Here is a 71,599-nt window from a genome sequence, read left to right as displayed (position 1 = left end):
TAATTGAATGTCTGTTCATATGTCCAAATGTTTTGTTTGATTTATTTTGAATTTTTGTCGACTGTTTTGTCCATCTTGCCCGGACCTCTGTATTTGGCCAAGTCTTTCTTCATTTACTGATAATGTGTATGTATATAAACTATACAATCGACTGAAATTGAATTTGGTCGATTGATTAGTTTCCAGGGCAACTTTTGTTTGGTCAGTACAATTTGAATCACATGTTAATACTGTTGAATTCTGATCATTGGCTTCGATTGTATGTGTTGTGATTCGCGTATTCGATTCGATATATGTCGTCAACTAGTTTAGCTTTGAATGGTAATAATTTGATCCATGTTATTGGTTTTTCTGCTAAAGTTTTGTTTGAGTCCAAATAGGGACTGAGTATAGCTACTTGTTAGTTGTTCAATTTGAATCAGAAACATTTATGGGTTGGGTTATAGTTTCAGTTCAGGTTTGAGTTTTGAATTGATGGCATGTGTATTCGTGGGCAGCATTGTGCATTATAGTTTCTTTATTTAATTAGAGCAAATGGGACAGCATGTGCTGTCAGGGCATATTCAGGCTGCCCATACTTGTATTGTAGTTTAACAAATGGAAACCACTTTGAATACTTAAAGATAGGGCTGTCAGAGGGAATATCATGGGAAGGGGCTTTATTTTAATCTGTTGAGTGGAAAGAACAGGAGGAGAACATGGGAGGGATTTAGTGAATTTTAACAGACTGTTTTGAAGAGGTTGAGGTTAGAATAAATAGGAAGGATTCCATTAGTAGAAAAAAAAAAAGATCAGAGAGCAGAGAGTGAAAAAAGGGAGAGAGTTCTGAAAAATCAAAAAGAAGAAAAAATAGAAATAGACACAGATATACACACATAGAGACAGACAGACAGAGAAAGGGAGAGGGGGGGAGATACATACACATACAGATTGAAGCTAGAAAACTAGGAGAACAGACAGTGGGAGAGTTCAGAAATCAGGGGGAAGATAGAAAAGAAATTTTTGTTTGTTTGATTGAAACTGAAAACACTGTTTTCTTCATCTTTTTCTGTTTGGACACTAGCTTTAATCTGCTACTGGTTCAGTCAGACTTAGGGTCTTTGTTTTGAAGTATTTGAAAATCAGCAACTGTGTTCTTTTATTGTATCGGATCCATCTGTTGCCTGTTTGGAATGACATTGGAGTTTCCTGGGTCTCAACTGGGCTTTATTCTTTTACTTGGACATTGGGTACTGTATCATTGAGTTACTGTTTGGTTTATCCTGCCTGGGTTTGTCATTGATGTTGTATTTGTTGTTTGTTGCTGCCATTCTTGTTGCTGCTGCTGCTGACTTGCCTGCATTCTGTTCTTCTGTTGTATTTAACATTCAGGTACACGTTTGAATCTCACATTGATGTAACGGTTAAAAGCATGAAATGAAAGATGCACAGGAGTTTAATCAGTCGCTGCTTTACTATAGCTTTATAAATGTGGTTAAATCTGTGTAAATTTTTAGTTTGTAGCTCAATAGAGAATACATTAGTGAGCTCGTACTTAATTGAAGCTTATACTGGTCTAAAACTGCGATATATGATTTGTTTAGTGGTATACATGATGTAACTATATAATTCATGGAATGTGCGATCACTTAGTGTAATTGTTAATTCGAACTTTTTCTCCAGTTGTTTTGAACATGTAGGGTGGATGGCTTTTAAATCTTGCCAAATACAATACAGTTTTAAATTTTTGAGTTTCAACTTCATTAGGCAGTTTATAGGACGAGTTCCGAATACCATTAGTAGCATCCTCTAATAAGTAATTCTATTAATCCTGTTTAAATGGGTTAGTTTAAATTTAGCTTGAAGAGCGTTTGGAGTAAGAGTAGCGTTTCATCAATCTTGTATGTAATTCCTTTTTTTTTATCAAATTAAAAGCATGTTCCATAAGGTACAGTATTCTTCACCTTGCAAACAATTAATCAGATGATTAACAAGAATCCGGAGTTGGCCAAAGCATGCAATTTAATTAGAGTATATTTTCTTTCTCCATTCCTTAGAGACGAAATTAATAGAAATGTAGTCACTTTAGAATATCCTTAAAATAAATGAGACGAGCCTCGCCAAATAAAACGCAAATCGCGGGGCCCTCAATGATCGATCGTAATAAATACTTAGAATTCGGGAATGACTATTTAGTGGATTTCACTGTCTTCCTCAAAGATAATAACGCGTTAGACTCTTTAGGCGCGACTTAATTAAATTACATTCTTAAATTCGGGTGCGCATTTATGTGACCCAAATTCAAATCTCAACGGAGTCGAAATGTGTTAACAACTACGGGTGCATTGATTGTGACGTAGTTCGAGATGCATTTTCACAACGTTGCAATTCTATAAAAAATAAATGATAATAATAAAAGCGGTTTAAACTTAATAAAAGCACATAAGTCATAACATGTATTTAAATCAGATATTTAGCCATTATAACAATTTAAGCGACCGTGCTAGAACCACGGGATTCGAGGGTGCCTAACACCTTCCCTCGGGTCAATAGAATTCCTTACTTAGAATTTCTAGTTCGCAGACTTCATTTGGAAAGTCGAAAATTTCCTCGATTTGGGATTCAAGATAAACCGGTGACTTGGGACACCAAAAGCCAAACCTTTCCCAAGTGGCGACTCTGAATTAAATAAATAATCCCATTTCGAATATTGTCACTTAAATTGGAAAAACTCCCTCGCGCATTTAACCCTTCGGGGCGGGCGCGCAAAAAGGAGGTGTGACAGCTCTGGCGACTCTGCTGGGGAATAGTAACCCAGAACCACTGGTTCAGGGTTCAAGAATTCGAGCTTAGAATAATTGTTATATTTGGCTTTATTATCTGATCTTTATTACATGTTTTGGCATAATGTGCTAAATGTTGTCTTTTACCGCTTTGATATTATCTGAACTGTATATAAACTGTGCCGAAACCCTTCTCTCTTCACCTCCGGGGATGTGCTTACTGGTTGAGACTCCCTATTCTGTTAGTGTCAATACCCTGAAATAAAAAAGAGGCTCGGACAAGTTACGAAGCCGGATGGCCTTTTGGTTCCCGGTAAGTTGCCCCCTCCTCGACTCGAGTTGTCCGCTCGAGTACACAGTCTAGAACATATACCCAGGTTATAAACCTAGTATAACGAAACCTCATGACGGATCCCTAGTAGGAACGTTTATTTGCATCATATTGCATTTGACATAGGAGGACTCAACACATGGGTTGGGTCCGTCTAGGACAGGCAACCTGAAATGAAAAGACTGTCCTGCTGCATCCCGTTTGTTTTGCACATTTATTTGCTTCAGATCTGCATGTTAACCGGTTTCTAAAAAAGGTTCCAAAAAAAAGAGAAAATAGCAACGTAGGGAGATAATTACTTACTTTTGGAAAAATAAAACCAATGTCCAAGTAGTGTCAAAACCTGACGGGAACTTTCTTTTAAAAAAAAAAAAGAAAAAAAAATGAAAACAAAATTTATCTTTTAGTTTGATTTATTTCACTTTCAAAATCCAAAAAATATGTATTTATTTAAAAGTAAAAAAGGGGGGAAAATTCAAAATTCAAAAAATGTTGTTTCTTTTGTAGTATCTCTTTTATAAATTCGGACTAATAGTCCAAATACTTCCTTAAAATATTTTTCGAAATTTCCAAAAAAAGCAAAAAAAAAAAGGGGTTCAAAGAAAAAATATTTCTTTAGTCTTCATCTCTTTTCAAAAATAAAAAAAAACAAAACAAAATATAAAAATCCAGAAAAAATATTTTCTCCTTTTCTTTAAAAGATTGTATTCAGAAGGGGTTTAGTTTATTTCCTCTACGCCTGATCGGCCCGAACTACGCCGGTTTGATTCTCATAGGGCGTGAGATACGTAGGCAACACTCATCGGGTCCAACCTCCCCTTTCTTCAGAAATGGCCAAAACGTCAGAATTTTAATTTATGAGTCAGGTAATGTTGTTTGTCAAGAATAGCCGAATGTTCCCGAAAGGGACGCCGGAAGGCTGACTTTGCATAAACAGCCATTTTTGGTCATTTTTTAAAATTCTGACCAAATTGCCCAATGGCCTTAGGATCCTCGTCCCCGAGGCTCTGCGAGGCCATGTTCCTAATGTCGGGTCACCATTCTAAAGAAAGAGTCATAAATAAATCAAGTGATGTTGTTTTGTCAAAAACAGCCAAATGTTCCCGAAAGGGACGGCTGAAGGCTGACTTTGCATAAACGGCCACTTTCGATCATCTTTTAGAGTTTTGATCGGTTGACCCTCACAACCTTAAAATCTTCATCCCCGAAGTGCTGAAAGGCCGTGTTCGAAAATCGGATCTTTCTTTCTAAAATATAGTCAAATCATTTTTGCTTAAACCACCTTAATAAATGTGCAGGATGAGCACAATACAAAACAAACCCTTTTCAATAATGACCAAGATCCCTTTCGAGTTGCGATTATGGTAGAATGATTTAGGCAAGGAGGGGCAAGACAAAGTAAAGAAGTATTTGAAAGATCTCCCGGATTTACTAGACATTCAGCCTCGGGGTGATATTATCAGATCATTGGTCACTTGATGGGATTCAGCACACAATGTATTTCATTTCTCGGACTTTGAGCTCACCCCGACATTGGAAGAAATAGCAGGATACATCGGAGGTGATGAAGCCCCATTAAGGTTCAAATACTTGATCGCACCTAGGGCCGTCACGGTACACCGGTTTCTGGATTTCCTAAAAATACCTCGAACATTTCACCACCCAGATCTTGCCAAAGGTTTCTGCAGTCTCCACCTCATATATGCTAGATACGGCCACGTGGGCGGGTTCAATAAACCAGACTTCAAACTATGCAGTAGAGGTAACCGACAAAAGTGGGACGAACACAGGTTAGTAGCTTTTATGACAACTTTTTTGGGTCTTATAGTGTTCCCAAGGAAAGACGGAAACATCGATCTAAAAGTAACTGGGGTCGTCAGTACTTTGCTCACCCAAGATAAAAGTACTTTGGCGCCTATGATTATGGTTGACATCTTCCGGGCTCTCACTGCTTGCTGATCCAGGAGTGACTTTTTCGAAGGATGTAACCTATTGTTGCAAATGTGGATGACCGATCATTTATGCTACCGCTCCCCGCTCTTGGGTTACGGTTCGCCCGAGAAAACTTGTATTGGAGAATTCTACACAAGAATCAAAGGGTTTAGTCTACCCGAAGGAGTCACAGCTTGGACGTCATTTTTTCGAACTCTCACTACCAACCAAATCCAGTGGACGCTCGGATGGTTTCCTGTTGAGGAAATCATATACATGCCGGTGACCAGGCCCCACTTTCTGTTGATGGGACTTAAAAGCATCCAACCTTATGCACCGTATCGAGTTTTGAGGCAACTTGGGAGGTATCAAGTAGTGCCGAAAGATGAAGACTTGAGTACCCAAGTGATTGAAATCAGTCCAGACGGTCGTTTCCCCGAAGAAGAAGTCCGCCAAATCTGGAGTGAGTGCCAACACCTGACAGCAAACACTTGTGTGATGAATACAGCTAAAGGGGAAGTTGCCCCGGGGTATCATGCTTGGTTTAGAGGTGACATATCATGCGAGAGACCAGCAAAAAGACCTCATCTCAAAGATTTTGTTGAGTCATCCCAAGAGCAATGGAACTGGTTAGCAAAAGAAAAGGGGTATCGGGCAGAGATCGGTGATTTGAAGCAACAGGTTGACAGTCTGAAATTCAATAACAGTATGCAAGTCGCTGCGGATCGAGGCGAAAAGAATAGATTGGCCCAAGAAAATGAAGAACTTAGGGCCCAAATCCAGAAATTGAGATTGGCTCTTGATAAACAACCAAGGAGTCGATCAGACGAGCAGTTGATAAAAGGGCTGAAAAGTGAAGTCAGGGAATGGCGAGATGGCTTAGAAAAGTCTGAAAACGTCGTGGCAGAGCTCAAGGTACAGTGGGGTACAATAGCAGATAAGCATCGCCGATACTTGAATCAATTGAAACGCGACCACGAGAAAACTGTTGCCAAAATGAAGAGAGAAATGGCTACACTTGAGGTTAAAGCAGTTAATCAGGCCGAGGATTTCCAAATTGAGAGCAGATACTGTTACGACTTGTTGGCCCAGATGAAGGTGGAAGTACAGCAACTGAAGAGTCGGCATATGCAGGATTCTCAGGTTTTAAAAACGTGCAGTGATCAGATAAAACGCCTACTCGTGGAAAAGAAGCAAACCAGAGATAAGATCAGGACCATTGCCCACGCCATCATCAGACGGTGTCTACGATGTGAAAACATGACCAACATTACCGTTCTTTCGGCAGTGATGGTTTATGTCAAGCAGACCATGCATGAGCTGGAACAACTTGAAAGGGATGTCACACCTAAGACCGCGGCGAGACCGAACGATGCCCCGCGGGCACCAGTTTTCGAAACCTTAATGCATTCATAGGTCGAGTCTGTATCTTAGCATTTTCTGTCCGTCTTTTGCATCAAGGTGTATTAGTCTGTTTGAGTCTGTACTATTTTCAATGCTTGTTACTTTCCTTTTTTAAAGAATGTTAGTTTGTAATAGATTTGTTCAGGAATAAAATGTGTGCTCCTTTTTTCGAACTACGTAATGATCTGATTCACGCGGCATCGTGATACGTAGGCAATCCTCATCGGATCCGGTCACATTTTCAACTGCAAATAATAGAAAAAAAAAGAAAAAATAATAAAAAAAAAACAACAAAAAACAATAAAGGGAAGCCTAAAAGAAGCCGGAATGACGCATGCCTTCGTTGCAAACATGTAGGAATTCATTTAACTGTATAGGTGCATCATGCCCCAACGTGAGATTACCTATCTATTATTTGTTTCGACCTAACCGTTCGTTTGTCGTTGAGTATTTCCAGGTTTTAGAAAGGCGGTTGGTTTGGTGAAGGTCTGGCCTCACATTCATACTTCACGAGGTCAAAATGGAGTGTTCAGTTACCTGTTTTTAAGACAAGAGAAGTTACTCACACTTACTTCACCAGATCAAAAGGAAGTGTCGAAATGTCTTCAGAAGTTCCTCTACCAACGATTCCTATTTCGGAGGAAAGTTCAATCTCAGCCATCCCGACTTCTGAGTCAGCAACGGTCCAGGAAAATAGAATTCTACGTCTCCGCATGATGGAAATATGGGACGCCTGGGCCAATGGAAAAGAGCCACCAAGTGCGATCCCTGGATTCCCTGAGCTTTTTCCTAGGGCAAGTGGGACCTCCAACACCCTCATAAGTTATCCAAATGCCCCTCTGGGATTTCCTACCATCTCAGCCTACTTTGCTGGAACACCGTCTGAATCTCGCCCCCAGGTGTTAGCTTCCGGTGTGGCTTCAAACATATTTACTACTCCACCTTGTTCAGCCACGGCACAACCTGTTTTACCCAAGCCTAACTTCGATTCATCATCCTTCACATTTCAAGCACTGCCTCTTCCGTTGGAACCTAGCCAGTTCACCACCAACGCTTACCCTCAGCCGTCTCGGTACGAGTTTATCGCAGGGCAGGAGAAAGCCGAGAAAACACCTGAACAAGAGGAAATGACCAGGAAAATGAGAAGTATGGAGCAAACTCTCAAAAATATACAGGGTCTGGGCGGGCAAAAGAGCGTATCTTACGCTGACCTGTGCATGTTCCCACACGTACATTTGCCTTTGGGTTTCAAAACCCCAAAGTTTGAGAAATATGACGGGCATGGGGACCCCATAGCCCATCTCAAAAGGTACTGCAACCAGTTGCGGGGAGCGGGCAGAAAAGAAGAGCTTCTTATGGCTTACTTTGGAGAAACTTTGATCGGCGTTGCTTCTGAATGGTATACGGATCAGGAAGTATCTCGTTGGCACATTTGGGACGACTTGGCTTGGGATTTTGTCAGGCAGTTTCAATATAACATCGACATTGCCCCCGACAGGAATTCATTGTCGAATCTAAAGAAGAAGCCTTCGGAGAGCTTCCGAGAATATGCTGTCAAATGGCGCGAACAAGCGGCCAGAGTCAAACCTCCGATGGATGAAACTGAAATGGTAAGTGTTTTCCTTCAAGCCCAAGAGGCTGATTATTATCAAAACATGATGTCTGCATTGGGAAAGCCGTTTGCTGAAGCCATCAAAATCGGTGAAATGGTGGAGAACGGGTTAAAAACAGGGCGAATCTTGAGTCAGTCTGCTATAAGGGCCACCTCCCAAGCAATCCAAGGCGAGTCTGGAGGAGGAGCAAGCCGAAAGAAGAAGGAAGAAGCAACAATGGCAACTTCGAGTGTAAGGAAACTCCTTTCGTCTAGATTTCATTTCTCTGAAAGAGCCCCGCAACACTACTACCCCCATCAAGATGCGACCTATGCTATGAACCTTAAGCCCTACACAGTAATGAATGCACAACCATATATTAGGCCACAACAACAATTCCACCAAAAGCGAGCTCAATTTCCAAGAAATCAACCTCCTCACCAAGCTCAGTATAATCTCCGACCTCCACAAAATAACCTCCCCTACAACGCCCGCGCTCGAGAGTCGCCTAGGAAAATGGACTTCACACCTATTGGTGAGTCATATTCCAACTTTTTCCCTAAATTGGTCCAAATGGGTTTGTTACAACCTGTACCCCCAAATAGGCAAAACCCAGAGTCACCCTCTTACCAACCTGGCGCCCATATACCTATCACTCTGGAGTGGAAGGGCATGACACTGAGAGCTGTTTGACTTTGAAAAGGGTTGTTGAAAACCTCATAGAAGAAAAGCAGATAGTGTTAAAGGACGAAGACATTCCTAATGTGACCAACAACCCGTTACCGGCTCACAACAATGGACCGATTATTGGGATGATCTGCGAAGATAAAGAGTTTGATTCTGTCTTGAAAGCCATCATTGCAATCGCCAACATTAAGAAAAAGACCAAGACGTATGCAAAGCAAGAAAAGGGGGACAAGAAAAGTAAAACACCCCCTCAAAACACAGAAAAAGCAGTGGAAACCAAAACTGAGGTAGTACCCTCAAAAGATGCTGTCCTTTATGTTCCCCGAGGTTCGAAGAAAGGACAAGTAACGATGAGCCCTCCAAGAAGGTTTGAACTGAACAAAGGATCTAAAATGTACGTGCCCAAAGGGACCTATGCGGAACGGGGGCCAATAATTTCATCGAGGCTGAATGAGCCCGTGATTATTGGATGCGCGCCGCAGAGGCCCATGACAGATCCTACTACCGTCCCATGGAATTATAACAAGGCGGTAGTAACCTACAAAGGAAAAGAAATCCTGGGAGGAGTAAATGAAGCTAACCCAATTGAGAAATACCTCAACCTCGAGGAGTTGAGTGATTCTACAAAGAGGCGTTTTCCACCCAAAAAACCCGTCAGTGCCGAGGAAGCGGAAGAGTTTTTCAGGAAAATGAAAACTGCGGACTACGAGATAATTGACCAACTCCGAAAGTCTCCCGCTCAAGTCTCGTTGTTGTCCCTACTAATGAATTCAACTGAGCATCAGAAAGTGTTGATCAAGACCCTCAACGAAGTTACGTCCCAATTGAAACTACTGTGGAACAGCTAGAGAGGATGGCGGAAAGATTCTTCATGATCAATCAGATTTCCTTCAGCAAAAATGATCTGCCCCCGGAAGGGGCCGCCCACAACAGAGCCCTCCACCTAACGGTTAAATGTGAAGGGTACTATGTGAAGAGGATCATGTTGGATGGCGGGTCCGGAGTAGATATCTATCCCCTTTCGACTTTGCAAAGAATGGATATCGAGACAGGAAGAATCAGGCCCAACAGCGTATGTGTTCGTGCCTTTGATGGCATCAAAAGAGACACCCTAGGCGAGATCGATTTGATTTTGACTATCGGACCTGTGGATTTTGAGGTGACCTTTCAGGTTTTGGATATTGATACTTCTTACAATTTCCTTCTAGGAAGGCCTTGGATTCATGCGGCGGAAGCCATACCTTCTACTCTCCACCAGATGGTAAAATTTGTATATAAAAATCAAGAGATTATAGTCCACGGAGAGGATGAGCATTCCATTTATCGAGACCCGTCGGTCCCATGCCTCGAAGCTGAGGGTAGTGAACACATAGTCTATCAAATTTTCGAGGTTGTGGTCGCAGACCAATGCGAAGAAGGAAGCCCGTACCCTCAACCTTTTCTCTCAAAAGCGTTAGTTATGGTTGCCAAGGAAATGATCAGGCATGGTTATAAACCAGGGAAGGGGCTCGGGGCATCATTGCAAGGTATCACCAAACCCATCACCTTACCTGCTGCTAAAAAGTTCTTCAGTGTTGGTTTTTACGCCGAAGAAGCTGATATAATGTGGGCAAACCAACGGAAGAGCAATGGCTGGGTTTTGTCTCAGCCAATTCCGCATCTTTACAGAACGTTCGTCAGACCCAAATACATTGAAGAAAGAGAGGATGAGACCTTCACGACCGAGGAAATTGAAGAAATCTGTGGGGTTATGAGGCAAATGTTGTATGAAACCCATATGGTTCAGCTGGGAGAAGGCTCGAGAACCGCTGAGGTGCTTTACATGGGGCCTGGCGCCGAATTGCAAAACTGGAAGGCCACTCCGTTTCCGATCAAGCGGGAATCCTGGTAGACCGGTCTTGCCACCTTTTCTACATTACGAGTTATTTTGGGGTGTAACTCGAATGATTTCCTTTTACTTTCCTGTCCTTAAATTCTGATGTAAACCCTATTATCTTCAAAATTCAATGAAATGAAGTTAATATTCCATCTTTCATCTTATTTATTCTCTCTGATTCTTTTTATTTTTGTTTTATTTCTTTCAGTTCTAATAATGCGGTTTTAAATAACATGAGATGCTTGCGGACTTCATGCCCAGATCCAAACATGCAGTCTAGCTACGAAATAATGAACCAAGAAATGGAATACGATGAAGAAGAGGCTTTTAAGGAAATAAATCGAGAATTGGAACATTTTGAGAACAAACCTAAGCCCAATCTGAATGACACCGAACCGGTTAACTTGGGAACTCCTAAGGAAATCCGAGAGACCAAAATAAGCATTCACACGGACGAGAGAACGCAAAACACGATAATTCAACTCCTTTTTGAATTCAAAGATGTGTTTGCTTGGTCATACGATGATATGCCAGGATTAGGCGTTGATCTAGTGGTGCATAAATTGCCAATTCACCCTGATTGTCCTCCAGTTCAACAAAAGCAAAGAAAGTTCAAGACTGATGTCAATGACAAGATTAAAGAAGAAATCACCAAGCAGCTGAAAACGGGGGTAATTCGGGTAGTCCAGTACACCACGTGGTTGGCAAATGTAGTTCCAGTGCTGAAAAAAGATGGGAAGACTCGGGTATGTGTGGATTATCGAGATTTGAACAGAGCAAGTCCCAAACAATTTCCCATTGCCCAACATCCACATCCTTGTTGATAATTGCGCCAAACACGAGATACAATCTTTCGTAGATTGTTACGCTGGGTATCATCAGGTATTGATGGATTAAGAAGACGCCGAGAAGACTGCTTTCACTACACCTTGGGGCACTTACTGTTATCGGGTTATACCATTTGGTCTGAAGAATGCTGGGGCAACTTACATGAGGGCCATGACTGCCATTTTTCATGACATGATGTATCAAGAAATAGAAGTGTATGTGGACGACGTGATAGTCAAATCCAGGACGCAGGATAATCACATCCAAGACTTGAGGAAGTTCTTCGAGAAACTGAGGAAGTACGACTTGAAGCTGAACCCAGCCAAATGCGCTTTCAGAGTCCCATCGGGCAAGCTTTTGGGCTTCATAGTAAGCAGGAGAGGCATCGAATTAGATCCAACAAAGATAAAATCCATCAGGGATCTACCTCCCCCAAGAACGAAGAAAGACGTGATGAGTTTGTTGGGCAGGTTAAACTATATCAGTCGATTCATTGCCCAGCTGACGAGCACGTGTGAGCCCATATTTAAGCTATTGAGGAAAGACGCGGCGATCAAATGGACGGCTGAGTGTCAAAAAGCTTTTGACAAAATCAAAGAATATCTTTCAAATCCCCTAGTTTTGGTCCCGCCAGAGCCAGAGAGACCACTGTTCTTGTATCTGACAGTCTTGGAAAATTCTTTCGGTTGCGTCCTCGGGCAACATGACATAACCGGAAAGAAGGAACAGGCGATCTACTACTTGAGCAAGAAATTCACCGGCTACGAGGCCAAGTACACTCTGCTGGAAAGAACGTGTTGTGCTTTGACATGGGTTGCTCAAAAATTGAGACATTATCTCCAAGCTCACACTACTTACCTCATAAGCAGGTTGGATCCTTTGAAATACATATTTCAGAAACCGATGCCTACCGGAAGACTGGCCAAGTGACAAATCTTGCTTACTGAATTTGACATAGTCTATGTCACCCGCACAACAATGAAGGCCCAGGCATTAGTGGATCATTTGGCCGAAAACTCGGTTGATGAGGAATACCAACCGTTGAGTACTTATTTTCCGGATGAAGAAATAAACACTGTGGAAGTAGTCTTGGAAAGCGCTCATGTTTGGAAGATGTTTTTTGATGGGGCCGTAAACGCCAAAGGTGTAGGAATCGGGGCAATTTTGATCTCGCCCTCCGGTCAGCACTATCCTGCTACAGCTAGGCTGCGTTTCTTTTGCACGAACAATACAGCTGAATATGAAGCCTGCATCATGGGCATGCATATGGAAATCGATCAGGATGTTGAAGATTTATTGATTATGGGAGATTCTGACCTGATTATCCGGCAAGCCCAAGGTGAATGGGAAACTCGGGATATCAAGCTTATTCCTTACCGACAGCACGCGGAGGACCTCGGCAAACGTTTTAAATCAATAGAGTTTAGGTATATCCCGCAGTGTCACAATGAACTAGCGGATGCGCTTGCTACCTTGGCTTCAATGCTACCCTACCCAGGCAACGCCCATGTCGATCCCTTGGAAATCCAAATCAGGGAGAGACACGGTTACTACAACGCAATCAAGGTAGGATCGAGTACACAGCCATGGTACCATGATATCAAGAGGTTCTTGAAGACACAAGAATACCCCGAACATGCTACCGGAGATCAAAAGAGAACCATTAGGCGGTATGCAAGTGGTTTCTTTTTAAGCGGCGAGTTATTGTATAAGAGGACCCCGGACCTCAATCTTCTAAGATGTGTTGACGCCGAGGAGGCAGGAAGGATCATGCACGAAGTACACGCAGGAGTGTGCGGGCCCCACATGAACGGGTATGTTTTGGCAAAGAAAATCCTTCGAGCGGGTTATTACTGGATGACCATGGAAAAGGACTGTTTTAGCTTCGTTCGAAAGTGTCATCAGTGTCAAGTGCACGGTAATTTGATTCATGCACCTCCCACAGAACTGCATTCCATGTCTGCACCTTGGCCATTTGTTGCTTGGGGCATAGACGTCATTGGCCCTATCGAGCCGAAGGCCTCAAATGGACACAGATTTATATTGGTCGCTATCGACTACTTCACAAAATGGGTCGAGGTTGTCACTCTTAAATCGGTCACTAAGAAAGCCGTAGTGGATTTCGTACATTCAAATCTTATCTGTCGTTTCGGTATTCCTGCAACTATAATCACAGATAATGCGGCAAACCTGAATAGTCATTTAATGGAGGATGTATGCGAACAGTTCAAAATAACGCATAGGAATTCCACTCCTTATCGGCCCAAGGCCAATGGCGCTGTTGAAGCAACAAACAAGAACATCAAGAAGATTTTGAGGAAGACGATCCAGAGTTCCCGACAATGGCATGAACAGTTACCCTTTGCATTGCTGGGATATCGCACCACAGTACGCACGTCAGTGGGAGCAACCCCTTATCTGTTGGTTTACGGGACCGAGGCTGTGATACCGGTAGAGGTAGAAATCCCTTCTCTCCGGATCGTTGTTGAAGCTAAAATTGAAGACAGTGAGTGGGTCAAAACCCGTTTGGAACAGTTAACACTGATCAACAAGAAACGAATGGCTGTGGTTTGTCACGGGCAGTTGTACCAACGAAGAATGGCCCGTGCTTACAACAAGAAAGTCCGACCCAGGAATTTCGAAGTGGGTCAACTGGTACTGAGGCGCATTCTGCCACATCACCAGGAAGCGAAGGGAAAATTTGCTCTAAATTGGAAAGGCCCGTATATCATCAGGAAGATATTGCCGAGAGGAGCGTTGTACCTAGGTGATATTGAAGGAAATAATCCCGAAACAGCAGTGAATGCGGATGCAGTCAAAAGGTACTATGTCTAAGTTATACTCCAGTGGTCCTGACACATTTGAAATGATAAAGGTTTTATTCCCACTACCCCAAACACTATCAACTCTCTCTACAAGCCCTTTGAGCCGGTTACATTTCTTTGGCTACCTTCTAAAAAAGAAAAAAGAAAAAAAAAGAAAAAAAAACAAACAAATGATTCGCCCGAACTACGTTCGACTTGATTCCGAAAGGATACGTAGGCAGCCTCTCTATGGGGTTCAGTCACACCAAAACAAAAATCCAGTTTTTCCCCAAAATTTAAACTGGGGCAGACGTTATAATAATTCGGCAATAATCCCGCCTAGACGGTTCCAAAGCTGTAGTCCCAATCCAAGTTTCTTTTCACCAAACTTTGTTCAAGTCCTTCTGATCAATCAGTAAAGTGTTTCAAAATGGGAGGATGGAGTTATTTGGATCTGATACAACAAAATGAGAAAAATAAAATGAGAGAGTCTTGTCGGTGAAAATCTTCGGGCACCGTGAGGCGACGGGAGTAGAGAAACCAAAATGAGAGAGCTTGTTTAGTAAAAACTCGCAAAGAGTGCTATCAAGCGACAACAAGAAGAGAAATGAGAGAGGTCAACTAGTGAAAACCCGCAAAGGGCGTTGTCGGCCGAAAGGATAGCTCCACCTCAGGAAGTCTCGGCAAAGTTCCACCGGTTTGGAAACATATATCCATTTTGGTTCATGAGGAAATACAAGTTCATCGAAGGTCAGGCGTCCAGTCCAAAGAGCATGTCATGTCCATTTAAAGTCAGCATGTTCCCTTCAGATAAGTCTTTTTGTCCCGAAAGGGACACTTCTCTTCTAAAATTTGTTTTCTCCTTTCTTTGTTTTACTTTTTTTCGAATCCCTTTCATTTTGACTCCAAGTTCCAGATATACTGGAAAGAATAGGTGGCAGGACCGGTTTCACGGAGCTCCGTTTAGTGGGAAATAAAATACCCCGCTTCAGTGGTACATTAGTCCAAACCCGACTGTTCATGTTGTTGATTTGCTTTCGAAGTAAAAAACTAGCAAATCCCCACAGAGTCTCCCCTTGTAAAATCCCCACAAAGCCTCCCCTTGTAAAAATCCCCACAGAGTATCCCCTTGTACAACTCCCCAAAGAGTCTGCCCCAGCAAATTCCCAACGAGTCTACCCTGTACAAATCCCCACAGAGCCTCCCCAATAAAAATCCCCACTGAGCTGGCCTCGTAAAGAATCCCCAAGCAGAATGGGATGAAAGAACCAAAGCCTTGCACGGGCAAACCATCACAAAATCCGTGAAATACGAGTTTGATCAGTTTAAAAGGGGTCGCATGTGAATCCAATCAAGGGCAGAGTTTCTCAACAGGAATTAGGCCAAGACAAAGCAACTGGAACGATCAAGGCCACCAAACCAACCGCCGTTTTCAAACTGACAATTTTTCTTTGTTTAGGAAAATTGAGACAGGTGCGACCCAAAGCAATCGTGCAAGAAGCAGGTGTAGCCCAAAAGAAATGCAATGCGCGAGCGTTGAAACAGCTTTGCGGCAAGAAAACGACCAAAAGGAAGTTTCCCCAGAATTCTTTCATGCATTTTGATAAATAAAAGAAAAGGAAAACCAAAGAAAAGAAATAAGACAAGAAATAAAAATGAACATCCCAAAAGAAAAAAAGAGACGAATCATGGTAGCATAGGACCTCATTCCTCGACTATCCCGGTACAAACCATGGATCTCCCTGGCATAACCCAAGGAGCCTTTTCTATCCAAATCCCCGGCATAACACTAGGACTCTTTCCCTTTTCCGGCATAACCCGTGATTTCCCCGGCATAACCCGAGGACTCTTTCCCTTTTCCGGCATAACCCGATGATTTCCCCGGTATAACCCGAGGACTCTTTCCCTTTTCCAGCATAACCCAATGATTTCTCCGGCATAACCCGAGGACTCTTTCCCTTTTCCGGCATAACCTGATGATTTCCCCAGTATAACCCGAGGACTCTTTCCCTTTTCCGGCATAACCTGACGATTTCCCCGGCATAACCCGAGGACTCTTTCCCTTTTCCGGCATAACCCGATGATTTCCCCGGCATAACACTAGGACTCTTTCCCTTTTCCGGCATAACCCGATGATTTCCCCGGCATAACCCGAGGACTCTTTCCCTTTTCCGGCATAACCCGATTATTTCCCTGGCATAACCCGAGGACTCTTTCCCTTTTCCGGCATAACCCGATGATTTCCCCGGCATAACCCGATGATTTCCCCGGCATAACCCGAAGACTCTTTCCCTTTTCTGGCATAACCCGATGATTTCCCCGGCATAACCCGAGGACTCTTTCCCTTTTTCGACATAACCCGAGGACTCTTTCCCTTTTCCGGCATAACCCGATGATTTCCCTGGCATAACCCGAGGACTCTTTCCCTTTTCCGGCATAACCCGATGATTTCCCCGGCATAACCCGAGGACTCTTTCCCTTTTTCCGGCATAACCCGATGATTTTCCCGGCATAACCCGAGGACTCTTTCCCTTTTCCGGCATAACCCGATGATTTCCCCGGCATAACCCGAGGACTCTTTCCCTTTTCCGGCATAACCCGATGACTTCCCCGGCATAACCCGAGGACTCTCTCCCTTTTCCGGCATAACCCGGTGAATCTTTCCGACATAACCCCAGATAGTTTCCAGCATAACCTGGCAATCCTCCCAATTTGAGGCTCCAACCCCGAAATGAGCATTTTTTTGTTAAGCCGACATTAGGGCTCTAATCCCTGAATTGTGCATTTTTACCTTTCGCGACATTAGGGCTCCAATCCATGAGTTGCGCTTCGTAGACTAGAATTTTCAATCCCCGCATCAATTCTGTAAGTTGTTATGGCGATTAAATCACGAAATTTTTCCTAGTGAAACTGGGGCAGAAAAAACTCGTTCGTTTGTTTTGTTTGTCTTAGCAGGTCTGACCTCGAGGCGCATGGATCGAGACAACCTACGGATTGAGTCTCAGTCCAGAATAAAGAAAAGAAGAAAAGGACAAAAAGAAGATGTTCCAAGATATTGGAACAAACAAAGGGCGGATCACTCCAAAGTTTGATCAAGGTCCCGAACTCCGCCAATCCCGTCTCACTCAACATCGCGGAAATAAGCAGGCGCCTACAACTTGCAAGCATCAAGATTCGGATCGAAGTCTTCAAGCAGAATTAGCTAAGACCCAAGATCAAGTTGCAAAAGAATTATAGATAGGAATCTTGTAACTAGCGGTTGACAGGCATAAATAGTTAGTTCAGTTTCAATTCCCTTTGGTTGTAATAAGGCGATCGGTAAGCAGTAGTGGCAATAGCAACAGCAGTAACAGCAAGCATTGCAATCCCATGGTAGTCCCAGCTATCAAAATTTCCCGAACTACATTGACCTGATTCCTATTTAGCCCAGGATATGTAGGAAATCTTTGAAGCAAAGATTCGGTCAAATCTTTCAAAATGTGTTTCGCACGGAGTATTCCAATAGGCAAAAATCGTTCAAATCCGCTCACTTTATCTTTGCACGAAAGCTCTTCGTGTTTTCGGACAAAGAGGGGCAGCTGTGAGCACGTGATTTTTGTTTACGCGATAATCACTCCAAAAGAAATCAAAATAATAACAAACGGTCTCGCCGTGCCATTTTTCGGAATTTATGTGACATTTTTTGTTAGCTATTTGTGGCTTTGTCCGTGTCTATTTTAGTCTTATCAAACAAAAAATACAAAAAATATAGGTTGTGCGTAAGTTTAGGATATCATTCTACTATTAGGAATTAATCGAACCATAATTCGGTTATTAAAAGGGAAATCATAAAATATACGTCTTTTATTCTATTTGTTGTCATTAAATGATTTTATTTTAATTAAATGTTAATGTGGGTGATATTTGTTGTTTGAGTATTAATTAATATTTGTATGATTTTATTTTTAATTTTACAATTTTAGTTAGGAATTTTATTTAAATCAAGAGAAGGAAAAAGAAATTGGTTAAATCAGATTTGGGCCATTAAATTGGACCCAGAATCAGGCCCAAAAATACTAATGTGCCCGGTCCAGGTCAGTTTGGCCTCAGGGGTATCCCAGCGATGTCGTTTTGGTCATGCCTGATCTGGGCCGTTGATCTCAAAATGATCAACGGCCAAGATCACATCCCTCGTACCCACATTCAAACCCGACCCGTTTAACCCCGGACCAACCCAACCCCTTGCATTTGAAACGACACCGTTCCTCACCAGCTGAAAGATCCTGGCCCTTCATCTCGCCTCATCCGACGGCCAGGATCTGATCACTCACCAACTATATAAGCCCGTCCCTTTTACCCCACGCCCCCAAGCCAGACCCCCCCTCCCCTTCATCGTCCCAAACACGGACCTCCCAAACCCTAGCCGCCCCTGTGCACCTTCATCGTAAAGCCGGCGGCAAGGATGCCGGTGACCACCACCTTAACACCCTAGGACCTCCTCCACCCCCCGAACACAGATCCACTAACCGTGGGTCTCGAATCCTCCCCCACCATCTCAAATCTTCATTTGAAGATTCGAGCCGGACCTCGACCTACACCAAACCACCCCAGGTCCATACCAGGCACTCCCCTGACCTCCCTCGTGACCAAACCAGGCTTGGTTTGGTCCGTATCTAACCAGGGAAACATAAATCCCAAATCTGCCCTAAGAACCCTAGAAATCCAGAATCCGGGTTTTGTCCATTTAAACAAGAAAGTTGAGGTCTAATAGACGTTAATCGAAGTGTTCTCAGAAGTCCGTTCAATCCCAAGAAAGGTCGATTCAAATCCGAGCTAGGGCTTTCTGATTTTTAAGGCTTTAAGGTATTTTTGTTTTCCTTTCTTTATCAGTTCATTTTGTCTGTTGTAATTGAATGTCTGTTCATATGTCCAAATGTTTTGTTTGATTTATTTTGAATTTTTGTTGACTGTTTTGTCCACCTTGCCCGGACCTCTGTATTTGGCCAAGTCTTTCTTCATTTACTGATAATGTGTATGTATATAAACTATACAATCGACTGAAATTGAATTTGGTCGATTGATTAGTTTCCAGGGCAACTTTTGTTTGGTCAGTACAATTTGAATCACATGTTAATACTGTTGGATTCTGATCATTGGCTTCGATTGTATGTGTTGTGATTCGCGTATTCGATTCGATATATGTCGTCAACTAGTTCAGCTTTGAATGGTAATAATTTGGTCCATATTATTGGTTTTTCTGCTGAAGTTTTGTTTGAGTCCAAATAGGGACTGAGTATAGCTACTTGTTAGTTGTTCAATTTGAATCAGAAACATTTATGGGTTTGGTTATAGTTTCAGTTCAGGTTTGAGTTTTGAATTGATGGCATGTGTATTCGTGGGCAGCATTGTGCATTATAGTTTCTTTATTTAATTAGAGCAAATGGGACAACATGTGTTGTCAGGGCATATTCAGGCTGCACATACTTGTATTGTAGTTTAACAAATGGAAACCACTTTGAATACTTAAAGATAGGGCTGTCAGGAGGAATATCATGGGAGGGGGCTTTATTTTAATCTGTTGAGTGGAAAGAACATGAGGAGAACATGGGAGGGATTTAGTGAATTTTAACAGGCTGTTTTGAAGGGGTTGAGGTTAGAATAAATAGGAAGGATTCCATTAGTAGAAAAAAAAAAGATCAGAGAGCAGAGAGTGAAAAAAGGGAGAGAGTTCTGAAAATCAAAGGGAGTTCTGAAAAATCAAAAAGAAGAAAAAACAGAAATAGACACAGATATACACACATAGAGACAGACAGACAGAGAAAGGGAGAGGGGGGAGATACATACACATACAGATTGAAGCTAGAAAACTAGGAGAACAGACAGTGGGAGAGTTCAGAAATCAGGGGGAAGATAGAAAAGAAATTTCTGTTTGTTTGATTGAAACTGAAAACACTGTTTTCTTCATCTTTTTCTATTTGGACACTAGCTTTAATCTGCTACTGGTTCAGTCAGACTTAGGGTCTTTGCTTTGAAGTATTTGAAAATCAGCAACTGTGTTCTTTTATTGTATCGGACCCATCTGTTACCTGTTTGGAATGACATTGGAGTTTTCTGGGTCTCAACTGGGCTTTATTCTTTTACTTGGACATTGGGTACTGTATCATTGAGTTACTGTTTGGTTTATCCTGCCTGGGTTTGTCATTGCTGCTGTATTTGTTGTTTGTTGCTGCCATTCTTGTTGCTGTTGCTGCTGACTTGCCTGCATTCTGTTCTTCTGTTGTATTCAACATTCAGGTACACGTTTGAATCTCACATTGATGTAACGGTTAAAAGCATGAAATGAAAGATGCACAGGAGTTTAATCAGTCGCTGCTTTACTATAGCTTTATAAATGTGGTTAAATCTGTGTAAATTTTTAGTTTGTAGCTCAATAGAGAATACATTAGTGAGCTCGTACTTAATTGAAGCTTATACTGGTCTAAAACTGCGATATATGATTTGTTTAGTGGTATACAGGATGTAACTATATAATTCATGGAATGTGCGATCACTTAGTGTAATTGTTAATTCGAACTTTTTCTCCGGTTGTTTTGAACATGTAGGGTGGATGGCTTTTAAATCTTGCCAAATACAATACAGTTTTAAATTTTTGAGTTTCAACTTCATTAGGCAATTTATAGGACGAGTTCCGAATACCATTAGTAGCATCCTCTAATAAGTAATTCTATTAATCCTGTTTAAATGGGTTAGTTTAAATTTAGCTTGAAGAGTGTTTGGAGTAAGAGTAGCGTTTCATCAATCTTGTATGTAATTCCTTTTTTTTTATCAAATTAAAAGCATGTTCCATAAGGTACACTATTCTTCACCTTGCAAATAATTAATTAGATGATTAACAAGAATCCGGGGTTGGCCAAAGCATGCAATTTAATTACAGTATATTTTCTTTCTCCATTCCTTAGAGACGAAATTAATAGAAATGTAGTCACTTTAGAATATCCTTAAAATAAATGAGATGAGCCTCGCCAAATGAAACGCAAATCGCGGGGCCCTCAATGATCGATCGTAATAAATACTTAGAATTCGGGAATGACTATTTAGTGGATTTCACTGTCTTCCTCAAAGATAATAACGCGTTAGACTCTTTAGGCGCGACTTAATTAAATTACATTCTTAAATTCGGGTGCGCATTTATGTGACCCAAATTCAAATCTCAACGGAGTCGAAATGTGTTAACAACTACAGGTGCATTGATTGTGACGTAGTTCGAGATGCATTTTCACGACGTTGCAATTCTATAAAAAATAAATAATAATAATAATAATAAAAGCGGTTTAAACTTAATAAAAGCACATAAGTTATAACATGTATTTAAATCAGATAGTTAGCCATTATAACAATTTAAGCGACCGTGTTAGAACCACGGGATTCGAGGGTGCCTAACACCTTCCCTCGGGTCAACAGAATTCCTTACTTAGAATTTCTGGTTCGCAGACTTCATTTGGAAAGTCGAAAATTTCCTCGATTTGGGATTCAAGATAAACCGGTGACTTGGGACACCAAAAGCCAAACCTTTCCCAAGTGGCGACTCTAAATTAAATAAATAATCCCATTTCGAATATTGTCACTTAAATTGGAAAAACTCCCTCGCGCATTTAACCCTTCGGGGCGGGCGCGCAAAAAGGAGGTGTGACAGCCTTTGGACCTCCCCATTCAATTCAGATTCCGACTCCACAATCTCCCTCGAAGGGTCGATAACTCCCGTATCCAAGTCTTTGTTAGCCATGGCTTCCTTGCTTTTTGACCTTATGTTGTATGGACAAACCACAAAAGTGCCAAAAACTAACCACCCTCTGTTATGATAACAATGAAAGTAACAAAAAGGAGCAAATCAAAGCCAACATGTTAGCGCTAGGACATTTATCAGATAGAAATATCGCATTGCGTGCAACCTCCACTTCCAACCAAGAGGTTGTGAGTTCGAGTCTCCCCAAGAGCAAGGTGGGAAGTTCTTGGAGGGAAGGATGCCGGGGATCTATTTGGAAATAACCTCTCTACCCCAGGGTAGGGATAAGGTCTGCGTACGCACTACCCTCCCCAGACCCCACTAAGTGGGATTATACTGGGTTGTTGTTGTTTGTTTGTTGTTTTGCAATGCCCCTAGCAACAATTAACGGTTCTAGAATGACTTCGAGGGTCACAAGGTCAATTGGCATCATCCCAGTTTTGTCTATTTCAATCTTCTCTTTTCTTTCTTTTCTAGCACTTCTTGGCTTGCTCATTTTCCTTCCTCTCTTTTTCCTTTTAATTGTCACTCTTTTCTTTCCTCTCATTTCTCACATCCACAATTTCATCTCTTTTCTTTTTTTTTTAGTTTATTTAAAAAAAATGATTCGATCAAACCCTATGTAGGTTTCCTACGTATCATGCCCCTCATGAATCAGATCAAGCGTAGTTCTGGAAAAAGTAATGGACAAATAAACTAAAAATAAAAATCTCTTTGGATTTTTCATTTATAATTTTTTTTTATGGTTTTTCAAATATAAAATAGGAAGTACCATAATAAAAGACTCGACAATCTTAACTAGATTGACAAACTCGATACTACTGTACAAGACTAAAACTAAAAGACAACATAAGATAGACTAAAAAATAAAAGTTTCGTCAAGTAGCTCGTGCATGCAATGGTCTTAACTAGAATGGTCCTGGGGTATTTGTCATGCTCAAACTCTAGCAAATTGCTCCATACCTGAATGGGAAAAATAAGATCAAATAGAGTGAGTGACTCAAGACACATGTGACACCACGACACCTTCTATTGGACACATGCGAGGCATGATTAAGGCTATTTTTGCAAAAAGTTTACGTAGCCAAAAGTGACTGAAAATGTAAAACTCAATAAGGAAACACCTCATATGGCCTTAAACATCAAGGAATCATAACCTCTAAAGTTACTTTGCAAAAATGACTCCATTTTGCAGAAATGGCTATGTGGCCAAAAATGGTTAAGCATGCAAATTCAACAGGAATGGACTTTAAACAAAGAGGAGACAGCTAATTATGGATTCTAGACTCTCCAGACACGGTTCAACAACCACTTCGTAAAATAGCCTTATTTTGCAACAAGGCAGATATGGCCAAAAGTGCCTAGACATGCAAAATTTGGCTAAGACCCCGCAAAGCCAAGAACCTAAGACTCACTAGGAAGACCGGACCCTATATGAGTTGCCTACATATCCCGCCCCGAAAGACGAGAATCAGGTATGCGTAGTTCGGGAAGATCGAACATTGGAAGCTTTTTAAAAAAAATGCAACTAATTTGGAAAAACTATATTTTTTGTCTTTTTGAAAAATGATGAAAAATGTAAAATCTTTTTGGATTTTCTTTTTCTCTTTTTTTTGATATTTTTTGGAAAATAATGGAAAAGTGTAAAATCTTTTTGAATTTTTTCATTTTCATTTTTTTTAATCTTTTTCTTGAAAAAGTTGTGAAAGAAAAATATAATTGGGCCTTACTTGCTTCATTTTGCACCCTTCTTTGCCAAACATCGGTCCACCAAATGACCTTTTTACCCTCAAAGATGCAACATGTATCACATAGGGATGATTGAATGTCTTTTTGGGCCACGGGCCCATTTTGACAAAATTTGGATAGGCCTCCTACAAAGAGACACGGTACCTGGGACCGGGCCCTACTAGGTCTAAACGATATGATGCAAATAAGATTGGCCTAAAGGCTGACCTAAGCTTGGGGTTCACTAAAAAGGCAAATCGGGGGAGCATATGGTATGGTGGCTGCTCAAGCTTTCCATCCACTCCATACGTCCAACGGCCCCCCTCCTAAAATAAAGGTGACTCAACAAAGAGTTCGTGCACGCGACGCGTACTCCGAGACTTGTTGCATAAAGAAGACCCATGGTTATGCAAATGGTGACAGTTATAAAACGGTAAACACATAAGGAAAAACGATAAACAAATAACCAACAAAACGGGAAATAAGACAAACAAACTAACTAAACAAAGCAAATAAAGAAAACAAACACCTCAACCGAATATCCTAAAAGCCAACAAGATCAAGTATCAGCTCAAACCTGCAACTCTCCAGTAGAGTCGCCAGAGCTGTCACACCCCTTTTTTACAACCTTACTAACCCTCTTAAAAATAATGAAAGATTTTGTAAAGCTCGAAAAGGGTTTCAATTATGAAAAGTGACAAAATTGTGTTCAAATAGATTTTTCAGAGTCGCCACCTGACATTGGTTTCGGTGTGTCAGGTCATCGTTTTATAAAGATGCTGTTTCCTTTTTAAACACTTTGGACTCCAAAACTGATTCTGCACCAGAGATTCGGGTAAGGGGGTTCATTTGACTTGGGGAGAAGGTGTTAGGTACTCCCCAAGTCTCGTAACTAGTACGGTTGCATATTTGATCTAGCCGGCTTTAAAAATATTCAAATTGAGGAAAAAAATAAACACACAATAGGCTTGAGGTCGTTCCCACCTAATAAAATAAAAATAAAAATAAAAATACTACAAGTTCTACTTTCGACCTCCAAATACAAATACTTCGGAGCATACCCCAAATAAAAATATATACAAATTTCGCAGGACATTCCTCGGATAATAAACTAAAGGAAACGACCTCTCGCCTCGAATAAAATAAAAGAAGCGACTTATGTTTTGCCTACCCGAGCATGACGGCCTAAACATGCTCCTACTGACCAATTAAACAAAATAAAATAACAACAAGAAAATTACCTAAAGTCTTAACATTCTGTACGATACTTCAAATCTATTTTTATCAACTTCACAATAGGCCAAGATGAAGTCCCGAGCTTCGGTTAATCCTAATTAACACCTCCACGATCCAAATATCCTTTTGTAGCTAATTTTTATGAGTTCAACGTAATTGAATAATTTTAAATCAATCTAACCAAATAACTATCTTCTAAAAGGATCCAATATCCTCACAACTATGACGTGTTAAACCAGTAACAGGAAGAACAAAAATTAGACACATTCATCATATTAAAGATAAGGTATTCATACCAAAAGCACAACAAAACAAACACATTCATCATATAAGGATAAGTGAGGCAGAGAAACACCAAAAGACATCTATAATGATAAAAATAGAATCGAAAGGTAAAGAATTGACCTCAGTTGCTTTCCTTTTAATTAGTGAAATTCAATTACGACAATCTTTGGTGAGCTAGATGCGACTGTAGAATGAAAACAGGGATTAGCTTGAACCGCGAACCTCGTCGGCAACAGACTGACTGAACTTCGCCGGACGAACTCAAACTCAACTCAACCTCAATCGAATTCTGTAATTTTTGAAACGAAAAAAAAATCAAATAACCTAAAAGAAATGAAGCAGCAACAACGGCAAATCTGAATTCACATAGGCGACTCAAATGTATTCCATTAGATGGAGCCAAATTCAAAGAAGAAACTGAAATACTTTTATATAGATCTTTTTCTTCTTTTTTTTTGAAATGTAATCACAAACTAATACTCAAACAAGATGCTCTTTATTACAAGTATTTTTCTGAAATCTTCAAGAAGATAGAGAAGAAAATTTCTCAAAACTTAGACTATTTCCTCACTAATCTCTCCTTGTCGTTACTGTTGCTGCTATGTCTGTTCCTCCACTATGTGAGCAACGTCTTTAGCGTTTTGGGGCTGGAGGGTCGCTGGATGTTGGAGAAGTCAACTTAAATTAATTTTTAAAGGTAAAACTCAATATTTTTTTCCTCAAATTTTCATATAAGGCATTCCGGGAGCTCGTCCGGACTGCGCACGCAAATCGAGGAGGAAAAAAATGGGGTTTCCAAGGTCTCGGAGCACAAAATCGAATTTTAAAACGAAAGATGACCCTTTAGGTCATCACAGCTCTGAGGAGGGTAGTGTGTACGCAGAGCTTACTTCTGCCTTGTAAGAATAGAGAGAATGTTTCGAATAGACCCTCGGTTCTATGTGCAGACCTAAAATAAATAAATAAAAATGACTCCTCTGTACCAAGTTAAAGCTCTTACATAAGGCTTGAGTCTCAAAGCCACACATATTATGTATCGAGCTTCGAACCGTGCGCCACTAGCCGTCGGATATTTGCAGTTTATAAAAGAAAATAGTGCATGGTTATATTCCATTAATGAAAATAGTGACACATGAATCCTCTAATAGCTACACTATTTAAATACTGATGGTGGAAAAGGACAGGTGTAATATGGTTGAAACTTACTTGAAGAAAGAAAAAAGTCTGGAAATTTGACTGTAGAATTAGTTGATCATTTAGACAGAGAAATTGACAACGGAGTAAGCAGCAATCAACCTTTTGATAACCTAAGTATTTTCTCAAATAAGTGCAATAATAGTGGAGATAAGTGCTGTAACAGTTCAAATTAAAGCACAAGAAACCAACTGAAACCTGATTTAATATAAAGTTAGTAACCAAACATTAGATGGGTCCATTCATGGCCTAATTTTTTTCCCAACTTTGGTAGAACCCCAATACCGAAAGGGTTTTAGACTCACTATAGTTTATTCTATAACGTAAATAATATCTTGATCACAATATTATCGATCCAATTTACATGCACCTCGACTATTTCATCACGTACGTTCATGTAACTCTTCCTATCAAGATTTAGGTAAATGAAAAGAACTCGTCCTATATTTTTTTTTCTAGTGAGATTTGGACCTTGATCTCTCATGGTTTTAAGGGTGAAATTAAAAAATAGCCAGATTTACAAGTGGTAATTAAAAAATAGTCACAGTTTTAAAAGTAATCGAAATTTAGCCACTTTTCATGTAAAGATAAATATGAATGAAAACAATGTTCAAAATCTGGAAAATATTCCAGCATAATATACTGGAGTTCCAATATAATATACTGGACTTCCAACACAATATACTAGTGTTCCAGCATAATATACTGGTCCGGCATAATATGCTAAAAGTTCATACACGAGTGCTCCAATCTCCAGTTATTATGCTGGAATTTTCCGTGTGTTGGAGTTCCAGCATAATATGCTGGAAGTTCATACACAGGTGCACCAATCTTCCAATATATTATACTGGAACTTTCCGTGTGCAGCAAAATAATTGCTATTTTTCAATGACTTTACAAACGCTGGCTATTTTTCAATTGTCAATCCGAAAACTGGCTAGCCCGTGCTATTTTCAATTATTTTAATGATCATTTGGTTGACGGATAGGTCACACCATTAGATGCTATAATGGAAATAAATCCTCTATTCCTCTCAATTTGGGGAAAAAAGAATTAATTAAAAATCCCAAGCTCAAATCAGAATATACCACCATAAAACATTAAAACTAAGATAGCAGAAAAAGACTATAAACAAACTTAAAAAGCATAATATTAAGTGATTTTGCTAGATAAGCTAATCGTCAGAAACTGATAGCAAGAGGATTCTGATGAAAGAAGCACTAATCTAAAAGGATTACTATAACTGGAAAGCTAATATTAGACAATGAGCTTACCTAAACCATACTTTAAAGTAAGGATTAGTTAGTGACCACCAGCTGTTTAAGCCAAACTGTGATGGATTTTTGGTTTTCTTTAGACCTACTATCTTGAGAGAATTTTATTATTTATAAACTCACTGCTTTATAAAATGAACGGATATTTGATACTTAGCTTATTCATGTACAATAAAAAAGAGCAAAATACACCACGAAAGGATGTGGTGAAGCGGCGGGTTGCTCCTTCGGTGACGGAGCCACATGCATTCTTTGACATCCCTTAATCGGAAAATTACACTGTTTAGCTCGATAATTTTTTTTAAAATATGTATATATACTATATAATGACACCCCTTGACTTCTTGGTGAGTTTGTTTCTTTATATTTTGACTCCCCCTAATGAAAATTCTGGTTCCCCACTGTGCTGCTTAACCAGAGGTCTCGGATTCGAGCCTGGGTATGGAAAAATCCTTGGCAGGGAACGCTTCTCCCCAAATGAGGCCCTACCCGGCGTGAATCCGTATATAGTCGGGCTCCAATGGGGTACCGGACACCGGATGAAAAAAAAAGTGAAATAGAGAAATGCAACAACTGTGTCATGACCTACTCAAATAGTATTTCAAATTCTTAAAAAGAAAATGGATTTCTTAAAAAATTAATTATTTGGCCAAATTGTTTACATCAGCATCATCTTTATATACATGCATTAATATATCTAAGATCAATTCTAGTAGTGCATGGCATTAAGCTCCTAAAGAAGTACTAACATTCACAATAATCTGTAGCTGTGTATTCTTTGTTCTTTTTGTTCATCTAGTTCATTTTTTCTGCTATATAACATTAACATGAATGCTATTAATACTGCTGCTGGTGCAACAGAGTGGAGGATTAGAATGTCTGATGGCTCGTCCGCGATTTTGCCACCAGAATCAAGCCTTGTAACTAGAATATATATTTCAATTAAAAGTTTCTTTAAAAACATTATCTTGATATTCTGGAGATTTTTGGAGAAAGCATGGATCATAGGAATGAATGAACCTAGAAAAGTGATCCACTGTATCAAGGTTGGAATAGCTCTAAGCGTTGTATCGTTGTTTTATTATATGAAACCTTTGTATGAAGGTGTTGGAGGAACTGCAATGTGGGCAGTTCTGACTGTTGTGGTGGTTTTTGAGTACACTGTAGGTAGGTATTCATCAATTCTAAACATTTTTGACTTACTTCATTTTACTATTTTTAAAAAGGCTGCCCGGTGCACTAAGCTCCCGCTATGTGTGAGATTCGGGAAGGGTCAGACCACAAGGGTCTATCGTACGCAGCTTTACCCTGTATTTTTTCAAGAAGTTGTTTCCACGACTCGAACCCCTTGACCTCCTGGTCATATGGCAGCAACTTTACCAGTTACGCTATGCATGGGGTCTAGGGAAGGGCCGGACCATAAAGGTCTATCGTACGCAGCCTTACCGTGTATTTTTTCAAGAGGCTGTTTCCACGGCTCGAACCTGTGACCTTCTGATCACATGACAACAACTTTACCAGTTACGTCAAGGCTCCCCTTCATTCATTTTACTCTTTTTGTATAGTGAAAATGAGAAAGGCTAAAAATTTCAAGAAATTTGCAGGTGCAACACTTTACAAATGCTTAAACAGAGCTGCTGGAACTTTTTTAGCTGGATTTCTTGCAATAGGAATCCATTGGATTGCCAATCAATCAGGCAAAAGATTTGAGCCTATAATTATGGGAGCTTCCATTTTCATATTAGGTGAGTAATCTTTGTAAATAAACATTACTTTCTGCATATGGAATATAGATTATCTGTTCTTATTTTCTTTTCTTTCACTCTATTAGCCTCAGTGGCAACCTTTTCAAGATTCATTCCTGCAGTGAAAGCGCGATTTGATTATGGCGCTATGATCTTCATCCTAACTTTTACTTTGGTTTCAATATCTGGATATCGCGTTGAGAACTTATTGAACATGGCTCACGAGAGAGTATCAACGATCATTATCGGAGCTTCTTTGTGTGTTATTACAAGCATTCTTATATTTCCAATTTGGGCTGGTGAAGAGCTACATAAACTTGTCATTAGTAATTTGGAAAAGCAAGCAGAGTCCTTAGATTGTAAGTCTTTTGCCTAAACTTTTGATATAGTTCTGAAATTGCATTATTTATATTGTCTTAAATTTGGTCCTCAAATCTCCTTTTAGGTTGTGTAGCTGAGTATTTTAGTGACAGTGAAGACACAACAACAAATACTAAGAAAATGCTAGCTTACAAATGTGTGCTGAATTCTAAGGCCTCAGAAGAAACAATGGTAAGTTTCTGTCAACATCAACATAGAAAACCTTGACAACTTTCCGGGGTTAAACCAAACTTAGTATTAGTACTATATATCTTTTACTGATAAAAGGGCAGCCGGTATGCGCGGGATCCGGGGAAGAGCTGGACCACAAGGGGTTATTGTACGCAGTCTTACTTTGCATTTCTACAAGAGGTTGTTTCTACGGCTCGAACTTGTGACCTCTTGGTCACATGGCAACAACTTTACCAGTTATGCCAAAACTCCTCTTCATATCTTTTACTGATAGACCACAAGGGTCTATTGTACGCAGTCTTACCCATCATTTCTGCAAGAGGCAGTTTTCACGACTCGAACCCGTGACCTCCTGGTCATATGGCAGCAACTTTACCAGTTACACCAAGGCTACCCTTCATATCTTTTACTGATAGACCACAAGGGTCTATTGTACGCAGTCTTACCCAGCATTTCTGCAAGAGGCTGTTTTCACGACTCGAACCCCTGACCTCCTGGTCACATGATAGTAGTTACGCCAAGTCTCCCCTCCGTGTCTTTTACTGATACAACATGGGATTATTTGCTAGGCCAACTTTGCAAGATGGGAACCAGCTCATGGACATTTTAACTTTCAACATCCATGGAAATATTATCTTAAAATCAGTGCATTGATGCGGAGTTGTGCCTGTTGCATTGAAGCTCTAACTAGCTGTATCAATCAAAAAGATCAGGTTTATAATCTGAATTCATAAATTCATTAGTCATTTAATCCCTTTTTTTTCTAAAATTTTCTAAAAGGCGAAAATTATTCTGTTATAGGCATCTGAGGTATTAAGGAAACAACTCAATAATACTTGCCAACAATTAAGTTCAAGTACATCTGAGATATTGAAAGAGCTAGCAATGAACATGAAAACTATGAGAAAATCCTCCAGAATTGATATATTAATCCAAGAAAAGAATAGCGCGATTCAAGAGCTGGAAACTCAGCTGAAACAAGTCTCAGGATTGCTCATTGTGCCAAAGGGGGCCAAGAATGAAGAAAAGCCAGTTGTGACAACAGGCAATGTTATACCAATGGTGGAAATTATACCAGCTGCAACATTTGCTTCGTTAGTTATTGAAATTGCTGTGAGGATTGAAGGAGTTGTTGATGCAGTTGAAGAATTGTCCAAAATGGCTAAATTCAAAATTGAAGATGCTGAGATGATCAAACAAAGCAAACCAGATATCAAAATCATAAACTAGTAGTCCTAATAGATACACTTTAATCAATATTTAATGTCTTAGTATGTTCAGGTGACCAAAGGCTCATGTTGTACTACTTTCCCACTCTTAACATGCTCATGAAATAATATGTGGCTAGTACGAATTGTTTATTTGATGCATAGGTTGTGAGTTCGAGTCTCCCCAAGAGCAAGGTGGGAAGTTCTTGGAGGGAAGGATGCCGGGGGTCTATTTGGAAACAGTCTCTCTACCCTAGGGTAGGGGTAAGGTCTGCGTACACACTACCCTCCCCAGACCCCACTAAATGGGATTATACTGGGTTGTTGTTGTTGTATTGTATATTAATACCATTCTCGGTTTGGAGTTTGAAGAAACGGATAAATTTGACCTTATAAGCTTCGACTATTCTTTAAATAACGCTTTCAAACTCAATCGCGGATCCAGGATTTTAAAGTTATGGGTGTTCGCCGATAAAAACTTCAAAAGAAGAGGAAAAATGAATTTACTTGTGGGTGCTCACTCAATATTTATCTAGATATTTGTATTGTTGCCTATGTAAATTAATTAATATGGTCAAAGTTAATGGGTGCTTAAGCACCCACAACTCTCTATGTGCATCCGCTAGTGTTCAAACTAAAAATAGTTGATGAATGTATATATATAAAATTCATATATAATATATGTATAATTGTATATAATCAAGGGAAACTATCAGCTATGTCCATTTATAAGTAGTTCATTACAAAAATTGGTCAATTTATAAAATATTACTAATATTAGCCAATTAGCTATTTATAGCAAAAAAAACGATTAAATTTTTTACTTTCTTTTGAGTGGATATTATTAGAACAGATTGGGTACATCTTAAGGAGCTTGAAACTCATTTTTGGGACGATTTAATGGAGTTTAAAGCTGAACATGAAAAAAATGATATGTGTATCATTTGTGTATCACATATGTATCATATGTGTATCAATTGTGTATCACATGTATATCCATGTATACCTGTATGCGTGATATATGTTTGATACATGTGTCGCAAAAGGATTTTTTGAACTCGATTTAATTACGAATTTTGATACCAAACTAGTCCAAATCACCTCCAATCTTCCTCAAATTTTGTATATTGACTTATCTATATGTTTTCAATGAATTTCAACTATACCCATTGAAAATGGTCCCTTTTTGCTTAGATTTTTGGAATATTATATATATATATTTTTTATTTCATCACTCTATTTGCTACCTCATCCATGAAATTTCCTTTCCGTCTTGAAAGGAGATTTTTGCATGTGATTCTTTGAGAGAAAAAACCTTAATTATTTGTTTTTTCAATTTTTATATGTGTTTGACTAGTTTTGGTAAGTCTATGACTAATGACTAGAGGTTGGTAAGTTGAAACTTATTTGAGATATTTCCGTAAGTTTTCCTATAATCAATGTATATGTATACTGGCTATAAAAATTAATTATAGAATCTGGTCGACTATTTGTGTAACGATCCCTCCTAAAAAGAGAAAAATACCGTGTATGGCGGTTAAAAAAAGTATTAGCCCAAAGTTTTGCACGTAACCCGAAATATCCAATCGGGTAAAACTAATATCAAATTGTAGTCCATCACAAAAGTAAATTTTGGTGCTAATTTTTTTATCTTCTCAACACCAAATTGTTTTCTCTTTCTTACTTTTTTATCTTCCCTAGATAGTTTTCCTTCCCAATACAAAATTATTTTCTCTTTCTTACGTATCACACTTACTTTTTACTCTTTCTATATTTTTTTTTTCTTCAATTCTTTTAATTCTAACACCTTTTCCCCACTTTATTCCTGTTAACATTAAAAATCTTTGATTGAACATAAAACCTTATTTTAAAAAATCAAGATTTTTTTCATCAGCTAACAATTATTTTACTATTTTCCCAACAGTAATACCTTATTACATTACAATTAAGTCTTTGATTCAATGGAAACAATAAGCTAGCGTTTGAACATAAATTTAGTTGAAACTTGAAAAAATAATTTTTGAAGTAGTTTTGAAAAAAAAAAATTGAAAGTTAAAATTATGTTTGGACATATATTTTATTTGAAAAAAATTTGAAGTTTTGTAAGTGGGAGAACAAGTTTCACCCAAAATCTACCCTAAACTAGATTTTGGGAACTTGAACAATAATTTCAGAAATTTTTCAAAAATAGATCATTAATCTATGAACAAACAATGTTTTCAAAAAAGATTTGAAAAAACGTTGCCAAAATGTATGGCCAAACGAGGCCTAAAAATCAAAACTTCTTACATCAACTTTAAAAAATATCAAGTGTTGCTCTATGACCAAACAAAGGAGTGAAGCTTCTTTTTACATTAAACCACACGCCAATCCTTTTTTCCCTTCCCTCCAAAAGGTTTTCTTTCTTAGGAGTTCTCACACATAATTGGTGGTGATTTTCATCTCCTTTCTTTAGTTAATTTCCAAGTTCGACTTAGTCTTTTTCAATCATATAAGTGGAAAACATAATAGTTGAGAAAAGTTCAATTGATTTTCAACCAAATCCAAATTGAGATTTCATCGTGACAGTATTTACAATATTTTACTATGTTAACTTGAGAAGGTGTATATTGAGAAGGTGTTAGTAATCCAACATTATTTTGCAATGTATAAATATTGTATCCTAAGTTCGACAGTGTATCCTTAGTGTATATTGAGCCTATCTCGAGTGTGCTTGTGTATCTAAAGTGTATATATTTGTGTACCCCAAATGTATTTTGTATCGTGAATGTATAATCTGTCTGAACAATGTATCAAAATTGTATATAATGTGTATTTTCTAATATGTAAACATAGTGTATATAAATTAAAAATTTCGAAAGAAAGATTTCTAAACAAGAAAGAAAATATTTTCGGGTTTTCATTTTTGGAAACTTTCGAAAGAAAGAAATATTTTTGGATTTCGATTTTTTTATTTTGAATTTTTTGAATTTTTGGGAGAAAGACTTCTAAAAAGGTGAAAAATATTTTGTGGATTTTTGAATTTGACATCTTAAAGAAAGACTTCTAAAGAAAGAATTAAAAGAGAATATTTTTTTGGGATTTTTGAAAATTAGGGGCCGGGCACGATGAAGGTTGCCTACGTATCTCATATCTGGTGAGAATCAGACCCGCGTAGTTTGTAAATATTTCAGGAATAGGATGACACTTTTTTAAAAATGCAGGCTTATTTTGTAATAATCTTTTTGGGGTAAATATCGATATTTTCCAAATCAAACATAATGCACAAGTAGCACATAGGATGCATCAGGATGGTCTTGCAATTCTCGAGTACACCTGTCCTAGACGAACCCAACCCCTATGTTGAGTTCCCAAAGTCAAATGCACATGACGCAAACAAACGTTCCTACTAGGGATCCGACATGAAGCTATGTTATTCTAAGTTTAAATCCTAGGGGGAGTGTTTTAGACCTGCCTTACCCAAGCGGATAACTCGAGCTGAGGTGGGGGCACGTACTGGGAGCACGGAAGTCTACCCGGCCTAGTTACTTGACCCAACCTTGTTCTGATTGGTATGACTTCTAACAGAAAAGTGGGTCACGCGCACGTGTGCGCCATAAATTCAGAAGACCCAGAAGGGAGGCGTAAGAAGACGGTTTAATACAATTCAAATAATATCAAAGTGGTAAATAAGTGGCAATTAGCACATTAGGCCCAAAAACACAGTAATAGCATCAAATTAATAAAGCCAAGTATAGATCACATTACTAGCTCGAATTCAAACTCTGAATAGAAGTTCTGGGTTATCATCCCCAGCAAAGTCGTCAAGCTGTCACACCTCCTTTTTCCCCGAGGAAGAGGAAAGAAAGGAGTTTTTCCAATTTAAGTGACATTATTTGAAAAGGAATTAATTCATTTGTATTTAAGAGTCGCCACTTGGAATAAATATTTACGGTGTCCCAAGTCACCATTTATTTTAAAATTCCAATTCAAGGAAATTGACTCTGATTAAGTCTGCGAAACACAGAAGACCGGGTAAGAAATTCTGTTAACTCAGGAGAAGGTGTAAGGCACTCCCGAGTTCCCTGATTCTAGTACAGTCGCTTTAAATAATTATACATGGCTTGACTAATTCTGAATATTTTATGTTCTAGAGAAATTTATGCACTTTTGCCTTAAACCGCTTTTAATTGCTTGATTATTTGAAATTATAGAATTATCTTGAAACGAATCACGCGTACGTGTATTCATTTTGCTTAGTGTGTCAGGAATCATGTCACGTGTATGTGTACGCAATTAATAACACTTTATTGTTTTTAAGATTGTTTTGTCAAAGTTGCGCAAACGCATACTTTGCAATTAATTTGGGAAATCATAACTATATCACGCGAACGTGTACATAATCATGATAACTTATTGGTTAACATGCGCCTAAAGCATACAAGCTTATTCAGAGTATTCCGTTTATTTATCTTTTTTGATCCTTTTTTAGATTCGAGACATTTATTAGTATATATCTTTTTACTTATTACAACGAGTCTTAAATTAGTTCCTAACTCATCTCGCTCCCTATTTCAACATATGTAAAGATATTCCAATCTTAACACAAATATTTGAATATGGCATTAATAAATAATAGAGAAGACAAAACATAGGAAAACAACCATTTTTGTATTATACTAATTGCAGATTTGCACAATGTGCAGTTCGTCCAAATGTAACATCACTCCTACTATAAAGTATTTATCAAACTCAAAATTAATTTCCTAAGATGACTTTAGCAAACTTTCGAAGTTCCAAACATATTAACATTATTACATTTTTATTTAGAGAGACAAGAAATAAATAGAGGCTAACTATAACATTGTGATTTTAAAGTCTTAAAAATAAAATATGACTGAGAGAAAACAATTAGCAAGGAAAATAGATTCAGAATGATGAAGCTTTCCTACTGATATGCTTCAATTTAAACAAAACCTACCTTACATTAAATTATTATTATTTTTAAATCTAGAAACTTTAAAGAAGTACTTATGCAAACATTCATCACTGAACTTAATAAATAAACTAAAAAAAGTAATCAGCTATCATATTATTTGTGTAAATAACTTGTAAAATTCACAATTACAACCATTTAATATATAAGAGCATGGATACTAATTTTGTTGATAAAGAAAGACTAAAAAAATTCAGCAACTCAAACAGTAGAACGAAGAGAGGCTTTAGGGAATTAAACGAACATATCTCGTGCCAAAACAAATGAAAATCAATATTTTAGGTTCAAACATTTCTAAAAAAAATGAAAATTTTACCCATGCTCTTTACTAGAACAAAAAATCCTTTTCTAACAAATTCGCTATTCAATATAATAACTTCAACAACTTAATAACATAAAATTTAACACATTTCATACAAGTTCTTCAACAAAACTTTAATTCATAATACTAAAAATATTAGAATAAACAAGAAAACGCAGTACTTCACCTTGAATAAGCAAGATCTTTTTAGTAGATGTAATGAAAATTCACTGTAAGTACAACTTCAATTCCGAAAAAATCACACAGATAAATAAAAAATCTAGAACCGCGGCCGAACATCAACAAACTCGAGTAAAGAAAACTCCACTCAAGAACTCTAATTTTTAACAATAAGATTGTCCAGAATGACATTAAGATTGTAGGTTAGGGGAGAGTTGTGAATATTTCTACAACACAATAGAGTGAGACTAGCCAGTTAGAAGTTAGACTAAGAATGTCATTAGTCGTCTATTGATGTAGGGCTTTACCTGCTAGTTTTACTATACCAGCCATCTATTTCGTATTTCGTATTCTGTATTTCATATCTCGTATATTGCTGTTATTTTATTATGCATTTTTATGGTACTAATATATCGGCTACTGTTGTTTTTTTGAGCCGAGGGTCTCCTGGAAACAGCCTCTCTACCCTTCGGGGTAGGGGTAAGGTCTGCGTACATATTACCCTCCCCAAACCCCACTTGTGGGATTATACTGGGTTGTTGTTGTTGTTGTAAGATTGTTCAGAATATATTTCACCCTCAAAAATGCCATTTTCTTTTCTTTCCCTCTCCCCCCCCCCTCGCCTCTCTTCTTTCTGTTCCAAGATCAAATATGTTATATATATTAGTTGTTCACAGTATAAAATTTGGGTGTGGTCAAAAATTAGTTGTTCACAGTTGCAGATCTACTCATTTTCGAATTAGTTTTTCAAATTTCGAGGAGAATTTTTGTATTTTTGGCTGCTGAAGTAAACTGTAATTTTATTTATTCTCCATTTTTCAACAATTTTGCTTACTATTTTCGTGTTTGATTATGGCGGATGAAAATATTACCAACGGCTGAGGTTTATGACGATGCGCCGGTGGAGATCGCCGTCGACGAAACATCCGATGCTGCGTCGAAAACCTCTGTACTGAAACAGAAGATAGCGGCACTGGAGCAAAAGAAATCCCAGCTTCTTCACGAGAACGATGTGGTCAAACAGAGAATCGAGAAACTGAAGAGCTCAATCGAGAAATCACAGAACAAAAATTCGAATTGCTGAAGGAAAAAGGTAGAAAGCAGTACTTTTGGGCTAGCCACTGGAATTATTTTGGGCTATAAAATGTGTATTGTAATGTTGGGCTACCGGATGTTATAGGTTTGGCCCGAGTGGCTATAAATGAAATTTGCTCTCCTAAAAACGGCTGTTCGTGCACTTCGCCCACTATTTCCTGGCCCGATAACTTTGAGCCCGTTTGTCTACCCGCTATGGCCCAGTCCGGAACCCCACTGGAATTCAGAAGTAAGAAGCCCGTCATCTTCTTCCTTACAAAAAAACCTTCGCGGGGTTTCCAGAGAAGTGCAGGAATTTTTTTTTTTTTTTTTTGCTCCCATGTAAAATTTTTCCTGTCAGGTACTGCTTCATAGTTTTGATCTTTTCTCTTGAATTAAATTATTGCTTTAATTGTTTGTTATGGGTGAGACAATTTTAACATCCGAGGCAGCCTCAAGTTCGTCCCAGTTGAACTCGTCATCCCGTATAATTTGTCGGGTGTAAGTATGACGTATTTTTTGCTTTGATTTTAATATCAGTTTCTTAATCTTGCTTAATTTAGTTTAATTTTAATTTCTTTAGCAAGTTGTGAGCTTTTTTTTTTGCTCAACCCTCAATGGGTTTATTATTGATTTTGGTTTTTGACTTGTTGTGCTCGAAGTATGCCCCTTTTGTTTGCTTTTTTTTTCTTGTGGCTTTTCTAGTTTTTTTTTGTTTTTTTTTTTGAAAATCAACAACAATTTTGTCACAAATTATTAACTTTGCCAGCAATTGGGCTGATTGTATAAATTAGTAATATTATGGTTTGATTAAGGAAAAAAGAACAACAACAACAACAACAATAACAACAACCCAATAAAATCCCATAAGTGGGGTCTGGAGAGGGCAAAGTGTACGCATACCTTACCCCTACCCCAAAACCCTAGGCTCAAGCAGACGAAAACAGAATGAAATCATGCATTGGTAATGTCTCATAGCACCAAAGCTACTGATTTGAAACTTCAGGTTCAAATTGCGATTTGTACATTCTAGGATCAGAATGCTCACTGCTCAATTGCGTATACCTAATAGGTTCAAAAGTTGCATTTTCTTCTTGGTAACCCGCTTGACCTGTTTAAAATTCACCAAGTGGAACTTATGTGGATGTATCTTGGATGAACTTTTCGTCATGCCTTAACAATTTGACTAGTTCCCTATTCGGGGATATTAGAGCGCCTAGACAATGCCTAGCTTAGTTACATATTATGCTTGTACAAATATGGACGGGGGCAGGTTTAGCATTTGAGTGATTGAAGTGACGACCAGACATGTCACTGAATAGTCCATCTGAAAATTGAACAAGCTACTTGACAGTTTCAAGTAAAAATCCTCATTTTTGGGGTTATTCAAGTCTCCCTAGAAAAAATTAAACAAAATCTAATACTTTCCTCTGATTGTATTGACGTCGAATATGTTTTTTCCTTCATTGTGGGATATGTGAAGGTTGAAAAGATTATTTCAGGTGAAAGGGGCATCATTTTATGATTGAGAATCAATTCCTGGATTTGAACTCAATTAACATGGAAGTTTTACCTACATATTTCTTTTATTATATAGCTCCTGCCTATTGTAGCCGATGCTAGGAGATACAAGAAGTTTTTCACTTAGCCCAATATGTTGACTTCGTCATCATCTATGTTTTGAACCTGCCTATTTGACAATCTACTATGCTAGGCACGTGAGAAGTATTGGTTTCTGAGGTAATCTTGGTAAGACCAAAAGCAAAGTTGTAGTTAGGTGGTTGAAACTGTTGTGGGTATGCGTATGCATGTGGTTTCATTGATTCCTATAGTAGCTTTCCTGTCACTCATTCATTATAATAGGGAAATTGAAAATCCGATAGTTTCATGGTTAGCAAGTTACGTGTCTATCAAAATTGTGAGTGGACTTTGGCTAAACTAATAGCAACGTCTACTTTTTGTGCAGTTGTCAAAAGCAATTTTCGCAGTATACCTGCCCTCGATGTAATACCCGGTATTGCTCTCTTCCTTGTTACAAGGTGAGTGAGAGATTCATTCCTTGTAGTGAAGAAGCTTGAAAAAGAAGAAGGTGATATTCTGCAGTTTACTATATCTTTCTAGTCTGCCTATGCTGAGAGTTGTTATTATTAGCCTGTGAATGGCTATAAGTCCAATATGTCGTGGAGACCCTTGTTATTCATCATTCCTGATTTTTCTTAATGGTATTTTTGGCAGTCTCATAGTCTTCGTTGCACTGAATCCTTCATGAGAGAGAATGTCATGGGGGAACTACAACAATTACAATCAGATGAGGGGAGTAAGCAAAAAATGCTGGACATACTAAAACGATTCCACTCAGAAGATGAAGCAGACGCCATGGATGGAGATGGTAAGCATTGCTTGTGTTGTCTGCAATAATGAATTTTGTTCCTGCTTGATGCATTTCCTAAGAATGACATTTCATTAATTATTAGGCATGTGTATTGCTATCTTATTTGTTTAGAGGAGCAGTATGGAGTATTGTTTTTGTTTTTTACAATCTTAAAAAAGGGCAGTCTTAGGGTTCAGAGGAGGAACACTGATGCACCGGTGAGAAGGTGTGAACGATTGGCTGTGGTGGGTACGAGGAGAGGTAGAGGGAGACCTAAGAAGTATTGGGGAGAGGTGATCAGGCAGGATATGGCGTGACTTAGGGTTACTGAGGACATGACCCTAAACAGGGAATTATGGAGATCGAGCATTAAGGTTGTAGGTTAGGGGAAATTATGATTTCTTTTTACAGCGCACTAGAGTGAGACTAGTCAGTTAGGAATTAGTCTTAGGATGCTATTGATCAGCTACTGATGATGGGCTTTATCTGCTGTTTATTAGTATACCTTACATCTTTCTCGTATTTCCTGTATCTCTTATATTGCTGTTATTTTGTTATTTTATGGTATTTATGTTATGTTATGGATTTTATGGTATTGTATGTTATTTTATTATGAGTCTATTGATAGTACTAATATAGTGTCTCTTGTTGCCTTTTTGAGCCGAGAGTCTCCTGGAAACAGCCTCTCTGCCCCTCGGGGTAAAGGTAAGGTCTGCGTACATATTACTCTCCCCAGACCCCACTTGTGGGATTACACTGGGTTGTTGTTGTTGTTGTTGTTGTTAAAAAAGGGCAGTCTTGTGCACTAAGCCCCGCTTATTTACAGTAAAAGAAGAAATTATGTTGATACAATTTTTGTTGTACTTTACAACAAGGGGGAAAGTTTGATTTGCTCAAGAAGTTTTGTTTTGCGGGATTCTTCTTGTATTCCATGTATTGCATTGCTTTGGGATGTGGATGTTCAAATGAATCTTGTACGATACTCACTCTAGGTTTTATTTTTATTATTTTAATGTATTATTATTATTATTATTATTCATTTTCTTGATAAGGATACTCCATCCAGGTTATCATACTGTCAACAAAGTTGGTGAAATTGAAGAACTGACATAACATGTTACTATTGAAGACAAAATGAATTAAGGTTTCTTATTTTGCTATGCAATTTTTAACTTCATTTTTCGCTTATTGGTTTTGTTGCATCAGATTCCCCATTGTCTGCGGAGACTATTCAAAAAGTTCTATCTGGTATGTTCCTGAAATATCATATTCTGTTGCTGTTTCTTTTTCTCTTTTACATTTTGGGCTCCAGGGGAGGGGTGCAGCTGGGTTATTTGTCCTTACAACTAATGTTTTTCTCTGATCGGGGATGGGGTGGTGGCTGCTTCCTTTTATTTGCAGGGGAGGAGATAAATTTTGATGATCTATCTGCTGAAGAAAGGAAACATTTTCAAAGAGCCGTGGCCTCAGGAGAGTTAAGCAAATTGATTAAACCCTGGGAACCATGGTGGTTGAAGCCTTCTGCCAGGAATATATCTCTTGGTCGGGATGGAGCTCAATTAGTCCAGCCACTTGTGAGGGAGGATGCAGCTCTATCTTCAGAAGATGACATAGAAGGTGGTCCTTTACACGGCATTCCACTTGGCCCCGACTCTCCATTACCCTCAGTTTGTAAGCTCAGTGCAGCCAAACCATCCCCTTTATTGGCTATTCACCTTGTTGACATCATGTACAGTTATTGCTTTACTCTTCGCCTCTACAATGGTGACTGGCAATCAGATCCCATAGGATCAGCCACGGTCTTGTTGAGCGTCTCTTCTGTTCTTGGTCAAGGGGGACAACCAGAGACACTGCTGGAAGCTCTATCGCATTGCCTGGAGCAAACGTGTTCACCGGCTTTCAGACACATGGGTGGCTTACAATTTGCGTTGGGGCTAATCAATGATACAATAGCCCTTTTTCATCTCAAGGGTCCAGCCGTAGTTTGCTTACTTTGCGATCTAAGGAGGCTAGTTCAACACGCAGAGAAGGATTTGAAGTCAGAGAAGCCTCGCAAGTCCAGAAGTTCTGAAATCAAAACAAAGCTCAAGTCCGCTGAAAGGAAAGTTTATTTTATAATGTGCTGGGCTCACGAGCAGCCACGAGAAGCATGGTCTTCCTTAGCAGCCATTGTCGAGGCAGAGAAGAGCCGACTAGTGGATGTCATAGGGAGTAAGACAAACCTTCCGAAAATGGAGAAAGTACAAAATGAGGGCAAGCCTCTGATTAAGGAAATCGAATAACTGACTATTCTTTCATGTATTTCCAGAGTTCCTGTCCCGACGCATTAAGCTCTCGCTATGTGCGGGGTCCGGGGAAGGGCCGGACTACAAGGGTTCATCGTACGCAGCTTTACCTTGCATTTTTGCAAGAGGCTGTTTCCATGGTTCGAACTCATGATCTCCTAGTCACATGGTAGCAACTTTACCACCTACGCTAAAGCTCCCTTTAAATTGCAAAGATCTCTCTGTTACTTATAATTTTTCTAGATACATAGTGGACAGAGACAGACGTGATACTTAAATTAATGCTTTAAGTCTTGGTTCTACTTTTGAATTGTGTCCTTTTGGTCATTGGATGTCTCATGAAGACGTGTTCCTAATGTAGTAATGTACTTTACACGTACACGCTGTTAGTGTAATTAAATTTTCTGGTAAGTATTCTCTTCAATTTTGTTGTATGTGACTAGGGGTGGCAAACATGCGCATCATGTCGGATATGGTTCGGGTCGAAAACGGATAAATTATCCGACTGATACATATTTGATACGGATAAAAAATGGAGTAATCGGATATTATTTATGACTTCTTGAATATGATCCATTTTGGGAGAATTACTAGTCTTCCAAACTTAAGGAACCCCCAATTTAATATTTTACAAATGTAAAAGTTGAACTCATTAATTATCCATTGGTCATCCATTTTCTAAATGGATAATGTGGTTCTTATTCATATTGGACCCATTTTTAAAAAGTTCATTATTCAACCCAAGTTTTAGCGGATAATATGAGTGGATAACTGTTTTCTTTTAACCATTTTGTCACCTCTATATGTGACTGCGTGTTACTTGATTCAACATCGAAGCTTAGCTCATATCATCTTCATACTAAATATAAATAGAACTGAAAAAATATTGATATTAATTCTTTTAATTAAAGATAACTAAACTAAGCTTGATAAAATATTACACTCTTTTTGTTTCAATTTATGAGAACCTTTTCGGAGGATGAAAGTCAAATTAACTAATTTTACGCCAACAATAAAGTCAGTCAGTCAAGCCTAATCTTCGACCACACCCTTAACACTAATTTAAAAGCATTGATACACGAAACCTGGAATAATGAGCTTCGGCAACAGGATCCGGACCCCTTCCAAGAAGCTAGTTGGACTTGGATATAGATTTTTTAGATTTTTGAAATAAAATTCTCAAATTTAGAAATTAAATGAAAAGTACTATAAGTCACAAGACGTGGAACTATATCTTTGGTTGTGAATAGTGATAGAGTGCTAGTGGTTAGATAGCCGGTTGCATGTATCTGAGATAGGTGACTCGAAAAAATTTGTGCTTGAAAAGTACTATAAGTCACAAGACGTGGAACTATATCTTTGGTTGTGAATAGTGATAGAGTGCTAGTGGTTAGATAGCCGGTTGCATGTATCTGAGATAGGTGACTCGAAAACATTTGTGCTTGATATAGCTCATGGTTCATGATTGAAGCCTTTGCCTCGCATATGAGATGTGAGTTTCTTGGCCCTAATGAATCTTTACCAGATATTATCTCATCTTTATTGTCTAGTTGGCATTAGGATAAATCATTAATTAACAAGTTATAATATTTAATCATTTGCATAAAAAATATAATGGCATTAAAAAAATATTTATTTGACTTTTCAAATAGTAATATAACATTCCCACATACAACAACAACATCCCATACACCTTTTCATCACCTACAAAAGACATATCTCCCGTGGATCTCGGAGATCCCTCTTTCTCGGGTATTTCCTGGGTCAAGTATTCCGCTCGTCCTTGAAAGAAGCAAGCCTACTCTTATTCATGTATAATGCTTTCTTTAAGGATATCTTTCTTTTCGTAAGCCCACAAGGGATTTCAAGAAGTCTAGGAAAAAATGCAATGAATTGTTTCAAGACCGACTCGAATTGCTTTTTTTCTTTTATTGAATTGATCCCACTAGAACAAAATTAACTTGATTGATACATGTACATACACCTAGCAATTCAACATAAAATTCAAGATATTTCATCGAATCATGGAATGAAGAGATTTTACTTGTCTCCTGAACTAAATTCTTGGAGAAAAAAGAATTTTCTTCTTGATGCCGCTTACTAGAATAATCTCACAAGTGGGGTATGGGGAGGGTAATATGTACGCAGTCCTTACCTCTACCGAGGGGCCGTTTCCACGAGACCAATATAACATCCCCACATGAGAATGGCAAATTCGTAATTCCAAAGGATGTAAAAGGCATTTCTGGCTATAAAATAGAATCAATGATTCACATCATATTCTGGCGACTCAAACGTCGGGTAAAACTGATAAAATCCAACACCATAACAGTGCAAAGAAGCTTCGCGATTTCTGTAATTGTCATTTCATCAAACACTTCGCAGAAGAATACAGAGCAATCATTATCCCTCAATTTTACACATAGCGAGTAAAATATAGCCGGAAATTCAAATTGAATTGGACAATACGATAAAAATGAGCGATGTAGCTGATAAAATAGCGTATTTTCAAGCGATCACAGGTGTTGAAGACACCGATTTGTGCACTGAAATCCTCGCCGCTCATGGCTGGGATCTCGAACTTGCGATCTCTACTTTTACCTCATCAAACTCTTCAGAAAATCACCACTCTGCCACTGACTATACCTCCGAACCCACCACAAGCACGAATCTACAACCGGCAGAAACCGGTCTCGTCGCCGGTGGAACCGCCGAACAACCACCGGGATTAGCTTGGAAAATTATTACTCTTCCGTTCTCCATCATTTCCGGTAGTCTAGGGTTAATTTCTGGTGCTTTAGGGTTTGGTGTATGGGCTGCGGGAGGTGTACTTTCCTATTCGTTGAGAATGATCGGGCTCAATTCGGGCCGTAATGGCGAGTCCACGTCACCTTTAGTATCTGTATCTGCATCGGCTTCAGAGGCAATGAATTTTGTGAATATTTTTGAGAGGGATTTTGGGAGTATAAGGCCGAATTTTATTGCTGAAGGTTTTATGGATGCTTTACAGAGGTCTAGGCATGAGTTTAAGCTGCTTTTTGTGTATTTGCATTCGCCTGAGCATCCGGATACGCCTATGTTTTGTGAAAGGACTTTGTGCAATGAGGCATTGGTGGCATTTATTAATGAGAATTTTGTTTCCTGGGGTGGGAGTATTAGAGCTAGTGAAGGTTTCAAGATGAGTAATAGCTTGAAGGCGTCAAGGTTTCCCTTTTGTGCTGTTGTTATGGCTGCGACAAACCAGAGGATTGCTCTGCTTCAGCAGGTAAACAGTGAAGTCTGTTAGGTGATTTTAATAATATGATTGTTTTGTTTTTTGCAAATTGTCAATGTTCTGTTAGTGTATGCATTTGGATTAATAGAGAGTTCATAAAGGAAACAATTTCTAGAAATGGTCTGTATCAGGCAAGTGTTGTTATATTGCTTTGCAAGTTGTCGATATAGTGTTAGCATATGAATTTGGATTGACTGAGAGCTCATAATGGAAATAGTATCTAGAAATTGTTTGTATCTTGTCTAACTCGTTTCGGGGAAATACTTTAGTTGAAGTGAATGCCATATTAAATCCTGGCTTAAAGTTGCTTTATTTAGTCAAAGACTAGCTTTAGATGAGGGAAATTATGATTCTAGATTGAATTTGGATCAGTAACTTGAAAGCAATCAGCACAATCTTGGACAAACTAGGGATTGCTTGGAAATTTTTTTTAAACTTGGGGGTGTTCACGAATCTTTGATTCCTTTTTTTTTTTGGTGCATGATAGAGCCGTCTTTAGCTTATTAACCACATAGGACATTGGAGAGCAATGCATGTCAAAATATAATTTCGTACTTAATGGTGTGGCATGATTTGATTTAAGGACTTTGGTTGACTTGTCAGGTCGAGACAAAGCAATGACAACATTGAACAATTTGTCAACCACCTTAGTTTATCATAAAGCACTCCTCAATTTGCCATACTTTGTTTTATATGATACTTGTTTCCTAATAAGTAATGAGGTCAGTGCGGAAATCAGTAATGCCTAGCTTAATGTAATTTTCCTAGATGTCTATTTGTCCACACACAGAGCATATGGTCGGTTTCTTCTGTCACTAATAAAATATGACGAAATGAGAGAATTTGGAATAGAACTGCTGGTAAATTCAAGAGGATCTAATTGTCTATGGGATTGAAGTATAGTTACTTACCTGACTGCAATTAAGTTGTCTGGTTATTTCTGTTAACTTCTATACTACTGTTGTACTAGTATACAAAAGTTCCTTTTGAATCATTTTCTAGAGTTAGAGAATGATCTAAGTGCAATAACTGTTGTATGCTCAGTCAGCTGATTTTTGTGATTTTGGGTATGTAGGTGTCATATGGTTGTGACTTGTGTCCCTCTTTGTTATGCTGAAATAGTAATCTTTGAAGTAGAAAGAGAAATGGTGGATCCTGTGTTTCTACCTCATTCTTTTCTTATCCACATAGTTACACCTTTTGCACCAGCTTGAATATCAGGAAATATATAAATACACCACTACTAACAACAATACCTCAGTCCCAAACAAGTTGGGTCAGCTATATGAATCCTCATTTCTTCATTTAAGCTCAACTCATAACATCATCATATAGGAAATATATTAATCAAAATAGAAGGATTTTCCTACTGATATGATGTCTAAAACTGTCGTAAAAAAGAAACAAACTTTGTTACACAAGCTTCCTTTTATCATTGTCGGAACAAGGTTTTAGTATTTCTAAGTATCAAGGTTCTATTTTTTTTTGACCTCTGTATGCTATGTACTCAGTGTGATGAAATCGGTTGTTGTTAGAAGCGGTTTTATCAATTTTTGCACATTATTGCCCACTTTGGTTTTACGCTTCATTGTCTCTTTCACCTTAGTATTCGTTAAGTTTTTTACCACCCTCTCGTTGTAATTTTTGTCGCAAGAATCCACTCATCCCGACATTGACTAGCAATGGTGGCACACATACTGCATGTAGTTTTTTAAAGGCGAAATACATAAATGGCCCCTTTAAGTTGTCCACAACAATCAAATAGACACCCCAATAGACCCATTTACCTAGTAGACACCTCAAGTTATTTTTTAACGTGTCTTATGCACACTTGTGCCTGGCAGATCTTATGGGTGAATTACACTCGCGAATGATGTGGAAAGTTAACAAATCAAAAGATGACACTCGTAATTTCTTAAAAAAATCTAACTTATATTAATAGAAAAGGAAAAGAGAAACACAATATTAATAAAAAAGCAAAACCCAAATGAGACCCCTCCTCTCCCCCAAACATCTTCTTCGTCACCACAGGCCATCTTTCCACCAAATTGGACCGTCTTCCCCTCCTTCTCCCTCAGCCCAAACTTCTTCTTCTTCTTCATAGCCCGCCATAATAAGAAGACTTGAAGAGATTAGTAGTCCGGTGGTTATTAGGCGGAGAGGTGGTGGAAACAGTGAGAAAATACTAGTTGGGTGTGTTGTCTAAGAGTATTACTTTTCAAAAGGATGAAAAAATATGGAGATCCGGCCGGTGAATTGAAGGTGGTCGTCGAGTATAAGTGGTGTTCTTGTGTAAGAAAATAACGTCCGCTTATTGGAATTTGGAGCTAGATAAACCTATCTGTAAATTGAAATACATGGAATCAAAATCCAAAAAAACATATATTTTGATTGACTCATAACTAAAACCATTTCATGTTGAATTTCTAGTTTTTTTTTAAATAATGGATTTGCTCATCTGAAAATTGTGCTGGGACTTCCTTTACATGGTGAAGTGTGGCGTTGAGATTAGTGGGTTAAGGTGCAGAGGACATTGGAAGAAAATTTTGGAGAAGAAAGGGGGAGGATAAGTGGGCTCCACCAGTTAAATTAAAAAAATAAATACAATTTTTGAAGGCTTCACTTGCTGCAACGCGAGTGTAGTACACATATTTTGCCACGTCAGTTTGAAGAGTTTAAGAGATGCGCTGAAAAATAACTTGAGGTGTCTACTAGATAAATAGGTCTGTTGAGGTGTCCAGTTGATTGTTGAGGACAACTTAAAGGGGTCATCTATGTATTTCGCCTTTTTAAAAATATCACTTTTCAGTTGTTTTAGACAATAGGGCACACTTGAAGTATTTTCTGGTAGAAAATTTATCTTTTTTAGATATCTGAATTTACTTCTATCAGAAATAAAAACTTTTTCCCCTAAATCTCAAGCCTAAAGTTTACCTTTCACTTTTTTATCCATCCTTAAGTGAGTAAAAGGGCGAGTATTATCATGTCATATTTCCTAAAAGCGCCGGTTTTCAGCACCAAAGGATTATCGTTGAACACACTGTTATCTCTGTATTGAAGTGAATTGATCCTTCTTTATTCTTCCAGCACACTGCTTCATCCTGTTCCATGCTTCATTAATTAGGTTGTTGGAGAGGTAAGCATGTGGTATTCCTTGTTGCTGCTATATGACAATGTCAAAATTGTATTCGTGAATTGTGTTAAGATGCTCTGTTGAGTCTGATCTTTTGGTCAAGAAATAATATCAGATGAGAAGCTTTATTCTCTCTGGGTTTAGCTGCTTGTGTGGGGTCGCCTTAAGCATATCTGTACTCCTTGTTTGCTTAGGTTTACTGTTGTTATCTTTTAATCTAGGAGGAAAGGTAGTGGTTTTCTAGCTAAAAGGTGAATTGTTGTGCTCTATTACCCTCATGGAAACGGAGCTTTGACCTCCCTGTTCCTTTGTATAGGTAATATGTTAATGATGTTTGAAGTCCTAGGTTTGAAGTTAAGCCCTTGAGTGTGGTCTCTCTGCTTCTCGTTTTGTCCCTTGTAATTGTCTTAGAAAACATAGCATTGATTAGCACTGGTTAGCGTCCGGCAATTGTTGTATTTTTGCTTAGCGGTTTGGCTTAGTCTATTTGACATAATTGGAAATGTTTTGTCATTAATTGGGACATATCATGTGAACATTCTTTCCCGTGGTTTTTGTTAGTTCTGTACTTCCTTTCTAGTGCTTTATCCTGCTTAGCTATCTGGCTAAAAGTAGCTGTGCAAGCTTTTTTCCGTTTGTCGGCGAAATCCAAATCTAGTTGTATTTACTACGTTATATACCAAAAGTAGTGCAAAATCATACCAGATATTATTTGATGTTTTGTGGCAGCAAACTTACTGCACTGGTTTGAGGTCTTGTAAATTATATTCTGATGAACACTATGCAGGTTGAGGGACCAAAATCTCCTGAAGAATTGCTTACTGCACTGCAAAGGGTGCTTGAGGAAAGTGCACCTGTGCTTTTTTCTGCCAGGCTTGAAGCAGAAGAAAGGAGAACTAATATACGTTTGAGGGAGGAGCAGGATGCCGCTTATCGCGCTGCGCTTGAAGCTGATCAGGTAAGTACTTTAGGTTCTAAATTGGCTTTACAAGTTCAATCTTGAGAACAGGGAAAAAGTAATTTGTGCGTTTCTGAACTGTTTGTCCTATACCAGGCTAGAGAGCGTCAGAGGAAAGAAGAGCAAGAGCGGCAGGAAAGGGAAGCTGCTGAAGCTGAAAGGAAGAGAAAGGAGGAAGAAGAGGCTCGTGAAAGAGCAGCCCGTGAAGCCACTGAAAGAGAAGCTGCATTGGCTAAGATGCGTGAGGAGAAATTACTGTCACTGGGCCCTGAACCTGATAAGGGTCCTGATGTTACTCAAGTAATCATCTTGGTCTTGGTTCTCTTATTTACCTGTCTATCAGTATATTATCATAACCGTAAATATGTGGGTGTTTCTGTTAGTTTTAAGCATGCAAAGAGGAAACCTTGACATTAAACCGCATATGTTGAATGCAGTAGAAATACCTTGCGAATATGTTGAATGCAGTAGAAATACCTACTTCGCAGATGATTAAATTATTTGTTGTTTTCTTGTATCCTTCAGGTTTTGGTAAGGTTTCCTACCGGTGAGCGCAAGGAAAGGAGATTTCATTGTACTACAACCATACAATCTCTGTATGACTATGTTGATTCTCTGGGATGCCTGGAGGTTGAGAGATACAGCCTCGTGTCTAACTTCCCCCGCACGGTGTATGGTTCAGAGAAGCTTGCTCTGTCCCTGAAGGATGCTGGATTACATCCTCAGGCCAGCCTTTTTGTTGAGTTGAACTCATGAGAACAACATGCTGAATAATGGAGTCTATTGTGCTAGAGATAATAGCTTTTGCTGAAAATGTGTCTGCCAATCAGAATTTGCAATGAATTGAATTATATGCACTATTGTCTTGTTAACCTCGTTAGTTTTCTACTACTTTCTCTCAAAGTAATGGATAGTTGGGAACCATGATATATACTTTACTTGGCAAATTCAGTTGTAACTGGCCACTAAATGGTTGACCACTTAATCTAGCAGGATATATTTGAACGAAGCCCAACATATAATCCCCCTTGCGAGATTTAACCTGGCCCGTATAACATCTCAATTTAAAATTAAAAGAAAAAGTGAACAAGTATTTCTTTTAATTTTGCACAAATAGCCGACCAGCTTTATGCTTCACTTTTTCTAGCCGGTATATATTGATTACACACATTATATATGAACTTTACATACATTATACATCCGTCGACTATTTTTAGTTTAAGAAATTAAGTGGGTATTTATTTGGGTTAATTCTTCTTGGTTGTTACCCAACCTGTCTATATCCAAGCAACCATATCTGATGGAACTCTTTACTCATTTTTCATCACACTGAGGGATCGTTTGGTAGGATGCATTAGATAAAATAATGCATGCATTAACTTTGTGTATTAATAATACCTTGTTTGGTAGACATTTTGAACCTATGCATTAGTTATACAAGCATTAGTTATACATCCTATTTGGTATTATCCTATGCATAACTAATGCATAGAAAATAATGGTATTAGCAATTCAATGAGTTTTAATGCATGCATTAGCTTAATTAAAGACAAAATTGTCCTTCAACATTTATGCTTGATTAAATTATGCTAGTTATTATATTGATGGAAGTTTAAAATAATCCAAATAGTGAGAAATAAAATTATAGCCCTAGTAAATAAATAAATACTTAGCATATTTCCTTTTTTATATATAAATATTTAGTTCTATTTTACAATATAGGTAGACAAATTAAATAATTTTTTTAAAACTTTTTTTCATATAAAAATATTTCTCAACATATGTTCCATTTAGAAAGTTAAAGTGATGGATTGATTTTGAGGGCATTTTTGTAAACAAATAATTCTTTTAGAAATTGCATAATGCTTTAATACATCAATCAAACAATGAATAAGAAATATGTCACCATAACTAATATCAGCATAACTAATACACCCTATTCAGCATTATTCTTATGCACCCTACCAAACGACCCCTGAGTGTTAATGTAACACATGCCTAGGTGACATGTCCTAATGCTTTTTATACGTGATATTTATCGTGAATTGATTAGTTTTATATTGTTTTAACCTACCACAATGTTTCTCCTTCATCTGTAAATGGGACCTGCGAATCGGCAATGGAAAAGACTTTGAAAAGACCAAGTATATTAGCATAGGTGTAACTCAAGGCCTGCTTCCTACCTATCTTAAGGACCACAGTTATATGATCATTTCTAAATAAGGAAAGACATCTGAAAATGATCATTTCTAAATAAGGAAAGACATTTGAAAGACATTGTCACAATATTCTTCAAATACTCATTCAAACAAGCTGAATTTGGCTATAAAATCCCAGGCATTATTACAGAGTCACATTAATATTCAATCTTGAGAAGTTTTGAGCAATACAAATCACCACAATTTTTGCTAGAAAAATGACAGGAAAAATTTAAAGAAAAAACAAGAAAGAGAACACAAGCATATCATAAGTTACACAACACTGGTCATATCTTGCTATTGTTGGAATGACAATATCTGTGTAAATCAGTCAGCTGCAACTTGGTACTAGCAGCTAATCTCTTTTAAGGAAACCAAAATACCTTCCTCACAAGTTCACTGCAAAACCCAAATTTGAATTCAGGGCTCGTTTCTTCCATTGTAGAACAGAAAGATAGACAATGTACATTAAAACACACAGTCTAAAGAGTCGAACAAATCAACCGAGGAATCAAATTCACTTTGAGAGACCTAATATTATTTGTAGTTCACCTTTACATGTTTGTCTATTTCACGAACAGTACTGATTTAGTTTTCCTCTTATATCAGGAAGGAATAAGCAAATAATAGCAAGAACAAACAACCATGAACCCCCCACACCCTAAATTTTTTTTTTTTTACGCACAAAGGGTACTAAAGAAAACTACAGCAACAACAAACAGCAATGACAAACACTACGAAGCCCTCATAAAAATGAATTTTTAACAGGATTGTCATAGCAGGAGTAGCCAAATTCAGAATATGAACATAGGCAAGCTGTATATGGATAGTATGTGCTCACTAATGAAATAAGATAAACACAACATACAATGGCTAAATTACTGCATTGACAGAGACCACCGTTAGAAGAGTTTCATAGAACCATTTTCTACTTATGCAATGATTTTTCTAAATCTTTTCACTGACCATTTTCTAAATCTTTTCACTGAACCATTTTCACTGACAAGAGGGGTTGCTCTGATGGTAAGCAACCTCCACTTCCAACTAAGAGGTTGTGAGTTCGAGTCTCCCCAAGAGCAAGGTGGTAAATTCTTGGAAGGAAGGATGCCGGGGGTCTATTTGGAAACAGCCTCTCTACCTCAGGGTAGGGGTAAGGTCTGCACCATGTATATCATAATTAAAAGGCCGTACAACAAGCACATGCAACGAATGTAACAAACTCTTTATCACAGTCCACAATATACTCCTATTTAGTAGTTATACAGAAGAAATCCTATTACAATCAACAGGTTAATTCTTACCTAATGATTCAACACAGTTCATGATCAGAAGGCAAAATATGTAATGGATATTGAAAGTTCATTGTTGATGATTTACTTACTTGAATCAAAGGCGTAAACTTTAAGCATGTTGTTTCCCAATTCCTCATGCTTTTCCTGGATCTGCTTGGCAAAAGTGACAAGAGGATGACAGCATTTATGTAACTCAATTAGCTGCAGCGTCACACTATCTGCAAATCCTTCTGGGATTTCTTGTAAGTACCTGCATTCTCTGATATATACATGCTCAAGGCATTGGAAATAATCATCGGTGGCTTTCCAATAAATAAGAAGCAGATCCTCAAGGAGTAAAAACTTCAATTTAGGGAATCCCATCTCTGTTATTTCCCACTCATCGCCTGAGAAGGCACGATTTTTCAACTCAAGCACCTCGAGATTGGGCAACTTGCTAAAAATTTTCATGCAATTCCATGGAAGACAAGTACGGGTAAGTGTCAATTTCTTGAGATTTGGTGGGAAAGAACCTGAACTTGGATTTATTAAACACGGCGGATAGTCAAAACCACAATAGAGTGAAACTGTAACCTTCAGTGCCTCGAGCTCTTCAAAATATTTAAGATTATTATGCCATCCCGTCTCACTATTAAATTCCTGTGCTTCACCAGCAATTTCCAATTTCTTCACTTTCTTAATCCCTTCAAATATTTCCTTAGTGCAACAAGAAGGTCTCAACCCATAAACAGTTTGTAAGTTTTCCAAAATCAAGTTCTTCGCCTCGTTTTGTGATGCCAGCTGAGGAGAGTCCAAATACATACACCAACAATGGAGATGCCTTAACTGAGATAATTTCCAAATTCCATTTGGTAAGGAGTACATTCCCCATATACCAGTGTGTATTGGACGAACAATGAGAGTTTGTAAATTCAGAAGTTTAGAAATTGGTAACTTACCAGGTTTCCTAATCCTCAATGCCAAATACCTTAGAAGAACTAGTTCTAGTATAGCTATGGGGAAATGGAGAATCTTCCTTTTCTCCATGTCCAATACCCTAAGAAGTTTGAAATGACAGCGATCTAGAATGATTTGTTTACAGTTGACAGAAAAGGAACGTAATTTACTATAACCAAAATCAGGGAATGGACGGCGAAAATAAAAGCGCCTTGATTGTAGTGACATCCACCTGCAGCCTTCAGGAATAAACCATAGAGGTCCATCAATATTGGTATTCACAAAATACAGAAGATTCTGTCCGTCGGCTTCTTTCAAGCAGAAATCATGAACAAGATCATGAATCATACATCTTATGATTTTACCATCCATACTTCTTTTGCTAACAATAACTAGACTTTTATCAATAAGATAATTTAAATGACTAGCGGCCACTTCTTCCAATCCCTCCATACCCTTTACCTTTAGGAGCCCTTCCGCAATCCATAATCTCTTCAACCTTTCCATAGAAATTTTACTAGCTTTTGGAAAAAGTCCAAAATACAGAAAGCAACCTTTCAGATAATAAGGAAGATGATTGTAGCTTAAAGCTAGCACTTCTGAGCATTGTTGATAAGCATCAACGTCTGCTAATGAGCTCAAACTTTTAGCTACTTTTCTCCACTCTTCCAATGTCCTCTTGCTAGACAGAAACTTGGCAACCACGGCAATCATAAGTGGTAATCCTTTGCAGTTTTTTGCAATGTACTTCCCGACATCCTCAAATTCAATTGGAAAACCTTTTTCTGCAAATGCTTTTTGGTAAAACAAATTCCAACTGTCATCGGGGCCTAGTAAATGCATCCTGAAAGGATCCTTCGGAGAGCTAGCATATTGAGCAACCTCAACGTCTCGAGTAGTCAACAATACCCGACTTCTTTTACCATCGTCTGGAAGACACAGTCTAATCTCATCCCAAGCGTTTTTGCTCCATATGTCATCCACAACAATCAAATACCTTCGACCCATTAAACTTTGTTTCAAGCAAACGGCTAAATCTGAATCGCTTTTCTTATCAAGGTCTTCTTCCTTCCCAATATTAGCATCTTCAAGGAGGCCTAAAAGCATATTTCTATAACTATAGTCCTCAGACACGGTAACCCATCCACGGATGTCAAAGAAGCTCAAAACTGAGGGATGAGAAAACAGCTTTTTGGCAAAAGTTGACTTACCAATGCCGCCCATACCTGTAACAGAGATGACTTCCAGTTCAGGCGAGTCTCTGGTAAGTTGACTCAGCATGTTTGCTTGTTCAATGTTGTACCCCACCATATCGTTCTCATGGGTTGGAGCATGCAATCGTGGTGAACTTGAATCACCAATCGAGGAATTTCCAGCTTGCAAGTTGTTGTTCGGACTGTGCTTGATGAGCTCTTCCTTGAGGGAATCAACATTTTCAATACCTCGTTGTAAGATCTCAAAAAGACTCTCGAGGGCTTCCTTTTGATGGAGTCCATCATGTTGTTCCTCCATTACCACCTTCATCTGTGATTCAACTTCATCTTCTGCTTCATTTGCTATGTCTCTGGCCTTTTCGTGCAAATCCTCCGTTTGTTCACCATCAGAATTATCAAGAAGCTCATGCAGAGAATCAACCTTCTCGTAGAGTAAATTCAAACTTTCCACATGAGTGTCCAATAGATCTAAGTTTGATAGCAAAAGCTGAAGCTGTTCTATTGTTCCCATTGGAGAAGTCAATGCAACGTATGCAGCCATCTCTCTCTGTACTTCTGCAGTAAAGGACCTTCAGATTAGCGAATGAATCAATTTGGACCAACAACTGCTGCGCTCCTCCATACAATATTTCAAAAATAAGCTACTTATCACCAAGGCAAATCGGAGGAAAAGGTACAAAATAACCATTTACAATCCGAATAGAAGAACATGATCATACAAACATATTTTGTGTCTTATATTACTTATCTTTTAGGTCTTAACATAAAAATCTCTTCTGAAATGACTGTTGCGTTTTTATTAAGGGGTGTGAATGGGAAATGGAAGAGGCAACTCTTGGATTGCACCTCTTTATCTCACCCTTTCATTGTCTATAAATTCTGAGGTTTGGCTTCATTTTTAACAAGAAAAATCTGAAGTTCTGTGATTTGAAGTGCCGCTATCACAGAATAGTTATTCCGTTCTATCTGGGAGGAATTAATGTGTATACCTTGGGCAACAGTGAGGGGATTAAATTCCTTAAGGACACACTGTGAATTCAGTGGGCTCGGAATTATTTTACGATGTGTTTATTGGACTATCGTTTGTTTGCTGGTCTGATTTTCTGATTTTGAACACAGTAATACCAACAATGAGTCATATAACTATAACTAAAAACATCTGTAATGGGTCAGATAAGAATTATTGAACTATGACAAATTGCCATTTCGATCCGCGTAGACATACTAAAAGAAGAATAAAATCAAACTAAATACAGAATCTCCATCATGATGTCCGAGAAATTTTAGTTTGAGTCTCGTATGCCATGTAATACTTGTACGAGGCTCTTATTTAGTGACACGTGTAAATTGTGGGCCCATTTATTAAACTTCTTCTCCTTCGATGTAATTTCTTAGGCAAATACTCCTCCCTTTTTCTCTTTCTTAGTTCATTTCTGTTTTCTTAACACTTTATCTTCCTCCTCCCAACAGACGGGAAAATTTTATTTTGTGTCTCATACAACTGACACTAATTGTATGAGGCAAATTTTTTATCTCACAGTTTTGTGGACCCAGATTTTTGTGGACCCAGAAGTGTAAGATTTGGGTCCACAAATTTATGAGACAAAAAGGAGCCTCATACAACTAGTGTAAGTTGTATGTCACACAAAATAAAACTTCTCCAACAGACCTATAACGTTGCCGTCAACCGCCACGTCCTGGTTCAGGAATTTTAACCCGATTCATTTTCGGAGTACGCGCGAAACGCGCTATCTGTCGGGGTTCCCCCGACCCTTAGGATCGACTAACCCATGTGCAAGTGCTGTTCACATGGAACCTTTCCCCTCTTCGGCCTTCAAAGTTCTCATTTGAATATTTGCTACTACCACCAAGATCTGCACCGACGGCCGCTCCGCCCAGGCTCACGCCCAAGGTTTTGCGGCGGTCGCTGTGAGCTCCGCATTTCATGGACTACTTATACATTTTTATTTTAGTTGGGACCTTGGAGTCTCTCTCGCCCACTCCTTGAGGTTTTGAGAAACTTGACCCAAATAAAGTCAATTTGTTGCAGAATTATTTTTAGAAAAAAAAAATGTTTGTTGAGAGGAAAAATCTGACTTTTTTTTTTTACTCCAGCTCTTCCTAACAGTGAAATCAAAATGAAAACAAAATATATACCAATCTTATTTGAAATTTTTTCAGATGTATTGTTCTACATCTTTTCATTATTTCCATAGATAAAAAGAAGAGAGAAAGAGGACAGAGGAATTAGAATAATAAAACAAAGCGTAAAAGGGACAATGCTAAAACTTAATTATATATCAATATTAATGGTGCTTTTTTTTACTTTTCTGATTTTTTCTTCTTCTTTTTTTAAAGTGTTTTATGCGCTTGACTTTTGAGTGTCTTTGAAAAATTAGAGAACGAACAAAAAACAATGAAATCTAGATGGAAACATTGAGTTAAGGAGTTGCATGAATTTGGAAGAGGAGAGAGTAAAAGAGCAACGACAGGGAGTTGGCAAAATTTTACTAAAAGTGGGACCCAAAATCCACGTGGCAAAATTCTATAGGAGTCTCATATAAGTTGCGTCTGCCACGTAATAGGTGGGTAATAAAATTTCTCATGATGTCACATTAACCTACAATAATTATGCTCTTTTAAAGAATATTAGCAACAAAATTACTAGAAAATGACTTTCTCATATCAAACACAGTATGACAGGAGTGAAGTTAGAGCTCTGACTTACAATTACGGATTCGACAAAACCCAATAACTTCGGTCCAGACTCGTTACTTGTGCTAAAAAATCTATTTATTATATATAAATAACTAATTCAGAACCTGCTAATTTAGAACCAATAGACGACACAAATCAAACTCTAGATGCAGCAATCCAAAATAAGTGAAGCATAAACAGAATGATATGTAAATTGTAAAATAAGAGAAGCACCTTAATTAAAGCAGAGATCTCTCTCTTGAATGTGTTTACCTCCAAGAACTTCCCACTTCCCACCTTGCTCTCGGGGAGACTCGAACTCACAACCTTTTGGTTGAAAGTGGAGAGGCTGTTTCCAAATAGAACCCCGGCATACTTCCCTCCAAAAACTTGTCACCTTACTCTTCGAATACTCGAACTCACAACCTTTTGATTGAAAGGAGACTTACCACCTTATTCTTCGAAGACTCGAACTCACAACCTTTTGATTGAAAGGAGGGGATGCTTACCATTCTGCCTCAGTTATGTTATGAAAGCTTCTTTATAGAAGAGAGTAATGATTTTTTTCTTTCTCTTGGGAGGGAAGTTTCCAGGGGTATTTTGGGAATTTCAGGTCTATCTTTCTTATCCCTGGACACACGTGTTATTTATCTGCACTGGTGGCCCCATTTGATTGGATTCGACTCTTGAAGGAAAATTTTATTTTGTATAAGTTGTATTAGATAATTTTTTGTTTCACAGTTTTGTGGACCCAGATTTCTGTGGACTCAGAAGTGTAAGATTGGGGTCCATAAATTTGTGAGACAAAAATGAGTCTCATACAATTAGTGTAAGTTGTATGAAACACAAAATAAAACTTCTCCTTCATGTTGCGGCCTTCCAAGTTTCCTAGGTCCATCATTGTTTTGCTGGACTCTTTTTTATAACTCTTTACTTGCTTTGTTGTATATTTTCTCCGGTACAAAATAAGTAACTTTTTTGGATGTTTTTACACAAATTAAGAAATCTACCTTTTAACATTAATAAGCGTTGAAATTGACCATATTAAGGACATGGTCAACATGTGTGCTTAATTCCTTGAGAACGTTCTGGTAAATTCATGCAAACTAGAGCAATTTGATTGGCCGAAAAAGTATCTTACTTTAGCTGCTATGTAAATATCTATGTAGTTTGACAAAAATACCCTTTGCTTATCTCATCATACATCACTATTACTATCCAAAAGATTTTTTGGAGACATGGGTCCCATCTGGCCGCCGCTATCATTGCAAAGATATTACTTTCTTGATAGCCACCTGTGTTGTACGAATTTTAAAATTTGAACCTCTTTTTAGAATATAGTTACTTCTAAGATCACACTATATAAGAGAAAAAAAAGGTTGTAGCTTCACTACTATTTGATATGGCTGTTCAACGGGACGGGACGGTGCCATCCCGTCTCATTCTTTCCCGCTTTAAGTTAAATGGGATGGGTTAATATTAAACGGGATACAAGATGGGATGGGATGACCATTTCATTCCGTTTGTCCCGTCCCATTTCGTCTCGTTTCGTTCCGTCCCGTCCCGCATCTTATCCCGTTCCGTCTCGCCAGTTCTTTTTATTTAAAAACTAGCCGTTGGGCAACGGCTTAAATTGCAAAAATAGTCGTTGCCAACGGTCCAACCCCCCCCCCCCCCCCCCCCAAAAAAAAACCCCCAAACTTTTAATATAATCCCTAAGTTTATTAAATTACACGTTGACCCTATTTTCTACTATAAATACCTCTCATTCTTCTTTATTTTTTCCCACAAAAAATCAATCTTCTCTCTCAAATCTCTTACACTCTAATATTCTATCTATATTCAATATTATTCTCTCAATTTTGTTACTATCAAGTATCAATTATCAACTATCAAGTATCAAGTGCATAACTTTCAAGTTTCAACTTTCAAGTATTTGGGCAAATTTTTTGGAGCAACTTTAAAGCTTCAAATTAATTCGTCAAGTATTTGGAGCAATTTCTTCAAGTTTCAATATTTAATCACGGTGCACTCGTTCCATCTCCTAATTTTAATATATAATTTTTGCGTATCATTTTAGTGCTTAATTTTTGTGTTTACTTTACGTGTTATATTTTCGTATTTCATTTGTGTGTTTAATATTTGTGTTAGCTTTTTAATTTAATTTCGTATTTAAATTATGGCACCTAAAAATGTATTTGGTATTTTTTTTAAAAGCAGTAAAAAAATAGTAAATGTGAAAGTAGTAGTAATCCTAATCCTAACCCTTCTCCTAGACTTAGAATTAGAAAGCATATTGATGAAATGACTCGTGTTGATGAAACTTCATTTTCCCAACCCCCCACATTTTATGATGTTCATGTCGGAGAACAATTAGATCATGAAACTTTACAAAGACAATTTGGCAATGATATTTTTTTTGAGGAGGAAGAAAGTGAGGATGAAGAAAATGAGGAAGAAGAATTAGATGAAACATCCACTAGTCCCGCAACACAAGCTCCAACTCAGAGTCAATCTCAGTCTGGAGCTTTACCCGTAAGGGATAAGCCTAAGGCTGAACGTCCCAAAACATCACTTGTATGGAAATTTTTTAAACATGATAAAATCAATCATCGTGCTATATGTGAAATTTGCAAGCAAGTATACACAACAAGTGGTGGGACGAGGGGTTTAAGTAGACACTTAATAAGGGATCACAAATCTTTATGGATACAAGCTAACATAGAAGCCGGAAAAATTATAGATCCTACCATCAGTACTGACACTCCTAATGGATTTGGTTCTAATCAAATTCAACAACAACTTGACCCTGCTTCTGGTCATGTTTTACGCAAATATAATAAAGATAGAGATCGTGAGAACTTAGCAAAAATGGTGGCTGTCTGTGGCTTACCTTTTACTTTCCCTTCTCACCCTGCTTTTGTGCATTATATACAAGAAACTTATAACCCTGCTTTTCAAGGTTTTCCTAAGATCACGGTTAGAAATGATGTTTTTAAATTTCAAACCGAATATCTTCAGTATATTCGTTGTGTATTTTTTCACTTAGATTGTAAAGTGTCTATCACATCTGATATAGGTCGTAGTCCTAATGGTTGTGATTATTTAACTGTTACATGTCATTGGGTTGATCATCACTGGAACTTGCAAAAACGTATTATTGGTTATAAATTTGTTGATTCAAAATACACTGGAGCATATATTGCAACTACTGTTCTACAAATACTTGATTTTTATGGACTCATTAGTAAAGTTTTAACTATCACCTTAGATAATGCTTCTTATAATACAACCGTAGTAAATAACTTAAAATCTAGACTTTGTCCAATTAATCCAACAATTTTTCATATTAGATGTGCATGCCATATTTTTAACTTGATTGTAAAAGATGGTCTTAGTTTATTTTCTAATGCTTGTAGTAAAATACAACATGCTAGTTCAAACAGAACCCTTCCTAGAAGGTGGCTGCGTAGATTAGGTGCTCTGCAAAAGAATTATATTTGTATTTGAGATTTGAAAGTTTTATTAATATAATAAAAGGCTCTAGCGTTAAATTTTATTTATGAATTGTCGTAGTTAATTAATAGTTAATACTTTGAAATTATATTAAATAAATTATAACTCTATTATAAATTTACAATTACTAGAATATTTCATTACAAGTCTTTTGTTTTAATATTTTATAATTCTTTACTTAGTTTTCTAATTTTCATTTTAACATAGTAACATTTAAGTTTATTAAATAAGTCAAAAATCTAGCAGTTGCAAACTTTAAAAACATAGTAATTTTCAAAAAACTAGACCTTTTTTTAAAAAAAATTACACTTAAGGCCCACGAACCCGTCCCGTCCCGTCCCGTCCCATCCTGTTTGTTAGCGGGACGGGATGGGACAAACGTTTTGTCCTGTTTGTCCCGTCCCGTTTCGCCCCGTCCCAACACCATCCAGCTTAAATATCGTCCCGTCCTGTCCCATTAATTTGGTCTCGTCCCGTTAATTTGGTCCCGTCCCGTTGGACAGCCATACTATTTGATAGCCACATGGCTAATGTTGCTTTAATGAATATGAAAACCTTAAGATCTTACATAAAAATATTTGAAAACCTTTTAATTGTTTACTCACATTGCTTTCTTGAAAATTTTATTAATTCTTGTGAAATTAATAAATATTATATGATACATGAAATTTTACGTTGAAAATCAACAATTCTTGTGAAATTAAAATATGAGAAATTAAAAGTTGAAGTTAGTGCCATCCTATTCTACTACTTTTTCAAACATAAAAAGATTGAAAAATTAATTTTTGGATAACTTTATTGTCTACAAAAGTTAAATATGATTTAAATGTTAGATGATTTTTATAGATGTTTAACAACCAATCGCTTCTAGAAATTAAAAATAGATCGGAATAAACGATGTTATTATATAGAAATTTAAATACATAAAATACAAAAACTTATATAACAGAAGAAACATAAGTGAAAATAAGAGCATACATAAAACTAATTAATAATCTTCAAATTGGATCAATAATCCCATAGAAGAAAAATCTTGGATTACACAATAATTTAGCACATATACAGATAGATTAAAAAAATACTATAAAAGAAAAATCATGGCTTGACAAATTTACCCTTGCTCACCTCATTAATCATCAGCGCATTCCTTGTACAACTTTTGGAAGTTTCATTTTTGCCCCTGTTTTTATGGGGTAAAGGTTGGATATGCCCTTACATAATTGCTTGTATATGTTTAAATACATAAAGTACCCATTAAATTTGTCAGAAAAAATCATTTACACACCTAAACTTTACGGGTGTCCTAACCCCCCACTATTCTTATCTAAACTAAATTTAATAACCCATTGAGTGATGATCTGTCACGAAAAGTGTAGTTCATTTCCTAGATGCGCGTGAGCCAAAAAAAACAGTTTAAAACTAATTTACTTGTCAAGGTGTCACTTTCCTATTGAATACTTTAACTAATTAAACTTAATACTAATTTTTTTCTCTTTCCTTATTCAGTTTTCTTTTCTTTTTCGTTTCTTTTTCTCTTTCTTCATTTTAATAGTACCCATTTCTCTTTCTTCATTTTTACAGAACCATTTTCTCTTTCTTCATTTCTTCGTTTCTTCATTTTCTTCATTTTTTTAAATAGTATTTGAAGAAGATAAAGAAGAATATTATATATTATGATTAATTTTCTATAGATACAGGGATAGAAGGAGATAACGGAGGGGTAACGAAAAAAAATTCTGGGATCGCCATACACGGAAGACCCCGATGGTAATTTTTAGAAATGAAGAATAGGGAAGAAGATTAGAGTAAAAAAATCCTGATATTTATACTGGTGATTTGGTTAATTGTAATTATCGGTGAGTGATGATCCATTTTTTTTGATTATCTATTCTCAACACATATTTCTTTTTCTCCCGTTTTTTCTTTTACTATATAATATTTGGGATGTGGATTTAGAAATTGAGTCATGGATTTAAATTGGAATAATTTTAATACTTGATTGGAGAGCTTGAAATACCATTTTTCGTACAAGAAATTTTCTCTTGTTTTCTCCTAGATCTGGGTGTGTGGGTATTCTTTTGTGAGATTGATGTGAAGGAAAAATGGTCAAATTAGAAGTGCTAAAGTGGACTGGCAGGGGAGGTGGTTCTGATTTTTCAGAGATAAAGTTTATGGGTTTAAGGGAGGTTATGGTTGTGATTTTCTTCCATGGTGGTTGGGTGCGAAAATAACGATGAAGAAAGCTGGAGAAGATGAAATGAAAAAAGAGTGAACAAAGGAAAGAAAGAAAAAAACAGTGCAGTATTTGATACATGGCGCGTGTTAGTGCAGCCGTCTGCAGGTGGAAGCATTGCCGGAGATGGAGTTTCTTTCTTCAAGCAAGTGTTACACACTCCACGTGTCATTTAAGTAATTGTTTTTATAAGACAAGTTTGGGTGAGTAAAAGGTTGTTCAACGAAATATGTCAAATGAAGTTGTGCCAGTTAAATGAGTAAAATATGCATCAAGTTTTTCTTAAAAAACTAGGCAAAAAGCCACTTAAACTTGCATCCGGATATCAAGCCGGTAAATAAACTTACAATTTTCTCATTTGAACACTTTAATTTGAAGGAATAAATACTAATAAATCACTTTGATTGTTGACTATGCTTATGTGGCAGTGACATAAGTAATATGGATAAATGAGTGCTAATCATACAGAAAATGCGCGTGCATAAAATAATCTGATTAAAAATAAATATCAAAATCAAAAGAACAAATTAAAAAATTACAAAATGAAAAAGAAAAGGGATAAAATGACCTTATTGCCCGCCTCTTCACCGGTAACCTCTCCCCTTTATCTCCCGCTAATCCACCCTTTTTTCATCTAGTTCTTCGCATTCTCTGTCAAATTTTTCTCATCTCGTTTTCTTATTCTTTCTCAGATATAGTGAGTGGTGTGAGTAAAAAAAGGTTATGAGTTTTGAACTTAAGTAAGGGAGAGAGAGAGAGAGAGCACCTTGGAGTTTTCAGTCAGATTCGATCTAAAAGCGTGTTGTTTTACTTATGATTTGGGACTTTTGTTTTAAAAGAGATGTGGTTATTAGTTGGTCACTGGCGAACTGGAGGTGGCAGCCATGGGGTTTTCTGGCGGTCAAAACTTCTATCCCTAATTGAATTTAACAAAATTAAGAAGAGAAGCAGGAAAATGGATGAAGGAAGTCGACTAATTTCTTGGATATGGGGTTTGCCGGAGGCTTTTCCGGCAGTATATTCATTTACTGGTTTGGCAGGTTGGGGGAGGTGTTTGAGCGGAGAAAAAAAGTAAACAATGAAATGAATTTTTGATAAATTAATTTTAAAAATGGGACCCACAAATAACACATGTCAAGTAATAAATAGTCTATCATATGATGTATTTGACATGTCAGCGCAATTGATATACACGCTCAGTTGGATGTGTGTATTAATATTCATTCCATCCAGATGAGTTGTTCAACTGGAAAAATTATAAGTTTGTTTACCGGGTTGACAATCGAGTACAAGTTTAAGTGGCCATGAGGCCTTTTTGCCAAAAAAACTATTGATATATTATTTCACTCTCAAGTTTCCTAGAACTTAGCTAAATAGAAATTCGTAATTTTAAAAATGGTTATCCTCTACTTAAGTAAGAAAAAAGAAAACACAACTATGGAATCCTAATCCCTAGTTGTACAGGTACGGCCCAGGTTCCACAAATGTTCGACTTGTAAAATTTTGTGTCACGATCCCAAACCGGACCTGGTTGTGATGGCGCCTCTCATGAAACAAGGCCAGCCGACCCAAACCCCCAAACCAATCAACAGTTATAATAATTCATAATTAAGTCATTAATAAGTGATAAATCCCAAAATAAAGTGAACTAGAACAAATGCGTAAACAAACACAGCCCGACATCAGGGTGTCACCAATAATGAGAATCTAAATATCCAACTAAGAGTATGAACAAGGACTACACAGTCTATTACAGAACTAGTATGAGGAAAGTAAGAGAAGAAGAAGAAGAAACACTGGGCTGCGAACGCCGAACAACTACCTAGTGAACTCCGAAATAGCCTGCTGGAAGCAATCGACCCTTGCTAGCGTGACCCGAGACTCCTGGATCTGCACACAGGGTGCAGGGAGTAATGTGAGTATGCCAACTCAGTGAGTAATAAAAGTAAATGCAGTTGAGCGATAAGAAAACACATACAATACAGCAAAATGCTACAACGAGGCAGTATAAAACCAATTCAATGCAACAAAACAGTGAAAGCTCGTAAAAATACCTTAATTCAGCGAAAACCTCTTTAAAACATCTTTTAGCAGTTTAAGCGAGTGAATGAAAAACAGTGAGAACAGATAGAAACATAAATCGGCCCCTCGGGCAAAATACCAATAGAACTAGCCCCTCGGGCTATCTCACAATTACTCGTATCAGCCCGTCGGGCAATAACATGGAACAACATCAGCCACTCGGGTTTTATCACATATCTCACTGGGTACTCGCACTCACTGGGGGTGTACAGACTCCGGGAGGGACCCCTTACGGCTCAAGCACAATATCAAGCCATCTCGTAGCATAATCAAACAGGCTTTGGCCTCATATCAAGCCATCTCGTGGCGTAGCAAATCAGGCCTTCGGCCTCATAATCATAAATCAATACCACACTGTTGTAGTGCGCAGCCCGATCTCATAATATCCTCACAACAAAGGCCCTCGGCCTTACTCAGTCAGAATCTCACGAAGTCGCTCGGGCACAGTAAAATATGATGCTCACCTCAAAATATCATCTAAGACGTCAAAATAGAGTAAACATGACTAAGTTATGAAAACAGTAGAATATAACATGACTGAATACAAGTATAAAGTCAAAATAGTGAGGAACAGTAGTAAAAAATTCCTAAGGATCCAAAACAATTGGCACGAGGCCCAATTATGGCATTCAGCCCAAAACATGATGATAGCAAAAAGTTTTCAATTAGATACATAGTAAAACAGTCATACGGGACGGACTGAGTCACAATCCCCAATGGTGCACGACCCCACGCTCGTCATCAAGCGTGTGTCACCTCAAAGTAGCACCACGATGTGAAATTCGGTGTTTTAAACCCTCAGGACAACATTTACAATCATTACTCATCTCTATCCGGTCCAAACTCTAGCGCGCGATGCCTTTGTCTCTCGAATCGGCATCCGGATGCTTCAAATCTAACCAAAATCAGAATCCTGACGTCAAAATATGCTAATGGAACGAAGCCCATGCGAAAATAATCAAATTACAACACAAATCCTGAAATTAACAAAACCCGACCCCCGGGCCCACATCTCGGAATCCGATAAAAATTACATCAATAAACTCCTTATTCACCCACGAGTCCACACCTACCAAGAATACCAAAATCTGACAACAAATGACCCCTCAAATCCTTAATCAAAGGTCTCCAATCTCAAACCCTAGTTTCTTCAATATTTACCCACAAATTTCCATAAATTTCAAGCCTAATCAATGAAATAACACCATAGAAACGAGTTTATGATCCAAAAACCTTACCTATATGACATCTCTTTTCAAATAGCTCCCTCAATCTCAAACACGCATGAAAATGGTGAAGAATAACTCAAAAATTGCGAAGGAAACCCTTTATACGTTCTGACTCAGGCTTTTCGTACCTGCGGTCCATGCACCGCATCTGCAACCAAAGCACCGCATCTACGATTTTCACTTAAAAACCAAGTTCTGCATCTGCAATGGAACACACGCACCTACGCTATCGCAAGTGCGCTCACCCAGTCGCTTCTGCGGTTCCAGCTCTCCAGGACAAATCCGCATATGCGGCCATCTAGGCGCTTCTGCGAGCCCGCACCTGCGGTCCCCTAGCCGCATGTGCGGTTATGACAGCAATAGAAAAATCTTCAGCTGCCAAAACCGAACTCAAAATCTTCCGCTAACCATCCGAAATCATCCCAAAGCCCTCGAGATCTTAACCAAAAGCACAAACAAGTCATATACCACTATCCAAACTTATACCAATCTTTAAAATACCTCAAACAACATCGAATCAACCAAATCACATCGAATTCAAGCCTAAGGTTCCAAAATCTTCCGAATTTCGCTTTTGATCAAAAGTCTATCAAACCATATCCGAATGATATGAAATTTTGCACACACATCCCAAATGACATGACAGGCCTACTGAAACTCCCAGAATTCCATTCCGACCCCTATATCAAAATCTCACCTATCAACCGAAAACGCCAAAATTTCAACTTCGCCAATTCAAGCCTAAATCTACTTCGGACCTCCAAAACATATTCTGATCGCGCTCCTAAGTCCCAAATAATCTCCCGAAGTTATCCGAACCATCGAAATTCACATCTGAGCCTTTTTCCACATAAGTCAACATCCAGTTGACTTTTCCAACTTAAGCTCACTCAAAAGAGACTAAGTGTCTCAAACCTCACCAAAACCTTTCTGTACCTGGGTCAACCAACCCGATAACATATAATACCGATAACCAAAATATTAAGAAGCAGAAATGGGAATAACGGAACGGTAACACCTGAAACGACCGACCCGGTCATTATATTTTGTCATACAGTTAATTCTGGACTAGACAATGCTCTACATAATACTTATTATATGGTAAGAAGTGAAATAATCCTTAAAAGGCCAACCCCCGAACAAGTCTTTTGCCTCCGCGCTTACTAAAAACCACCCTAAAACTCACTTTACTGAGTTCGGCATTTGAAGCTACCTCCATAGGTTCGAATTGTGTCATCTTGATGTGGTAGCCTTCTCATTTAAAGTTTGATACATCAGTTATATGTCACACCCCTTTCTAACAATATGACTAATGTTTCAAATAGGTTTTAGTGGATAAAATATTATTGCCCTTATTTATTTGTTTTTATCTCTCAATTTTACTTTTTACTTTAGTTCTTTCTAGAACATCTATTAGTAAGAGTAACAATTTTTAAGAAAATGATTCTTTCTTGAGATTCTAATTACTTTAAAAAAATGACAAGTAAATAGGACGAGAGAGAATAGACAGATTCCACCAATTTAACCCAATAAAATATAATGAATCAACTATTTGTTCATCTTAATTAAATAATTTTGGCTTAAACCTTATATATTATTTTTAAAAACTCTACCAAGTAGTACAAATAATAAATTTCTAACCTAATAAATTAGATGAGCCGTGATAAATTCCACTCTTTGCTCATTTTTTATCAAACTTGGATCTTGACATAACACATATCTAAGTGGGCACGTCTAAATATATTTTGCATTAAGAGAAAATCATCATCAATTAACTAGTTTATACTAATTGTCAACCAACCTCAACCTTCCTCCTCCGTCCAGACTTGGGATCGGCAACAAGAAGACTTTGAAAAAGGGCAAGTACAATTGCATATATCGACAATCATTTTCTACTTCATTTTATTAAAATGAAAGAAGATAATTTTTTTTATATCATTTTATTAAAATGAAAGAAATTACTTTTCTACCTCATGAAAGAAAACACTACTTTTTTTTGCATGAAAAGAAAATATTCATATTGTGGAAATGAAAAAGAAAGTACTCTTAATAATATTTCTATTGAGTTGGGTGGGGGGTGGGATGGTAGGGCCGTAAGGGTGGGGTTGGGGTGGGATAGGGTGGTTTGGGGGTGGAAGTGGGTGGGAGTGTAGGGGTGGCTTGGTAGGGATGGAGAATAGGGTGAAGAAGATTGAAAAGGAGTTTTGGAAAATGTTTTCCCTTCTCTTGATAAGGAAAATATTTTCCTCCAATTGGAGTATTTTCCAAAAATATTTAAGTCAATCAAACACGAAAAATAGTAAACATACGAAGGAAGAGGAGTTAAAATAATAGCATTTTCAATTTAAAAATTGATACCATGTACTTTGAGTGAACTATGGAAGATAACTTAAATGAAGAATGCCTGCTTCCTACATACCTTAGGGATAACAGGTATATGAACATTTCTAAATTAGGAAAGGCATAAAATAACTCCAGCACATTATTGATATAACATTTGAAAAACAACAAAACATTGTCGGAATGATCTCTAAATACCCATTCGGACATGCTAAATATGAATATAAATCCCACACATTATTTCAGAGCACATTAAAAAAATTCACCACAATTCTTGCTAAATACAACAATAATAACAACAACAACAACCCAGTATAATCCCACTAGTGGGGTCTGGGGAGGGCAGTGTGTACGCAGACCTTACCCCTACCTCGAAGGGGTAGAGATGTTGTTTCTGAAAGACCCTCGGCTCAAGATAATAAAAAGACAAAAGGAGAAAACATTAGATTCACCACAGAGATCATAGGGAAAAAAGAACATAAAATGCAGAAGAAAAATGCAAAGCAAAAATGATGGCTAGTAAATGAATCATGCGTCGAAAATAGAAAATAGTAAGACACTACATTGCCGGGCGAACGACACAAATAGCCACTAAGAGCAGTGGCTTTTATTTTAAAGCCATTGTTTTTAATATATTTAGACTTTAGCCACTCCTTAAAAAACTTATACCTGACTGGACGAAAATACCCTTCTGGTATAACTTATACCTACGCTATCAACACAAGCAGCAGTTACACAAAGAGAAGAAGCGAGCAGCAGCAGCAGTTACCCAGCGACGATCAACTGAGGATTGATAAAGTTATAGACATCGCCTCTTATGATAATTCTGTATTCCGGATATAGTGTCTTCATTTTAGAAATTGAATTCAAAAAAATAAGAACACTATGTCCTTAACTTTGATTCTACTAGCCTCATTTTGCAAATTGAATAAAAAAACTTAAGGACAAAATGTCCTTCACTTTGTTGTTGTTCTTCTGTATACAAAGTCCTGTAGCTTGAGTTTCAAATTGTATGTTTTAATTTCTGGTTCAAATGTTAAAGACTAACAGTCCTTAACTTTTAAATACATGTTTAAATGTTAAGGACTAGCAGTCCTTAACTATTAATTCCATGTTTAAATGTTAAAGGACAGACAGTCCTTAGCTTTTAATTTCTTGTTCAAAAGTTAAGGACTGACAGTCCTTAACTTTTAATTCCATGTTTAAATGTTAAGGACTGACAGTCCTTAACTTTAATTACATGTTTAAATGTTAAAGGACAGGCAGTCCTTAGCTTTTAATTTCTGGTTCAGAAGTTAAGGACTGGCAGTCCTTAACTTTTAATTCCATATTTAAATGTTAAGGACTGACAGTCCTTAACTTTAATTATATGTTTAAATGTTAAAGGACAGGCAGTCCTTAGCTTTTAATTTCTGGTTCAAAAGTTAAGGACATGCAGTCCTTAAGTTTTAATTTTTGGTTCAAATGTTAAGGACTGACAACCCTTAACTTTAATTACATGTTTAAATGTTAAAGGGCAGACAGTCCTTAGCTTTTAATTTCTGGTTCAGAAGTTAAGGACTGACAGTCCTTAACTTTTAATTCCATATTTAAATGTTAAGGACTGACAGTCCTTAACTTTAATTATATGTTTAAATGTTAAAGGACAGACAGTCCTTAGCTTTTAATTTCTGGTTCAAAAGTTAAGGACATGCAGTCCTTAAGTTTTGATTTTTGGTTCAAAAGTTAAGGACCGACAGTCCTTAAGTTTTAATTTCTTGTTCAAAAGTTAAGGACTCGAAGTCCTTAACTTTTAATTCCATGTTTAAATGTTAAGGACAGACAGTCCTTATCTTGGTCTTGCACTTACAGTACACCTGTTCTTAATTCTACAAGGATTGCTTTATAACGTATGTCATTTGTTTCCCATTCTCTTGACTTGTAGGATGGAAACAATATGCATAATAGTTGTTTTTAATGGTAGATGAACTGAAGACTATAAATATCTTGAAACAGAACATAAATCATGAACTAGCAAATGCAAAAGTACCCAATGCCTCGAGTGCCACCGGTTACAAGAGCATTCATGCCATAAATGGACCATCTATTCACTTTTCCACTACACTTAGTGG

At 37.8% G+C, this 71,599-nt stretch overlaps 4 protein-coding genes across 12 annotated transcripts; 3 read left to right on the top strand and 1 right to left on the bottom strand.

Annotated features, from left to right (window-relative positions):
* The first annotated feature begins 28,420 nt into the window (after positions 1–28,420).
* Positions 28,421–31,571, top strand: LOC107769349 (aluminum-activated malate transporter 10). The gene is made up of 6 exons (XM_016588558.2): positions 28,421–28,862; positions 29,300–29,440; positions 29,527–29,799; positions 29,886–29,992; positions 30,562–30,705; positions 30,794–31,571. Exons 1-6 carry the CDS (start codon positions 28,523–28,525, stop codon positions 31,220–31,222), a joined length of 1,434 nt encoding a protein of 477 aa, XP_016444044.1. The 5' UTR covers positions 28,421–28,522; the 3' UTR covers positions 31,223–31,571.
* A 6,436-nt stretch (positions 31,572–38,007) lies between these two features.
* On the top strand, positions 38,008–42,797 carry LOC107769344 (uncharacterized). 5 transcript variants are annotated; one of them, XM_016588549.2, is made up of 5 exons: positions 38,008–38,231; positions 39,697–39,769; positions 39,966–40,119; positions 41,308–41,349; positions 41,503–42,797. In XM_016588549.2, the coding sequence occupies exons 1-5, from the start codon at positions 38,152–38,154 to the stop codon at positions 42,381–42,383; spliced, it is 1,230 nt and encodes a 409-aa protein (XP_016444035.1). In that variant the 5' UTR covers positions 38,008–38,151; the 3' UTR covers positions 42,384–42,797. The 5 variants fall into 5 exon arrangements, with proteins under 5 accessions (XP_016444035.1, XP_016444036.1, XP_016444037.1 ...); XM_016588550.2 differs by having other exon boundaries at positions 38,017–38,231; positions 39,697–39,819; XM_016588551.2 differs by having other exon boundaries at positions 38,166–38,231; positions 39,697–39,744.
* A 1,869-nt stretch (positions 42,798–44,666) lies between these two features.
* On the top strand, positions 44,667–50,675 carry LOC107769345 (plant UBX domain-containing protein 10). The gene is made up of 4 exons (XM_016588552.2): positions 44,667–45,651; positions 49,581–49,751; positions 49,848–50,051; positions 50,277–50,675. The coding sequence occupies exons 1-4, from the start codon at positions 44,863–44,865 to the stop codon at positions 50,505–50,507; spliced, it is 1,395 nt and encodes a 464-aa protein (XP_016444038.1). The 5' UTR covers positions 44,667–44,862; the 3' UTR covers positions 50,508–50,675.
* Positions 50,676–52,017: 1,342 nt separating this feature from the next.
* LOC107769346 (putative late blight resistance protein homolog R1B-16) lies at positions 52,018–58,622 on the bottom strand. 5 transcript variants are annotated; one of them, XM_016588553.2, is made up of 3 exons: positions 58,323–58,622; positions 53,331–55,946; positions 52,018–52,348 (listed from the first exon to the last, which is right to left on the bottom strand). In XM_016588553.2, the coding sequence occupies exons 2-3, from the start codon at positions 55,930–55,932 to the stop codon at positions 52,338–52,340; spliced, it is 2,613 nt and encodes an 870-aa protein (XP_016444039.1). In that variant the 5' UTR covers positions 55,933–55,946; positions 58,323–58,622; the 3' UTR covers positions 52,018–52,337. The 5 variants fall into 5 exon arrangements, with proteins under 5 accessions (XP_016444039.1, XP_016444041.1, XP_075082032.1 ...); XM_016588555.2 differs by having other exon boundaries at positions 58,362–58,622; XM_075225931.1 differs by having other exon boundaries at positions 52,269–53,106.
* Between the last annotated feature and the right edge of the window lie 12,977 nt (positions 58,623–71,599).

This window comes from Nicotiana tabacum, chromosome 1 (genome assembly GCF_000715075.1).
Source record: "Nicotiana tabacum cultivar K326 chromosome 1, ASM71507v2, whole genome shotgun sequence".
NCBI lineage: Eukaryota > Viridiplantae > Streptophyta > Magnoliopsida > Solanales > Solanaceae > Nicotiana > Nicotiana tabacum.
This window is presented reverse-complemented; position numbering and strand designations above follow the sequence as displayed.

What these genes read in the sequence shown, in the direction of transcription:
- LOC107769349 (XM_016588558.2), top strand. Translation starts at nt 28,523, where the DNA reads ATGAATGCTATTAATACTGCTGCTGGTGCAACAGAGTGGAGGATTAGA. An exon ending in GGTTTTTGAGTACACTGTAG is followed by an intron (nt 28,863 to 29,299) that starts GTAGGTATTCAT and finishes AGAAATTTGCAG; the next exon opens with GTGCAACACTTTACAAATGC. An exon ending in AGCTTCCATTTTCATATTAG is followed by an intron (nt 29,441 to 29,526) that starts GTGAGTAATCTT and finishes TCACTCTATTAG; the next exon opens with CCTCAGTGGCAACCTTTTCA.
- LOC107769344 (XM_016588549.2), top strand. Translation starts at nt 38,152, where the DNA reads ATGGGTGAGACAATTTTAACATCCGAGGCAGCCTCAAGTTCGTCCCAG. An exon ending in GCTCTCTTCCTTGTTACAAG is followed by an intron (nt 39,770 to 39,965) that starts GTGAGTGAGAGA and finishes TATTTTTGGCAG; the next exon opens with TCTCATAGTCTTCGTTGCAC. An exon ending in AGACGCCATGGATGGAGATG is followed by an intron (nt 40,120 to 41,307) that starts GTAAGCATTGCT and finishes TTGTTGCATCAG; the next exon opens with ATTCCCCATTGTCTGCGGAG.
- LOC107769345 (XM_016588552.2), top strand. Translation starts at nt 44,863, where the DNA reads ATGAGCGATGTAGCTGATAAAATAGCGTATTTTCAAGCGATCACAGGT. An exon ending in GGATTGCTCTGCTTCAGCAG is followed by an intron (nt 45,652 to 49,580) that starts GTAAACAGTGAA and finishes AACACTATGCAG; the next exon opens with GTTGAGGGACCAAAATCTCC. An exon ending in CTGCGCTTGAAGCTGATCAG is followed by an intron (nt 49,752 to 49,847) that starts GTAAGTACTTTA and finishes GTCCTATACCAG; the next exon opens with GCTAGAGAGCGTCAGAGGAA.
- LOC107769346 (XM_075225931.1), bottom strand. Translation starts at nt 55,932, where the DNA reads ATGGCTGCATACGTTGCATTGACTTCTCCAATGGGAACAATAGAACAG. An exon ending in AGTTTACGCCTTTGATTCAA is followed by an intron (nt 53,107 to 53,330) that starts GTAAGTAAATCA and finishes TACATGGTGCAG; the next exon opens with ACCTTACCCCTACCCTGAGG.